The sequence below is a fragment of the Cibotium barometz genome, chromosome 36 (assembly GCF_041138505.1).
Source record: "Cibotium barometz isolate CiBa-2024 chromosome 36, ASM4113850v1, whole genome shotgun sequence".
Taxonomy (NCBI): domain Eukaryota; kingdom Viridiplantae; phylum Streptophyta; class Polypodiopsida; order Cyatheales; family Cibotiaceae; genus Cibotium; species Cibotium barometz.
Genome location: NC_141081.1, coordinates 28,235,601 through 28,307,689, shown reverse-complemented (window position 1 = coordinate 28,307,689; position 72,089 = coordinate 28,235,601). Strand labels below are relative to the sequence as shown.

At 41.1% G+C, this 72,089-nt stretch overlaps 1 protein-coding gene and 1 long non-coding RNA gene across 2 annotated transcripts; one reads left to right on the top strand and one right to left on the bottom strand.

Annotated features, from left to right (window-relative positions):
* Positions 1-62,931: 62,931 nt before the first annotated feature.
* Positions 62,932-63,542, top strand: LOC147617731 (uncharacterized). Its single transcript, XR_015262209.1, has 2 exons — positions 62,932-63,200; positions 63,338-63,542. It is a non-coding gene; the product is annotated as an uncharacterized LOC147617731 (long non-coding RNA).
* Positions 63,543-65,892: 2,350 nt separating this feature from the next.
* On the bottom strand, positions 65,893-71,740 carry LOC147617730 (uncharacterized). Its single transcript, XM_086775980.1, has 9 exons — positions 70,827-71,740; positions 70,512-70,573; positions 70,184-70,257; positions 68,299-70,023; positions 67,924-67,990; positions 67,641-67,829; positions 67,482-67,544; positions 67,313-67,371; positions 65,893-66,158 (listed from the first exon to the last, which is right to left on the bottom strand). Exons 1-9 carry the CDS (start codon positions 70,972-70,974, stop codon positions 66,074-66,076), a joined length of 2,472 nt encoding a protein of 823 aa, XP_086632106.1. The 5' UTR covers positions 70,975-71,740; the 3' UTR covers positions 65,893-66,073.
* Positions 71,741-72,089: the final 349 nt, after the last annotated feature.

Here is a 72,089-nt window from a genome sequence, read left to right as displayed (position 1 = left end):
TTTACATTGAATGTAAACATGCTGAAGTGAGTGCTGCGATGTTTGCAAATGGTTCAAGAATTGTTGCAGACACAGACATTTGGCATAAAAGAGTTGGACATGTGAATGTGCAGAGAATAAAGTCTATGCAGAGACTAAAGGAATTGTGACAGGGCTGCCAAAGTTTAAAGTTGAAGGTATATAAAAAATATGTGAAGCATGCCAATTTGGAAAGCAAACAAAGCATGTTGTATTTCCATGTGTTAGAAATGTGAGCAGAAATGCACTAGATGTGCATTCAGATGTATGGGGTCCTACGAAGACCATGTCTATGGGAGGCTGCAGGTATTATGTGACATTTATTGATGACCACACAAGGAAAGTGTGGCTATACTTCATAAAGGAGAAGGGTGAGGTGTTCACTCATTTTCAAAATTTCAGAGTTATGGTTGAAAAGCAAACAGGGAAATATGTAAAGTGCCTAAGGTCAAATGGAGGGGGAGAGTACTTATCCAATGAGTTCTCTGAATTTTTGAAGAAGAATGGTATTCGAAGACAATTTACATGCAAATACACTCCGCAGCAAAATGGAGTTGTTGAGCAAAAAAATAGGCACATTGCTGAGATTGCGCGAGCATTGATGGGCGAGAAGAATATGCCGCATAGCTATTGGGCTGAGGCTGTTTCTACATCAGTTTACATCATGAACATGACTCCAACTACAGCCATACATGATGTAACTCCAGAGGAGAGGTTTACTGGCAGAAAACCTCATTTGTGTCATCTGAAAGTCTTTGGATGCATTGCATATGTGCATGTGCCAGATGAGCTGAGAACTAAGTTGGATCCAAAAGCTAAAAAATGTGTGTTTATTGGGTATTCCCTTGAGAAAAAGGGATAAAGGTGTTATAACCCTGCTACACGTGAGTTGAGGGTAAGTAGGGATGTTGTTTTTGATGAGATGAGCAATTGGTATGCTACTGAAAAAGAAGCTGTTGGGGCTGATGTGAGTGGAAATGTGGTTGCACAGAATGCAAGTCAGCAATCACAGTCTTTGAGTGGACCAGGAGAGTCCTCATCTAGTGGTTCAGTTGATAGACCATGGAGTGGTAGGCTACGTCATAATACCAGTCTTGCAAATGTGATTAGTACATCACATAAAGGCAAAGAGAAAGTGGTTGAGCCCCTTAGTATGTCTGACATTTCTGCAGGGCATTCTCATGTTGGTGGCTCAGAGATGAGCCTTGCCGAGGATCTTAGGATACCAGCTATGAGAACACCTGGTGTAAAGAAGGCTATGGAAGCCATGAATGCAAAGCTGCGAAGATCTGGGAGAGTGAAGAATCCTGTGCAGAGGTTTACCTATGATGGTTATGTGGCACATCACTATGCATACATGGCAAAAGTTATGCAGGTTGTAGAGCCCACATGCATTGATGAGGCTATTGGAAATGTGTGTTGGGAGAAAGCTATGGATGAGGTTTACCTATGATGGTTATGTGGCACATCACTATGCATACATGGCAAAAGTTGTGCAGGTTGTAGAGCCCACATACATTGATGAGGCTGTTGGAAATGTGTGTTGGGAGAGAAAGCTATGGATGAGGAGATGGATGCACTATATGGAAATGAGACTTGGGATTTAGTGCAATTGCCTGAAGGCAAGAAAGCCATTAGATGCAAGTGGGTGTACAAAGTAAAACATAACAGTGATGGAAGCATAAGCAAAGGTACAAGGCTAGATTGGTAGCCAAAGGATATGCGCAGACATATGGCATTGATTATGAGGAAACTTTCAGCCCAGTTTCCATGATGGCAATAGTGAGAGTTGTGATAGTAGTGGCTGCGTCAAAGCAATGGTCTTTACATCAGATGGATGTAAAGAATGCATTCTTGCATGGGGATTTGTAGGAAGAGGTGTATATGTTGCAGCCACCTGGTTATGAGGATGTGAGTCACCCCGAGCATGTTTGCAGGGGTTGAAGAAAGCATTGTATGGCTTAAAACAAGCACCAAGAGCATGGTCTGACAAGATTTTTGAATATCTTGTCACTATTGGCTTTCATGTAGCCAATGCAGATTTTTCATTGTATGTGAGACACAGTGATAGAGGGGTTGTGCTTGTTGTCATCTATGTAGATGACCTGATCATTACGAGGGACCATGATGTAGAGATCTTTGATGTAAAGATCTTGCTTAGACAGAAGTTTGAGATGAAGGATCTGGGGGAGCTCTGATATTTCTTGGGCATTGAGGTGATCAGGTCACCACATGGTATTGGATTATTGCAGAGATAGTATGGCTTGGACATGGTGTCCAAGTATGGTATGACAGGCTATAAGCTATCTCAGTGCCATTGGATCAGAATGGCAAGTTGAGTGTAGATTCAGGAGAGATTTTGGAGGATCCTACTATGTATAGGGGCATATTAGGAAGCTTGATCTACATGACGATCACCAGGCCAGATTTGAGCTATGCTGTTGGGTTGATGAGTCAGTTTGTGCAGGTTCCTCTCAGAAGCTGCATTTGGATGCATTGAGATACATACTGAGGTATGTGAGGTCTACTTTACATTGTGGACTATTTTATGAAACTGGGACAGAGATATGTGTACATGGGTACACAGATGATAATTGGGATGGTAGTATCTCAGATAGAAGATCTACTAGTGGCTTCATGTTTTCTTTGGGGAGTGCTGCTGTGACTTGGAGCAGCAAGAAGCAGCCTACGGTTGCTCTATCCAGTACTACAGAGGCCGAGTACAGAGGTGCTGCTATGGCAGCATGTGAGGTAGCTTGGTTGAGAAAGCTACTTGTAGATTTGGATCTATCAGTGTGGATAGACAAGTTGTCATTTTCTGTGACAACATTAGCAGTATACAGTTGGCCAGGAACCCAGTTTTTCATGTTCACACGAAGCATATAGAGGTCCACTACCATTTTGTCAGAGAGAAGGTTTTGGTAGGAGACGTTGACCTTGTTTATGTCAGCACACAGGATCAGGTTGCTGACATCTTCACCAAAGCATTGGGTACAGAGAAGCTCCACAGATTCAGGGCTTTGCTTGGTGTACATGAGATGGAGTTGAGCCCGAGGGGGGGAGTGTTGAGATATCGAGCTCATCTAGTGAGGTGGTGGACATTGATATCCCGCCTAGGGGATAGGCCCCACACTTACACCACTAGCATGGCTAGTGAGATCATGGGTGATATGCGGCCAGTGGGATGATAGGTTGTGTGTTCTAGAGACTGGCATAGTTATAGCGCCAGCTCATTTAGTTGGGTTCACACTATAGAGAACCCTAGTATGTATTTGGTTGAGTGCCTTTTGTGTTGGCGACTACACCCTTGTCGGGAGCTCTACGGGAGGCACCGGCACGATCTCTGATTGAGGAGCTTTCTTTGCGAGAGTAAAGCTATAGGGAACCTATACTGTCCTATTGGACCAAATTTTTCTGGCCAAAAACGCGTCTTGGGCGCGTTAGGACCTGTGTTTTCAGAAAGTAGGTGATTTCGAGCACTACGGGTTAGTCATCGATTCTCTGGAAAACTCTGTTTTAAGAACTGCAGGAAGACAGATTGGTTGTGCAGACATTGTGTGTGCTGCAAGGAGATCAACAGTTGCCATTGGGTTTATGTATGCACATTAAGGTCACTGGTTTGTAACATTTGAGTGTAGTACAGTACCGTTGCAGAAAATACAGCAGTTTGTGCAGGACAAACCAGAGTGCTCTTTCTGGTAAATTTGTGTGTCTGGAAAGATGTCAAATGATGGCATAAATCAGATTGTTGCTGAGAAGCTTGATAAGAACAACTTCCATGCTTGGAGGTTCAGGTTGACAAATTTCTTGATGGGAAAGAGTTACTAGGACTACATAGAAGGTGAGCATGAAGAGGCATCGACGGAGATCAATCCGACTGCTGCAAACTTGAAAGAGTTCAAGGATTGGAACCAAGGAGCTAGAAAAGTTATGTATTTGCTCTCTATCAGTATACAGGACACCATGATTGGGCACATACAGGATGCCAAGTCCCCCAAGGAGGTGTGGGACACCTTGGTAAAACTCTATGAAATGAATACCAAGGAACGAAAGATACAGTTGAAGAATGAACTTCATACTGTGGAGAAAAAGAGTATGTCTCTGAATGACTATGCATTGAAGATCAAGGGTAGTGGAATCCCTTGCATCTATTGGCATTTTAGTAGATGACGATGATAAGGTGGAAGTCTATCTACGTGGTCTCGGGCCACAATACAAGGCGTTCAAGACGTCTATTCAGACTCGGGAAAACATTCCCAATTTCACAGATTTGGTGTCTATGTTGATTATAGAAGAGAAGAGCTTGGGTGAAGACCAACGGCCTTCACAAAATAAAAACAGTTCAGAGCAACAGGCCTACTACACAAGTTCAGGAAGAGGACGAGGTAGAGGAGGCCGTGGACGCGGCCAAGGAGGTGGCCAAATAGGTAATCAGAATTATGGCCAGCAGTAGCAACAACAACAGTCCACAATAACAACAACACGCAGGTGGAAGAGGCCAATTCACAGGTAGGGGGAGTCAAAGAGGTTGTGGAAATTGGCAAAGGCAGTATAATGATACACATGGATGCTTTTATTGTGGTAATCCTAGACATGTGCAGGCACATTGTTATAAGAAGCACGCTGACATGCAAAATAGGAAATGGCAGCAAAACAACTATGCATCCTCGAGCAGAAACAATGGGGATAATGAAAGGTTGTTTGTTATGCAGCATGTCGTTAATGCCATGTCTAAAAATGTTGAAGCAGCACATAAAGATGATGTATGGTACGTTCATTCAGGTGCTTTGAACCACATGACAAGTCATGGAGAGTGGTTCAAGGAGATGAAAAACCTTGAAAGACTAGGTTTTGTGGAAACACGGGATGACACTGCTCATCCAATTGCCCATGTTGGAGATGTGCCATTGTCTATGCAGGATAGCAAAGTTAAGTACCTTGCAGATGTACTTCATGTTCCGAACATAACAGAATTTGGTTTCAGTTGGCCACATGATTGAGCAGGGTTTGCAGGTTCGGTTTAACCCTGATGGTTGTTATGTTGAAGACTTTAAAGACAAGTGCAGGGTTGTTGCAAAAGGCAACAGAGTGGGCAGAATGTTTACATTGAATGTAAACATGCCTGAAGTGAGTGCTACGATGTTTGCAAATGGTTCAGGAAAGCAGACACAGACATTTGGCATAAAAGAATTGGACATGTGAATGTGCAGAGAATGAAGTCTATGCAGACTAAAGGAATTGTGACAGGGCTACCAAAGTTTAAAGTTGAAGGTATACAGAAAATATGTGAAGCATGCCAATTTGGAAAGAAAACAAAGCATGTATTTCCACGTTACAGAAATGTGAGTAGAAATGCACTAGATGTTGTGCATTCAGATGTATGGGGTCCTACAAAGACCATGTCTATGGGAGGCTACAGGTATTATGTGACATTTATTGATGACCACACAAGGAAAGTGTGGGTATACTTCATGAAGGAGAAGGGTGAGGTGTTCACTCATTTGCAGAATTTCAGAGTTATGGTTGAAAAGAAAACAGGGAAATATGTAAAGTGCTTGAGGTCAGATTTATAAGTTTTTATGGTATAAAAGTCAATGATTTTATTATTTGAGTCATTTCTACTTAGAGTCTTCAAATTCTGAGCCCAAACTTGGAATCTGTGCGTGCGATTTTACCTTAATATAGGATTTTATAGCATCCAAAACGGACACCGGATCAAGCTTATACGCAAATTTTAGTCATTTTAGTTAAAAAGCGACGACCTTTAAAGCTTAATAAATGTATGACCGGGCGTCCGATTTTGACGAACGGTCTGAACCCCAACGACCAAGAGAACCTCTCGGACAAAAAAAAATTTGCCCCCGGGGCGGTCCGGCACGCAAATCGAGGTGGGCGCCCCAAATTTGGAGACCCCGCCCCAAAAATTTAGACCGTACACACTTACCAGGGTGCCAGTACGATGGTCGCACAAGAACCAAAGGACGGCCGCCCACTGTGTGGTCCACACGTACCACTACGTGGACATCCATGCTGCCCCAGACCTGATAAAGTACATGCGTGCCACTCCTTTCCCTGATAACCGACACCGTACCTTTCCCCTAGACCCCAGCAGACCACTGATCAATAGCCTTTGACGGTACACCGTCCTTTCGTCCTTGCTTTGCACAGTGCCCGTACCCATATCCCACAGCTATATAAACCCCCCCCCGGGGTGCTCCACAGGCAACACGCATTTCTGCGCAGCGTATGCCCTGTTGTACCGCCGTCCGTACCGCCGTTCATCCCTGTGTAGTGTACTTGCTGCAGTACAACCACCCCTTGCAGGCACCCCTCTCACACCCCCTCATTTGCCTCTTTTCAGAGATAAGGCAATTTTCCTCCATCCTTGCAAGATAGGACTAGGTCTTACCTATGAATCGTATCCTTGAATCCCTACATGGTCAAGGTGTCGATAAATAGGAAATTTTCCCCAAGTTAAGACTTAGTGGACTATCTTAAGTGTTTCTCCTATTTTAAAAGGGGGGAACCTTACAATTGGTATCAGAGCCGATCTTAGCTCTTAGGAATTGCCATTTAAGGACTGTTTTGCAGGACTGTTTTGCAATGAATGTTTTACCTAACATAATGCTAATTAATAAAAACATCCTACTAAAACAAACTAGTTGAATTGATGTTTGAATGATTGTAGGAAGAGGAAGATGCCTACTCGAAGTTTCTAGTTTTCCAATGCATCTTCAAGACTGCTAGTCACTTCTCAAATTTCGAGTTCCGTGACACCATGGTGCAGATACTAGAGAAGATGTCCCTCCCTCATTTCTCTCGTATTGAAAGAGGATGGGGTAGAGATTTTTGGAGTCGTGGGCCGAGATATTTCTTCATCCGAACATATCGAATTGGGAACCTTACCACCGACCTAAAGCGGATTCGTTGGATTGAAAAGTTAAAGATGATCCGTTTATTTTGGTTCATCGGTACCCCCAAGGCCGACACCTCTGTGACTATAGATGGGATTCGCATACCTCAGGATCGCTGGGTGTATGACCAAGTGATGCAAATCTTACATGCTGATAGAGTAGCTGTGTTGGGATCTATCCCAATCCAGAGTCTACCACCCTTACCATTAGTTTTTAGAGTCTTAGAAACTACAGTGGAACCCCCATATTTCACCTATGTGGACCGCTCTACCCTTATGTCATAGTCAAGCTTAGGAATTTCCCTTGATGGCAAATAAGACTAATTATATTAGTCTCAGATCTTTGTAATAAAACTCGTCCTTGTAAATATTTGGAAATAAAATGATTTCAATGTTTTACTCTCCAAAAATAAGCGTTGTGCAAATATGAGTCTTGTAATCTTAAAATTGTTTTTACAATGATGGCCAGGATGATCACCCTCCACTTCCCAATGCGCTTTACACTGATACCCAGGAGAAGAAGCTCCAGCTCAAGCAAATGCAACCTCCCTCCTTTAAAGGAGAAGGTTCAAAGGTTGAGAAGGATGCTGAAGTTTGGATTGAGGCGATGGACGATTATTTCTCTGTCGCCGATACTGGAGTAGCAAATCAGTCTATGCTTGCACGGTTTCGCCTCATCGGAGATGCTAAACTCTGGTAGAAACTGTGGTGCCGTGACAAGGAAGTCATCGAGCATTCTCAAACGTGGGAAGACATCAAGCAGGCAGTGAAGGAAAGATATCTTCCCCCATCCCATGAATCCATAAAGATGAATGAGTTTTTTAGTCTTAGGCAGTGCAGCTTAACTCTTGAGGACTACTATTCCAAATTTATTACTCTTCAAAAGTATGCCCCAGCTATGACTACTTCCTAGCAAGTGGCTCGTTTCTGCCAAGGGTTAAATGAACCCTTAGACTCCTGCCTTGAAGCAACGAGGCCAAGCACATTACAGGATGCTCTCATACGAGCAAAGCCCCTTGTGAAAGAAATGAAGACTGACAAACCTAAGCATTAAAAGAGATCTTGCCCTGAGGCAAATCCTAAAGATCAACCCTACAAGAAACCCCAATAGAATTTTCCCTACTACAACAGAGGGCGACAAGGCAACTCTTTTGTCCCCCGCTCGTATGCTGCTTCTTCCAGAGAAGGCCCTTTGTGTTTTGAGTGCAATGAGCCGGGACACTTTAGAGCCAACTGTCCCAAGATGGCAACATCATTTCCCCAAGGTAGCAGAGGAAATCAAGGCCGTGGAACCCCTATCCACCAAGGTGCAAGAGGCGGTGGGCATGGCAGAGGCCACGGAGGAGCAGTTGCTAGGACCGCCTGTATTATAAGTGAAGAACCGACCTTGGAAATGGCTGAAGAAGAGCATGCCACCGTCCATGCAGCAGTAGAACACCAAGGTCCGAATAAACAATTTGGTGTAATCCAAACCCCAGCCACTCATCACGGTAAGCCATTTCAGCTTTTGATTGATTGTGGTAGTACCCATTCATTTCTTTCTCCTAGGTGTTTGCAAAAAAAAACTTGAGTCAAAAAATAGCTAGAAGAATGACTGTAGAGTTAGCCAGTGGGAAAGAAGTAGTATCTCGCCACTCTATAGGAAACCTTGATTTTGAGCTGGGTAATGAGCAAACTCATGGCCACTTTAGAGTCTTGCCATTAGGAATTTATGATGGAATCCTTGGGATGGATTGGTTAATTGCAAACAAAGCTAGCATTCATTATAACTAGGGGAGTATCACTTTTGAAAATGAGCATGGCCAAGTAATATCTGTTCAAGGGATAACAGGAAAACCTAAATCTAGGGTAGTCAAGGCAAAGCATCTTCTCAAGGGAGCACGTAAGGGTCAGCAAGTTTTCTTAGTCAAGCTCAACAAAGCCATTGAACCTAGTATGGAGAAAGAACCCTCTTGGCTCCAAGAATTCTCTCACATCTTCCCCGATGAGCTTACAGGCTACCGCCTCCTCGAGAAGTCGATCATGAAATCGAGGTGATCCCTGGAGCTCAACCCGTCTCAAAAACGCCCTATAAAATGTCCCTTCCTGAAGCCATTAAACTTAAAGAACAACTTTCCCAACTCATTGAGCAAGGATTCGTATGCCCCAGTAGCTCTCCTTGGGGGGGCACCTATTCTTTTCCAAAAAAAGAAGGACGAAACTCTCCACCTCTGCATAGATTATCGAGAAGGCTAAATCAAGTCACTGTCAAGAATAAGTATCCTATCCCTCGCATCGACGAACTTCATGACAGGCTTCATGGGGCCAAAGTCTTCTCAAAAATAGATTTGAGGTCTGGTTACTATTAGATCAAAGTCAAGGAAGCAGATATACCCAAGATAGCCTTCAATACCCGTTATGGCCACTATATGAGTTTACTATAATGTCATTCGGGTTAACCAATGCTCCTGCAACCTTCAACCACCTAATGCAAGATATATTCCATCCTTACTTGGATGAATTTGTGCTTGTTTTCTTTGATGACATCTTAATCTACTCCAAATCAATGGAAGAGCATGAGGAGCATGTGTGTAGAGTTCTGCAATTGTTGTGCAAACACAAATTCTATGCCAAGAAGAGCAAATGTACCTTCTTTACTCATCAAATTGAGTATCTTGGATTCATCGTCTCCAAAGATGGCATTTCAGTACACCCCGCCAAGGTCAAGGATATTCTGGAGTGGCCACCCCCTAAATCAGTTCGTGAAGTTCGTGGGTTTTTGGGAATCACGGGATGGTATAGGATTTTTATCAAAGATTATGCCTTGGTAGTTGCACCTTTGACGGATCTTCTTAAGAAGGATTGCAAAATAGTGTGGCTGCCAATCCATCAAAATAGTTTTGATCAACTCAAGGTCATTATTACTTTTGTGCCCAGTTCTGAAACTTCATGATTTTGCCAAGGAATTTGAAGTGATTACTGATGCGAGTAGTCTAGCACTTGGTGGTGTCTTAGGCCAAGAAGGAAGACCAATCACTTCTTATACTTCCCACAAGCTGAAGCAATATGAAGCAAATTATGCCACCCATGATTTGGAGCTCTTAGCAGTTGTTTCATTGCCTCAAATTATGGAGACATTATCTCTTGGGGGGCAAATTCCAGCTTGTAACTAACCACAAAAGTCTAAAGTGGATCTTCAGCCTAACCTCAACATGCGGCAAAGGAGATGGATTGAAATTCTACAAGAATATGACTTCGACATCAAATTCTGCCCTGGGAAAGATAATGTGGTAGCAGATGCACTTAGCCGCCGCAAATCTTTCTTGAGTGCAATTTCAATGCCAAATAATCCCATACTGGTCAAGGTGGAAGAAGTCTCATCTCATGATCCAGATTATCAGAGCATGATGAAGTTAGTAGAAGAAGGAGAAAATTCAGAGAAAGAGAAGAATCTAATCAAGGGATAGTCCACTCATGAAGGAAGCCTCTACTTCAATCACAGGCTATGTATCCCTAAGGATCCTACTTAAAGAAACTAATCCTCCATGAAGCTCATGATAGTCCTGTTGTTGCAGGACACCCAGGCTATGCAAAAACATTAAATGCCATAAGAAGGAGCTTTCATTGGGCAAGCTTGAAAAATGATGTCCTTCAGTACTTGAAGCAATGTCTCTCATGCCAAAGGATCAAAGCTGAAAGAGTCAAGATGCCTGGAAAACTTCAACCCTTGGATATTCCCCAAATGAAGTGGGAGTGCATTAGTATGGATTTTGTCACAAGTCTCCCCACTGTTCAAGGAGGATATGACTCCATTTTGGTAGTAGTGGACTTACTTACCAAAGTAGCTCACCTTATACCAGCGAAGAAGACCTTCAAAGCTTCTGATGTTGCTCGAATATTCATCAAGGAAGTCCTCAAACTTCATGGTCTCGAAAAAGGATAGTAAGTGATCGGGATTCTGACTTCACTTCAAAGTTCTGGCAGTCCTTATTTCAAGCCCTGGGAACTCAACTTTGCTTTAGCACAGCTTATCATCCAGAGACCAATGGCCAGACTGAGAGAATCAATCAAGTAATTGAAGACATTCTCAGAGCATATTGTGGATGGGAACCAAGAAGGTGGATTCAATACCTTCCTCTGGTAGAATTTGCCTATAATGCATCTTATCATCAGAGCATAGGAATGTCACCATTCAAAGCACTCTATGGGCAAGAATGCTTGTCTCCTCTAAGTTTCTCTGATCTGACCATAAGAGTTGAGGCATCCAGGAAAATGCTCGAAGAGATGGAGGAACAAACCAAGGCAATCCAAAAGGATATTAAAGCTGCCTAAGATCGACAAAAGCATTATGCTGACACCAAGAGGTCTGAAAGGATCTTCAAGGAAGGAGACAGAGTTCTTCTACGAGTGCGACCCAAACAAAGTTCTCTATCACTTGGGAAATATAAGAAACTCAGCCCTAGGTATTGTGGTCCCTATATAGTTATCAAGTGTCTAGGTAAAAGTGCCTATAAACTCCAAATCCCAGCCCATATCAAAGTCCACAATGTATTTCATGTAAGTTTGTTAAAACCATATGTACCCAGTCTCGATCATATTCTTGATGATGAACAAGTTGTAATCCCTACTCAAGGAGTCCTTGAATTACAGCCCAGTAGCATCATAGATTCTAGGGAAAGGCAACTCCGAAATAGAACTCTTGTAGAACATCTAGTACAGTGGAAAGATTACCCTGAAGAGGATGCAACTTGGGAAGATGAAGCTACACTCTTAAAGGATTATCCCCAATTCATGACGAGATGAGGATATCTCAATTTCTTTAAGGGGGGAAGGATGTAACATACCCATCTTCACTAATAAAGAAATGTTCATGTAATAGATAAATTTATGAGTTTTTATGGTATAAAAATCAATGATTTTATTATTTGAGTCATTTCTACTTAGAATCTTCAAATTTTGAGCCCAAATTTGGAATCTACGCATGATTTTACCCTAATATAGGATTTTATAGTATCCAAAACGGACACCAGATCAAGCTTATATGCAAATTTCAGTCATTTTAGTTAAAAAGCGACAACCTTTAAACCTTAATAAATGCACGACCGGGCGTCCGATTGATGAACGGTCTGAACCCCAACGACCAGGAGAACCTCTTGGACAAAAAAAAAATTTTGCCCCCTCGGGGCGGTCCGACATGCAAATCGAGGCAAGCGCCCCAAAAATTTGGACCGTACACACTTACCAGGGGCCCATACGATGGCCGCACAAGAACCAAAGGACGACCGCCCACTGTGTGGTCCACATGTACCGCTACGTGGACACCCATGCTACCCCAGACCAGATAAGGTACATGCGTGCCACTCCTTTCCCTGATAACCGACATCGTACCTTTCCCCTAGACCCGTGCAGACCACTGATCCATAGCCTTTGACGGTACACCATTCTTTCGTCCTTGCTTTGCGCAGTGCCCGTACCCATACCCCACAGCTATATAAACCCCCGGGGTGCTCCACATGCAACACGCATTTCTACGCAGCTTATGTCCTGTTGTACCGTCGTCCATCCCTGTGCAGTGTACTTGCTGCAATACAGCCACCCCTCTCACACCCCCTCATTTGCCTCTTCAGATAAGGCAATTTTCCTCCATCCCCCTCTTGCTAGGAGACAGTGTCCTTAACTCTTCTCCACCCCCCCGTGTGGATAGACTTACAGCAGCCCTCAGCCCTTCTCCCCTTTTGCAAAACGTTTTTGTCTTAAGGACATCTCACAATTCCCCCCTCCCCCCCATTTGCGTAGACTTTAATAAGAGGTTTTTGCCTTAAGAAAGGGTTCATGCGCTATAGTCTTTTGCTCATACGGTGAGCAAACGATCTCAGAATTGAGATCTGACTGAAGCGTTTCGACCGCGGCAGCGAGCCCTACAAGTCGACGTCCAAGATGGTCCCATCCCGAAAACGTTAAAATATTACCTCGAGAGGAGCGCGCAACAACGAGATTAGGGAAGATGCTCCCGATGCGGCTCCAACCCTCCCTTTTCAAGCTCCTCAAGAAAATGGCCTAGGTTAGCTTGGTTATATTTTAAAGAAGAGTTTTTTTTATATTAGTGCTAATAAATGTGTATCTTTTTCTTTTAAAAATAATGACATAAAATTGTATGGAGTTACGAATTGTGTGATGCTGTATTCAATAAATTGCATTGAAATTGTTATCTTTAAAGAGTGCAAGTTTTTCCTGGCTTCAACGCTAACTCCGTTCCGTGCTTGTGTAGTCGGGTGACGTCGTTAGCAAAGACCGAGAATGGCCCAAGGTATCCCTCATACCATTGGGAGAATAAGGTTCGCCGATTGAGGCGAGAGGTTATGATGCTGCCTAGTTCTGAGGGCCCAGGCCAGTGCGGTAAATAAGCCCATCCTAGTGTGCAGACATCCCTCTGGAGGGGCGGGAGGATCGAGCGATGGAGCCTGAGAGGACGACAGGCCGGCTTGAGTCCTCGCCAACAGCAGCCGACGATGAGGTGTATGGTCCCATAGGGTTTTGCCCAGCTGGAAGGCCGAATTCTAGATCATCGGTAGAATAAAGGAAAAGAATAAGAGAGCCGGTTTGGCTTGTATGGAATTGATTCATGTATAAACTTTTTATATATATATCTTGTCTTTGGCATGATTGTATTGTGTAAAAAGGTTGTTTTAACAAACCTTATGAAAAGGGCCTTAATTAAAAAACATGTTTATTTATGTCAAACAGTGTGGTAGGATTAATTAGAAAACAAATTGATGCGTGAATAAGACATTTTATGAAATATGAAAAGGGACAATCCCATTAGTCTCAATTGAGTTTTTTTTTTCTCTCTCTCTCACACTCTCTTGAGCTTGTGGATTCTTGCTTATGTTGTGGATGCTTAAATACTTGACTGTTGTTGTGTGTGCATGTTAGGGATGGTGATGTTCTAGCTTCTTCTCTCCTCTCTCCTCTCTTGTCTCTTTAACAAGGTCCCTTTTGCATGCATGTTGGCATGGAGTGAAGGTTGAGCTTTCCATAACTCCCTCCTTCTTTGCTCTTCACCTAGCTCTTGAATCTCCACTTGGGTGACACAAGTGGTAGTGGAGTGAGCCCCTAGTGGTCTCAAAAAGGGGAGTTAACCCTCATTAGGGTGCACAACTCTGACTCAACCCTTGCATGGTTGTTTCTCTTCTTCTTTCCCTCTCTTGTGTGCAAGGTTGTATGTTTAGCTCAATATCTTTGGTGCTGTTGCCAGGGAAAGCACTTAGCTTAGGTTCCTCCACATACTTCATGTGCTAGAGTCTTCATTTAGCCTGGTTGGAGTGTAAATCTACCGGTTGTTTGCATGTTGTTTGAGTTTGTTGTTTGTTTGATTGATTTTGTTCAATGGAGTTATGGAGGTCAACCAGAGCATTGGAGCATTGAGGTCTTCACCAAAGGCGGGAGACACAAGTAAGTTTTCAATTTGTGTTCTTGACATTCATACAATTTTTTATTTTTTGTTCATCTTTTGTTAAGTTTTCACAATAGTTTAATCATCAAATTAATCTTAAATTTTTAGCTTTCTTTACGCATTCTAGATATCAATAGGTAGCTAGAGACTAGCTCTAACTCCCCATCAAAATAGAAATCCAAAAAAAAAATGGGAATACACCTGAATCTGCAAAAATAAGAGGAAAGTAGGCAAAAATCCCATTCTGGATGAACTTCAAAGAAGTGAACGCCCGTTCCATTCATAGTAAACGGTTGTGGAAAACTTGCCACACCCATTCCATTCCTCTTAGGAAAATCTGGTGAGATCTCGAGCCATTAATTTGGTTGTGAGTATTAAAAAGGGAATAATTGCATTATGTAGGCATAAATTGCATTTAGACAAGGGGTGCAGATGCATTGTCAGAGAATATTTGTAGGTGGCAGTCAAACCTGTAGCATTAAAACCTCTAAAAACTGGATGGGAATGTTTATACCATTCACAATGTACATCCGTGTGCCAATTGTTCCATGCCTTTACCATTCAAAAGCGTACGCCCATTCCCTTTAACTTACCACACCCGTGTCATCTTTTCCATGCTCGTGTCATTTTCTTTTGCCCTGGCTGCTCCAGAAAGTGCACGTTCGTTCCATTTGTGCCACACCCGGACCATATCTCCATTCTAAAGCGTACGCCTGTGACAACCTTGCCACACCCGTACCATCTTCTTGCCACGCCCGTACCTTCTTTGTCCAAAATCACATGCTTGTTTCGTCTTGAAGCCATGTCCATGTCTTCCAGGAAGCGTACACCCCCATGTCATCTTCTTTTGGAGAAGAGTACGCCTGTCTCCTCCACAAAGCGTACACCCATACCATCTTGAAGCGTATGGCCGTACCATTTCCCAAAAAACACAACACAAAAAGAAAAAAAATAAAGAGTTTACAGGGGATCCTGCATGGTAATTCCACACATTCATGCACCTTTGTTTAGGAAAATTAGTGCGAAACAACCCTCTCTTTGATGATATAAACTCTCCCGAAGCTCCCTTGCTCATAAGGTGTAACCCATCGATCAATACAGCTTGGAGCCAAATGGTGCCAGTATTTGACGGCACCAATGAGAGAGAAGACCATCCCACCACAAGATGAGACACGCCTAATCTCAAAACATGAGAAATTGAAGCTCACTGTATGGAAAGACCTCTTGTCAAGGAGCAAGAACCTACCTCTCCCACACATTCACAAAGAAGCCTTGCTTCGAGGCTTTGCAAATTTATCCTCGAAAATACATAGTCGGAAGAGTCACATCCCAGAGCAAGAGGTATGGAACTCCAACAAGAAAGAGAACCCACACCGCCTCTAGATCCTAGAGAAAAGATAGGGAAAAGCAAGAGCCATCAGACCTTGACTCATCCACGAGTTTGGAGAGCCATGCCTGTCTCAGGGGTAGCCGATTCATTCTAAGCCCAGATACCCATACTAAACCCGGGGTGAGATCAAGCTCCCCAAGGCCCCGAAACATCATATCAAAGAGAAAGGGCCTACTCGACCCGACCATATCAGCCTAGTCCACTTGTATATCCAAAATATCTACACCCGCGAGGGACATACCCAGGGTACCACATGGGGCCACATGAGGACAATCCAATCCACCCATGAGAGACAAGGACCTCCTATGGTCTACTATCCGCCAAGCCTAGCTCCTCCACCCCTTAGGGGGTTTACCTCTAAGAAATTTTTTGTATTGCATGCGTTCAACGGGTATTTAAAAACCCCTTACACTTATATATTTTTATGAATAAAATGACCCCTTTTTCTTCATAAACTCATGGTTTTTTTTTTCAAAATTGGTTTTAAAAACCCCTCTTGTAAATGTGATTCTGTAGCTTTTTTGAGTTAATATACCTATCCTGAGGATAAGCTCACGTGCTACACTTAGAAATTTTTAGGTGAACCCCTTGAGCTCCACCCATTGTTCCCCAACCAGCACCTAACACTAGAAATATGGAGAATAGCCATGGAAATAGGGAGGGGGTGGTTGCAGGCATCACACCCCTAGCCCTAGCTAAACCAGCACCATGACCCAGACTAGAGTGAAACAAACCCACAAACATCTCTAAGCTAATCACTAAGTTTGATGAGACTGGAGACCCCATCCCACACTTAGAGATGTTTAACTAGATCTGTGAAGCCTTTGGCCATGTGGAAGATCAAGTTAAGGTAAGTGCTTTTGGCCTCACCCTAGATAGTAAAGCTATCCAATGGTTTATGTCCTTGAAAAATGAGGATAAGGCCGCCTTCGAAGCTTTGACAGAGGCCTTCAAGGTTGGATATTCTCATCAAGAAACTAGATGGAATCATGTTGAGCAGTTACATAATGTTAAAGAAAAGAATGGTGAAACCATCTGAGATTACATCAACATAGTAAGATATCTCCGCTCCCGTTGTAGTGCGAGAGACAAATTTTCTAATGAAAGGCTAATAGGGAGAGTTTTGGAAGGTTTGGATGACATATCCCTACACAATTCCTTGTATGCCTTGGCCCATACCTCCTTCGAGAAATGCTGTAGGAGTGCTATAGACTTTGAGGGTAAATTCAAGGGAACACATTCCTAAGAATTCCATGAGGGTACATGAGAAGCCTCATTCAAGACCACCAGCAACAAATTTGATGGAAAGAGAAAGGATTCCCACCTCCGGACAACATGTTGAGTAGTTGGTGTTCATTTGCTACATTAATGTAGTAAATGACCCAACATTGGAGAACTGGCCAAGGTCGAGATCAGGTTGGTGAACCCCATCTCTATCCAAAGAGGGAGCTAGTATGGTTCCCGATTTGTCGAGTTAACTATCCTAGCACGGAGTGTCCACATCTATGACCGCATCCTGCCCTCTATTGCACATATTGTCAAAGATGGGGGAAGTCATGAAATCACAAATTGCTATCAGCAAAGGGTTGCTTAAGCCGTGCTCTACCTCAGGCCTTACCTACAAACCCAAGGCAACCGCTAGCTTTGCCAACACCTATGCTTCACAATGTACCTCAATAAAGCCAAGAAGTGGCCGAAAGAAAAATTTTTAGGGTACCTAAAATGCCCTTGCCACCCCCAGCTATCCCACCTCAACTGCCATTGCCACGAGTAACACCTATTTGTCAACTAACCCTGATGGAAATGTTTGAAGAAGGGGATGAGGGGGAAGTTCCTACCTACGAACCTCTAGAACCAACTAGTCCACCCTCCCAAATTCTAAGCCATTATGTCATGGAGAGTGACCAAATGTTCCCAATATACTTAGCTGCCTCGATTCCACGAGGCCAGGACATAAATATAATGGCTAAATGCCCACCCATGCAATGCTACTATTACACAGGACCTCACCGAGTGGGTGAGTGTCCAATCAAGAAAGGGATGTCAAGTACCTTTGTAGGTTCTTCCACATTAACCCCTTTTATGCGTTGGGTGTGGGATAGACCATATATCTAAGGAACAACAAGCAAAGCTTATGAAGCTAATCCCAGCACCAGCATTAACTTCTTGAGTGTAAGAGACAGCTTCATCCATGCGGTCCCTCTCAACACTCTGTAACTAGATTACAAAATAGACAGAGGGCCGCAACTCATGTTGCAACAGAGGCATCGACCTCGCGAGACCAGGGACATGCAAAGGTCTTATCTTCAAAGAATGTCCTTGAACAAGCATGAGAAACTAGATGCTCGAGAAAGAAATCCATGAAAAATTGGCAAAGGGGATAACCGGGTAGTTATTTAGAGTCTCTTGGAATATGGCATAACCACACATGGATCAGGCTCTTTATTAGAAGAGAAACATCTACTACACTCAGTCATCCAAGCTAGGGAACTGATTGACACTAATCAGCTTTTCAAATACCCTAATCCCATCGAGGAGAAGGAAATACTCTTGGCAGCCCCCAAGAATTGGTCAGGGATTTCCAAGATCAGATAAAAGATGAGCCTTAAACCACTTACCTAGAGCCATGCCCTTCGATCTCTAAATAATAGAGAGCTCCCAGACCTGTCACCCCCTCATAAGCCAGCACAAGCAGCACCACCCACTGCGACAACTACCCCCAACAGGGAAACCAAGTAGCGAAATATCTCAAAAACCTGGGGGATGACCATCTTAAAAGAACAAACACAGAGATCCCGATAAAAGTGCCTAATCTAAATAATATCTTGAGAAAAATCCAAGGCGACCTTCCTCAAGGAACAACCTCCGATCCTAGAGACATTGCTGGTCTCTCTCTTCCTTCCACTCTTCTCAGATCCATATCCCCATTGGCACCTTGCTTCAAGGTAGCCCAAGTTTATGGAAGGATATGAAGGATTGGATGGAGGGATGCCTTAGGGTAGTCGTGCAAGAATCCATAGAGCTAGAAAGCTCTAATGAGTCAGAGAAAGACAAACTGATTGAACTCCTTGAGATCTTATCACCCCCACAGTTTGAGTTAATAAGCTCAGACAATACTTTTAAGGCAATGAACTCAATGCTTCATTTTTGCCTCAAGGTCACTGCAATCCTGGATGGGGGGGGCAAGAATGAGCATTGTTACCAAAGAATGCTAGGAAAAATGGGGCGCACCCTCCATGGATGACACAACATTACTCGTATAACTCGTAGAGACGGAGCCACTATGAGACCAATTGGTCTATAGAAGGATTTGAAAACAAAGATCCTTGGAACCACCTTCCGCCACACCTTTGTGGTGATGAGCTTTGGCTGTCAGAGCCAGTTTCATATGGTGATGAGCTTTGGCTGTCAGAGCCAGTTTCATATGACTGCATCCTTGGATGAACTTTCACGAGGGAAACTAAAACGATCCACAATTGGGATACCGACCATAGCTACATTTGAAGGAAAGATTAGATAGTAAAGATCAACCTATGCACGTTGAAGGTACTTCCCATGAGTGGAAGACCCTTCGCAGGAGAACTCAGTAATAACTACCAGATCCACTCAGTAACTACGTGCCATAAAATAATAGATGATGAAAAGGATAGTGAGGATTGTTCATCTCTTCTGAAGCTAGAAGACTGTGAGAATTGGATGCATATCCTTGCTACCCTGGACATACTTCCAAGATGCACGGGAGCCAGGTTTGGTGTAGCAAACGGGCAAGAGATCACATCTCTTTAAATGCTTAGCACTATATAGAGACTACATACCTGCTTGATGTTGCCACTCAAGAACCTGAACAACCAATCAAACGGAACCATCATAGGGAACATGCTCACATAGAACTCACAAGCCTGATGGATTACGTGGGCCAAAATACTATGTTTTCCCTACCAATTCAGACACTCACTAGCTAAAATATGTTGGGGTGGTTGAAGCACATGACCACTTAAACCAAATATGGAAAACAAAGTTTGCAAATAACTACCTTTTGGTCCACACAACCACCCCCAAGCCAATGGAACCCATTGATCCCAAACCCAAACCCGAAAAGCTTTGTTGCTCTGCACACAAAGCACGCAATAAGAAGTTAGCACTAGCGAAAAAAGAAGCCAAAAAAGTGATTGAAGAAGAAAGTGCTAAGGCCAAGGAGACCAAGCAGGTCCCAAAGAACTTCAAAACCTTCTAGATGGTCAATAGATTTGTGCAATATGACTCAGCCCAAAGGTCCCACAATGGACAACCAAGGACCTCATATGATCCTCTAGCCAAGGTAAAGAAAATTAGCCTGGCAGGCCTGGGCAAAGACCTGAGGCTAATATACATTGGATATGGCCTCTCAATAGAGGAAGAGACCAATCTCATCGCTCTACTCACAAAATTCCAAAAGTTCCTCGCCTGGAAGTACACGGATATGAAGGGTGTACCTCTTGAAGTAGTCAAGCACACCATTCCGATGGTCTATGGAGTGAGGCCCGTGAAACAAAAGGCTTATCCTATGAATCCAAAGTATTCCAAGATGTTCCAGGAGAAAATTGATAGACTTATTGATGCCGGATTTATATATGAAATAGAGCACGTAGAATGGGCATCACCCATAGTGATAGTGCCCAAGAAAAATGGGAAGGTAAGAGTGTGTGTGGACCTCAAAAAAGTTAATGATGCCACCAAATGGGATCACTATCCCTTACCCTTCATGGAGCACATGCTCGGACAGGTCATAGGAAAGGAGGCCTATAGCATCCTGATGGATTTCCGGTTACAACCAGGTGTTGATTAACCCCAAGGATCAGCACAAAACAACCTTTGCCATAGAATGGGAAACTTACGCCTACCATGTCATGCCTTTTGGGCTGACCAATGCCCCCTGTACCTTCCAACACCTAATGTGCACAGCCTACAAGGAATATCTTTAGAAATTCCTTGAGGTCTTTATGGATGACCTTTGTGTCAACTCCTTGTGGAAGGAACACCTTGCCTGTTTACGTAAGGTCCTAGAAAGATGGAGGCTATACCGCATTTCATTGAACCCACTCAAATGCTAGTTTTGGGTTAGGCATGGAGTTATCGTAGGACACATTGTCTCCCAACACGGAATCTTCACGGATGATATCAAGGTGCGGCTCATCCTTGAGCTGCCCCCACCCACCAACTTTAAGGGAGTCTAGTGCTTTATGAGACATGTTGGCTATTATTAGTGTTTCATTTTGATGTATGATGATATAGCTTGACCCCTTTATGGACTCTTGATCCTTTTTCAGTAGACGGAGGAATGTCGACAGGCTTATACCATGCTCAATAAAGCCTTGGCAAGTGATCCTATTCTAAGGTCCCTTAACTGGGACATTATCTTTCATGTCCACATCAACACCTCTGCATTTGTTGTTGGATGTATGTTGGTGCAACGTGGTGAACACACAAGATGGATTTCCCCATTAGCTTTGCTAGCCCTGCAACTGAAAGGGAAGGGTTGGCCATGGTTTACACCATTAACCAGTTTTGCCATTATCTTTGTGAGGTCCCCCGCTCCGGGGCTCCTGCCGCCGGCGGCGGCGGAAGCGGTGTCGGCCTCCCGCGCGGGGCGGGGTCCACACACTCGTCGGGGCCTCGCCCGCAAATGTTCGAGACGAGAGGCTAACCCGGGCGGCCCCTCCGAGACCGGGCCTGAAAGGCTCCCCTCGCCCGGAAGGCACGGGCGATTCCACCAATTGGAAAAATCTTCTAACGGGGAAATTACTCTAACGAGTCAAGTCTTAACTAGATAAACTGATCTGACCAAACCTGAAGTCACATGGTCAGACTTGCACTTGGTCCATGGAATCACTGCTTTTTTCCTCATTTACGAGGCACAACCGATGATCCCCTCCCACAGAACAAGGTCTTCTTAGGATTTAAAACTAAACAACGTAACTAATCGTATCTAGTTGTTTCTCAGGAATCCTCCGATCCAGCCATCCGGCCCATGGGTTAGCCAACCGACCACTGAATTGGTGGGATTCCTTTATAAAGATTTGGTTGGGTTTTTGCCCGGGTACCGAGGAAAAGAGTTCCCAAGCCCCCTAGCTGGCGATTCATGCAAAAATCAAGGTAGGCATACCACGTACACACCCAATATGAAATTGCCATTTATAACAGATTCAATTGGCTTTAAAAACAATCCTTCAATAGAGATCATAATATTTCTGATCATCATTTTCCAGAATTTTGAGTCCATTGTATTACAAAAAATGTATCCTCTGAACTCTCCGTTGAAGACCAGCTGGCCAACCAACGAGATCCAGTATCAAAATTTGGTTCCCAAAAATCTTTCCTTTTTGTCCATCCGAAATCTTCCTCGACATATGCATGGGTGTCCTAGCAACCGTGATCCCGTGCATCGCCTAGTCAGAACCCTCTAGGATCCTCCTTAGGTGTCCTAGCACTTCACTCAAGGACTGCTTCGTCGGTCCTCGCCCATCGTATCGAAAGCGCACCATTTTAAACGTACCGAGGCTGGTCAAGACCTCTGCAGGCTTTACCGTGAGAGCAATGTCCCTTGACGACTCCCCACCAGCTGCTCCAACAAACCTCCTCTTAGAAAAACATAAGCCAAATGCTTCCTCCAGCATTCTGGTGTAAAACAGTCCTTTGAATGAAAAAACAAAGGTTCCAATGCAAGTAAAATTCCAGTTTGAGATCGGTTCAAAAAACCCTTTTTCCATAATTCCCAGTTTCATAATGAGGATCCTTGATCTCTCATGAGGGTAATCTACCCATCATTTTGTCCATTTATCCAGCTAGATTCTTGGTGAGTTTGGTCAAGAAAAAACTAGATTAGTTTCGGTAGTCTATTCTTTGGATTTAGTAACTGAAATTGGTCACGAGGTTTTTGTCTGATTCAGATCAAGAGAAGGACAATTAGGTTTACTGTCCGTCCCTCACGTAGTCTAACCATATTCGTTTAGTTTAGTTCTACAAGGATTCCCTTCAACTAAACATCCAGATTTTGGGTAAATATCAATTTAGTGATTTCACTAATTAAAGTATCCAAAGATATTCCTTCTCCCACATAATTTCTCAACCTTAATTCATTAGGTAGAATTATCATGGAAATTCATCTTTTAACCAAAATATCAATACCTATTTTTTTGAATAAACTTGAAATCCTTCTTTTTCTCATTTCAACGAGTGTAATCCAATTGTCATGGGAATTCCTCTTTTACCACCATATAAATTAAATCTCTTGAAAATTCTTCTTAAAAAAATTACATAAAAATATCCATTAATTCCATTAAGCTAAAAATTACACTTTTCTCATTTAAACATTTGAATTCCAATATGGTGGAAATTCCTCTTTCATCATTTAAATTTATCTATACAAAAAGATAAATTTAACTAAATTTTCTCTTAAAATTTAAATAAAAATCTTCATTAATTCTTTTACACTAGGAATTACACTTTCCTCATTTAAATATTTGGATTCCAATATAGTGGAAATTTCTCTTTCATCATTTAAAATTTATCTATGCAAAAAGATAAATTTAACTAAATTTTCTCTTAAAAATTAAATAAAAATCTTCATTAATTCCTTTACACTAGGAATTACCCTTTCCTCATTTAATTATTTGGATTTCAATATAGTGGGAATTCCTCTTTCATCATTTAAAATTTATCTATGCAAAAAGATAAATTTAACTAAATTTTCTCTTAAAAAGTAAATAAAAATCTTCATTAATTCCTTTACACTAGGAATTACACTTTCCTCATTTAAATATTTGGATTCCAATATAGTGGGAATTCCTCTTTCATCATTTAAAATTTATCTATGCAAAAAGATAAATTTAACTAAATTTTCTCTTAAAAATTAAATAAAAATCTTTATTAATTCCTTTACACTAGGAATTACACTTTTCTCATTTAAATATTTGGATTCCAATATAGTGGAAATTCCTCTTTCCTCATTTAAAATTTATCTATGCAAAAAGATAAATTTAACTAAATTCTTTTCTTAATTTTTAAATAAAATATACATTATTTTAGCATTCCAATTTTTTCTCTTAATTCATTGGAATACACGGATTTCCATTGTCATGGGAATTACTCTTTTAACATAAAAATGAAAGAACTTCAATAGTATTCAAAAGCCATTCAAATTAATGCTTCTCAAGCTTGAGAGGGGTTGAGAAGAGAAACATTTGGAGATTTAAGAAAAAGAAGACAATAATCCACACTTTACCTCCTAAATTACTTGATTCTTTGATCACAGTAGAGCCCCCCAACCAATCAATTGGTTTGGTATGTTGTTGGAGTCTCCAAGGAAGATTGAAAAGAGAGAGAAGCTCTAATCTCTTTAATTTATAGAGGGTTTTTAGAGGATAATAGAAAATAAGCCTAACTTAGAGTAATACCGGCATAGCTTAGTTCACAAATGAGAATACAAAGGAATGAGGGTCTATTTATAGGTGAGGGAGGCCACTAATTTAGTCCAACTGAGTTCTAGAATTTTCCAGCTTCAATTTGGCTGAATTTGGACAAGATTTGGACCAGTTTGGCTCCCTTTTTTATTTGGTTTGATCCAGGAGAGAGGAGAGATAAAAATATCCTATTATTTTTGAGTTTGAAACTCATCCACACATGTGAAATAGGCACCTCCTTGAAGGGCCCCCTTTTCCTTACCCATGTGTCAAAAATGAGTGATTACTCTAAAAGATCTCATTTTTTTATTAATACTTCATAATTTTTAACTAATAAACCTAGTACTTAGTCAACTCTTCATCTTATGTGGGCATTTACTCATTTTTGGGTGGACCGCTGCTGGCAGAGAGAGGGAAGCGTGGTTGGCGGGCAACTTGGAGAGCATTCTCGAGACATCTTCGGAGTCTCAAACAGAGAGCCTCTCAAGAACCGAGAGTGATATTTCAATGGACGTAAACGAGTCATTTGGCATGAATAGACCATCCACACCCATTGGTATGGCAGATTCTGCTAATCCATTTGAAATCCCAGATGGGGAGTTGATTAACAACATGAGACTCCATTTCTTGTATACAAACGCGCATGGCGGTGAGATCTACAAAGATCCAATGAGCCGGTTTGTTGTTAAAATTATAGACATTCATTCTGCGTTTGAACCAGCACCATGGGTAAACTACCAAGATGATATGTACATGGGTAGAAATGGAGTACGCTAACGAGGTCACCAAAAATCCTGAACAAGTGGATGCTTTGGGTGTACTTCAACCTAGCACACAAGCAAAGCAGAAAAAGGAGCTTCCATCGGACCCAAATGTGCCAGGAACATCGCGCAAACCTTGTACGCCCAATTCTTCACTTGAAGAATTGTTTTCCGACAGGAATTGGGAGGATAGAAAAACGGGAAAAGAAAAAGAGACCAAGAAAAACCCATGGGACATAGTAAAAGAAATTCCAGTAGTTAAAATCTATCAAGACGACCCAATTAAAGAGGTGTATAGGGATGTGGTAGAAACCTACTATGCAACCACTAAGCACCCGAGCTTAGAGCTTCCAGTCACGCATACAATAACTGTAGAGCATCTAGATGGTTTCACTAAGCGTGTTCATGATAGATGGGGGAACGACTTTAGAACCCTTGAATGGCCAGAGGTTAGGGAAATGACATGGAAAGGAAGGCCCCTTTTCACTGAGGTGTCTACCTTAGACACGGCACGTCAAGATGAATCTACCTTTCGAGGAGAAACACTAGCACCACCATGGGCTAGAACCCCAAGTGTGGCTCAACTAGCACCTTCCATGTGGACAACTGCTAAAGGACCAGTCTTTCCAAACGATTGATCCTGCGAGGAGACCCGGGGCTATTAGAGAATCTAGGGGAGAAGAAAGACCACGAGCAAGTGGATATGTACCTCCAAGAGAACCCCATAGACCAAGTGAACTGACATTTGAAGAGCCTAGATTTAGAGGCCGAGACTCATATAGGAGACATGACGATGAATATTCTAGAAAAGTGAGACCATCTGCGCTGCAAAAGCTTGTCAAGAAGTATGACAGATCCGGTGGCCCATATGACCATATAGCAGCTTTTAAGCAAGCTATACATGCGGAGCAAGTCACGGATACGCATACACAAATCGAAGGATTTGGCTTGACGCTAGAGAGTAAGTCTTTATCATGGTTTCAGACTTTAGAGCCTGAGGCAAAGCGATCTTTCGATGGGCTGGAAAAGAGCTTTATAGCTACGTTTTCAAAAATGGGAATTAAGCACAATGCGGTAGCTCAAATTTACGCTTTTAAGCAAAAAGATCAAGAATCTGTGTGAGATTGTGTAAATAGGCTAAAGCAGTACATCAATCGATGCCCTGACGCGATGAGAAGCCAAGCCAAGGAAGATTAATTTCTATCTTCCTGGAAGGCTTACGAAACAAGACACTTCACGCTCACTTGTATGCAAAGAAGCATGTCATCTTCAATGAGTGTTGCATGGATGCCATGGATTACGATGACAACTTCGACATGACTGGCATGGGAAACCAAGATAGTCATCCGGATGATAAACGTAGCTCTGGGAAGGGCTCTGACTCTAGTGTGCCATTAGTTAATCCAGATCAGAATGCCGAGATAGTATTGAAAAAGATGGGGCAATACTACAGACCTTCCTACCGACCCCAACCATCATACATGCATACTGTACCTACAGGCCCTTACGTCTGTGGAGGATGTGGAGGTAGCCATAAAACCGAGCAGTGCCCAACATTCTCACCATTGGTTGGCAATCAACCAACAAAGAAGTGGTGCTAGCTTTGTAAATGGAACTACACACATGTGACTTCGGACTGCAATCACATTGCAAGGATACAAAGGGAACAAGCAAACAACCCTGCACCTAGACAGCAAGTTGTGAACCATGAGAGAACCTTAGTGGCTCAAGAGCAAGCACGGCCGGTGCTAGGAGCTCAACCTCCTCCACCTGGCACAGCTTCCTTTAGATATGTGGAATATGAGAATCCAGAATTAGGTATGGAGATGGTTAGCTCTCAACCATGCTACATCGAAGTGGAGCATCCTCTTGTCGAACCCTACTTTGAGAACCCAACCGGACCAAGCCTAGTTCATGACTTTAATGGAGACCCAAGCTCTTTGATGCTTATAGGATCTCAGCCAACCAAGACTCAAGGTTATCCAGGACCATATCCTACAACAAAGAGACTATACCCCACGCAACAAACAGGACCATGCTACGAATGTGGTGGACCACATTGGGCGAGAGAATGTCCAAACAAGAAATGACCCCTCTTAGCTAACATAGGCACAACATCTATGTTTCCACCTATAGAGAGGTTTTGCCAAGGGTGTAGCATTGACCATCTACCAAAGGATTGCTTGTTGAAGCCTGCGGATCCGGCAGCACAAAAAACTAAAGCGCCCCTCAAGTGATTCAATCACCCACCACGACATCTAAGGAGGAGAATGAACTAGTGTCGTTAAGAGTAGTGACTAGAGCCCAAGTGCAAAAGAATGTCAAAGAGGTTGTTGAGAAACCCTCTGAGATTAAGGTTCTATCCAAAGATGGAAAAGAGAGAAAGAAATTAACTCGACATAAACCATGCAGCAAGGGGAGTAAGAAGTCGAAGGAGCAGATGAAGAGACAATCAACTTGGCTATCCATAAGCAGTTGATTAGGGATACTCAGACTCTAATAGATGGCCCACCACCTATGTACGCAAGAGGACCTGCTTCTCTGAAGCCTAACTTAGAGACGATACCAGAAGCCACGCCAAGCATGGAAAAGGGAAGTGAAGTTGTATCTCTACATTTCCCAGAAATGCCTGAAGGAGATGATTTACCTCATACCAATGCAGACGAGTCAAAACCATTGACTACCGCGGATTTTGGAGATGAAATTCTTGAAATAGAGGAAGCAGTAGCAAGGGAGATGTGGGAAGCGGTGAAAAAACAAGTTGAGGATCTAGTATCTTCTGACAAGTCACCCCGTTTTCTATAGTAGAATTTTCGAATCAAAGGGTTCAAGAATTTGATGCTTTATCTCTACCAAATGATGCTCAGACTGTTGTCTCAGCTCGGAGCAACAAGCTCACATGCAAGACACTGCCCTCATATTTAGGACTGTACGAAGCACATAGCCAAATCATGTGAGTGCCATCAATGACACGACAACCTCATCAGGAACGAGACATAGGGAGTTTACAAGCTTTAATGTCGGCACCAGTTATGTGCACCATTCCACTCGCAGAGTTCTTAAAGCTTAGGCCAAGATTGTGGGGAGAAGTGGCTACACAATTAACTGAGCAAGGTTTGTGGAACCAGAACATCCAGGTTAAGGAGTTGTTGAAGGCAAAGGCTTAGCAAACAATTCCGGTTCTTGTGAACAAAGTTGGCAAGCATTGTGAAGACGACGAAGGAAATACTACGCTTCTTGTGGAGATCAACAAGATTGAATCTATAGCTATTCTAGATAGCGGAGCAGGGGTGAGTATAGCAACAAAAACCGTATGGGAAATGTGGGGAAAACCTGCAATTAGAAGTACAAGGATGAGTTTGCAATTGGCAGACGGAAATCTAGAGAGTCCCATAGGATTGCTTGAGAACGTTATAGTCAAGTCATGTGGCATTGAGTACGGACATACCTTTGCTATCGTAGACTTTGGCAAGAACACAAATTACAAAGTGATCCTAGGAAGGCCATTCATGCGCCAATTCAAAATGATTCAAGACTAGGGTTACAATTACTTGTACCTCAGACATGAGAATGTAACCATGAGGGTGAATATGAAAAACCATGCTTATCGAGATGTGATGCACTCTCCTATGGATGAGTTTGATTCTGCTTCGTCAGAAGCATCGGGAGCAACTATGTCTGAAGGAAGAGCTGATTACACCACCACGGAAAGAGAAGGCTTAGCTATGATCTATGCTGTGAAGAAGTTTCGGCATTACCTTTTGGCCAACAAATTTACATTCTTCGTAGATCATCAAGCTTTGCTTTACCTTATGAACAAGCCATGTGCAACCGGAAGGATCGTACGCTGGTTTGTTATTCTACTTGAATTTGAATTTGAAGTAGCGGTAAAGAAGGGAAAAATGCATCAGCGGGCTGATCATCTTTCCAGGATAACTTCAGGAGAAGCACCCATTGGTATAGATGATGATATTCCTGACGCTACTCTATTCTTGGTTGAGACAGCACCAAGATGGGCAAAACCCATCATTCAAGTTTTAACGACAGGATTTGTTAACTCCATTAGTCCCACCAATGAAAAGATAATGACCATAGAGCATTGTGCTCCTTATAAGCTTCTTTCTGGACGATTGTATAAATTGGGAAAAGATGGAATACTTCGTCTATGTCCTAACCCTGATCAATATGATGAGATTATCTCATATGTCCACGTGAGCTTAGGAGGTAGACATGTCTCTGGAAAGGATACGGTTAAAAGAGTTTTGTGGGAAGGATATTGGTGGCCAACACTTCATGCTGATACAGAAGAGTACGTACGGAATTGTAAAATTTTTCAACAAAGGAAACCCATTCCTCATGTGACTCTATTTTATATTTCAACAACACCCAATTGGAGTTCGTACATTGTGAAGTATTTGACGCAGGGTCATACGGACGATAAGATGCCTAGGCATAGAAAGAGAGCCATAGAGGTAGAAGCAGCGAGTTTTCAGATTATTGAAGGCCAGCTGTACAAAAGGGGCAAAGATGGAAACCTACGGACTTGTGTTTGTGAGAGTGACTACCTTAGCGTATTGACTCATGCACATTCAGGAGTTGGGGTGGACATTTCTGTGGAGAAACAACTGCCAAACTTATACTATGGTCAGGACTATGGTGGCCTATGCTTTTTCATGATGCAACAGAGTATGTCAAACGATGTGATCAATGTCAACGAGCCAAACCTCCTACCAAGTATGAGGTGTTAAGATTCTAGAAATGGGATTGGTCATGGTGAAGGACATAGATTAAGCATAAGATTAAGGTGGATTAAACCACACTAAAAACTCCATGAGAGAGAGAGAGATTGCACACTCAACACTATTCCCTTGTATTGCATATCACAATGAACCATACAATGATATAGGCTCTCTAGCCTTATCCCACTTTACACATCATCATCTATGTGGCAACTCCTTTTCCACTTCTTTTGGTCAACACTCACACACCATACAATATTACATATGGCATTCCATCTCACCACAATATCTTGCACTTCTAAGGTGCTTTCCCACATACACACATACACACAATATCTTGCACCTCTAGGGTGCTTTCCCACATACACACAACACCGCGATTATATCTCTCAACACCCCCTCTTAATCGAGGTGTTCCACAACTCACCCATCATCCATCACCCATATCAATGTAGCATTGCACAACCGCAATCGCTACCTCTCAACACTCCCCCTCAATGATACATTGGAGTGTCCATCAACCAAACATGTGTGCCCGTGTCTACCATCTTAGACACCTAGTCCATTTTGAGCCGACTCATCGCTCACAGCGGAACCACTGAGTCCGATTTGAACATGGAAGTTCGGGTGGGATCCAACCCATGCGCATACACCTCACACGTGCATCGCTCATGCACACATCTCACGCGATAACCATTTTGAGCTTCTAGGTGAGCTCGGGCAGGGCGACCCTCATACCATGGGTGAATACACATCTCGTTTTGAGCTTTAAACTCGGGTACGATTACCCTCATAATCATGGGTGAAACAAATACAATCTTTTTTATGCGTGTGCAAGGGCAGGGCTCTTGTCTCAAAAAATAATGATCAACATCCACGGCTTTTATCACCAAAGCCGATATTTGCCTATTATTTCAAGGCATAGGAGAGATACAACCACATTTTGGGAAATAAATTTTGAGCCCTCCCATGGTGCTTTTACATGTGACCACCGTCAAATATGGATACCATACATGTGATTTTCCATGCCCATAAAACAAGGGCTAAAGTGGCTATGCACCATAGAAATAATGTGGCTAAGGGTCCATTTTTGAGCCACACATTTTTTATTTTAAAAAAATTCTGAAATTCAATGCACGTTGAATGCTCCGCGTTGAATTTCCTGACACCTTCCTCTCGACTGCTTCTGCACTCGGCTTACCTCTGCAATAGCTATGGCGGGTAGTTCCTGCTGTAGTTGCAGTTCACAAAGAGCTCTGATGTGCTTTGCACACAAGCTCGGTAGAGATGGACGAAGTTGGAGCGCTTCCAGTCCAACTCCTTGATGGCCTGCCCCATTAGTTCCTCCGCCTTGCCAAATGCGTACATGACGCCATACTCTCTGCACTTGCTCATCAGTGCTTTCGCAGCACTTTTCTTGCTTTAAATTTGTTGAACGCAGCACTGGCTTTTTACTTTACAGCATACCCAGTGGAAACCATTCTTCCTGAGTAGCAACACCAGCTTCTGGTTGCGATGATGCTCTGTGCTATAAAGTCTGCCTGACGTTTGTGTGCTTCTGCTGCAGTTTCTCACCACCATGGCTATCTGCTCCAATAGCCATTTCTAAGCTATCCCAATCAGCCCATGTTCCTGCAGTAAACCCGACTCATACTTGGTACTATTTCTTGATCGTCGATGCTATTGCAATTGCCGCCTTCCTCTCATCTAGACTGTGTTTTGTGCTTCTTCTCCTCATGGACTGTGACCTGCACTCTCCCTTTCTACACCTTCAAGAATGTTGTCGATGAAGATTTGGCCGGGTTGGCAATTTGCCAGCTCTACCCCCAAATCTCCCATGAGCCATCATCCATGGCTTTCATCATAATATTCAAAATGACCGTGTTGAGCTCACACGAGCTCCAAATCCACTTGTCTTCACCTTTGACAAGCATGCGGCTTCTCTCGCAATGTAGTTTCTCCAAGGGTGCCTTCAACATGGATTTCCCATAGGAAACCCGAGGTGCCGACCATGTGAAGCTCCCACTGAACTTCACCAACATTGCCCACATTCCATGAGCAAACCAATGAGCAATATCCCTTCCGATATTCTCAAAACAAGGACTACCATAGCAGCCCATTAGTGCTTGCCACCTTCAACAAGCACGCACCTCCTCCACAAGCAAAGAACCTTGGGATTCTTCCATCCCATCAAGCAACCCTTATCAAAGAATGAGCATTCTTCCATGCTCAAACACAAAAACTTGAGGCAAAATCACACTTTTACCTTCACAAAACTTTGTTGGCAGCTTCTCCTTGATAATGATGAAGACTCCATAGCCTTCATAATGCTGAAATCTCCATTTTCAGCTTCCTTGATGATGAGCAAGCTCTCCATGTTGCAAAACTCCATTTGCAACTCTCTTGGGCAGCTTCTATGCAACTTCCTTGTTGCAAATCTCCTCTCTAACTTGAGAATGGTAGCTCCAAATCTCTCTCAAATCCTCACAAATGCAAATCTCCTCTCAAATCCTCATCACAAATGCAAATCCAAATGATAATATGAGTGTGCATATTTTTTTTTATAATAAACTGAAAATAATGCTTAATCAAAGAAACACACAACCAAACTAATATACATAATAATCACCCATGACCAAGAGCCCATTTGGCTCTGATACCATGTTAAGATTCTAGAAATGGGATTGGTCATGGTGAAGGACATAGATTAAGCATAAGATTAAGGTGGATTAAACCACACTAAAAACTCCATGAGAGAGAGAGAGATTGCACACTCAACACTATTCCCTTGTATTGCATATCACAATGAACCATACAATGATATAGACTCTCTAGCCTTATCCCACTTTACACATCATCATCTATGTGGCAACTCCTTTTCCACTTCTTCTGGTCAACACTCACACACCATACAATATTACATGTGGCATTCCATCTCACCACAATATCTTGCACTTCTAAGGTGCTTTCCCACATACACACATACACACAATATCTTGCACCTCTAGGGTGCTTTCCCACATACACACAACACCGCGATTATATCTCTCAACATGAGGACATGCCATTGAGACCAATTATGGGGGTTAGAGCTTTTGCCAAATGGGGAATTGATTTTGTGGGGCCGATTAAACCACCAGCACGCCATACACATGCTGAGTATATCATTGTAGCCACAGATTATCTTACGAAGTGGGTAGAAGCAAAAGCCACAGTAAAAAACGATGCTAAGACCACTGCAAAGTTTTTATACGAACATGTGTTTACACGCTACGGTTTACCTATTGAGATTGTGAGTGACCAAAGTGTGCATTTTATCAATGAAGTCATTACCTTTCTTTTGGAAGACTTTATGGTCATCCATAAGAGGTCAACGCCTTATCACCCGCAAGCAAATGGTCAAGCTGAGAGCACTAACAAGACTCTTTGCACTGCGCTTACAAAGATTGTTGAGGGACATAGAACAGATTGGGAACAGAAACTTCACTCAATTCTATGGGCTTACCGAATTGCTTACAAAACGTCCATAGGCACGACACCTTTCAATCTAGTTTTTGGATTGGATGCTATCCTTCCGATAGAATTTATTGTACCTACACTTCGAGTTGCAAAACAACTTGAGTGGACGGATCATGAATTCTCTACACGGATCGATGAATTGGAAAGGCTAGATGAAGACAGGCTATTGGCAGTCACATTGGCATGTATGCTGAAAAACGACTCCAAAAGTGTTGGCATGATACGCATGTGAAGAAAGGTCGCTTCAGGAGAGGTGATCTAGTGTTGCTTTACACATTGAAGAAACAAAAACGCAAGCTGAAAATGCGAGGACTTGGTCCATTTGTGATCAATGAGCTTAGTGCGAGTGGTGCAGTAAGGTTGGAAACCTTAGATGGAGAGCCAATGATTAACTTCATCAATGGTAGCCGCTTAAAGCACTATGAAGAACCTCTAACAGATGATATGCTGATACGCATACATGCTAGTGAGACACGTAAAAAAGCTCAAGCTTTGTTACAAAGTCAAGCAAAAGAAGAAGCTAAGGCTAGAGTAACACTTGCACGAGAGCACCGCAAGGCAGCTATCATGGCCATCCACTTGAATGATGATGAAGACTTTGTAGATCCCTTTCATATTGAAGTAAGGATCCCTACTCAGAGAGCAATCTTTGCAGCGTCTGCACTTATAGATTCAGAAGCTGACTGCAATGTTTTGTCTTATGAAGCGTGGACATCATTAGGCCAACCTTTTCTCACCAAAGCATCATTGAACTTCCAGAGTTTCTCTGGTGATGAAACCCTAGCCCTAGGCAAGTGCTGTATTAATATGTCCATTCAGGATCAATCTATGCACGTGACTTTTTATGTTGCCAACAAGAGCCAAGCAGTGGTGGATGTTGTTCTAGGCAGATCATGGATTAGAACCACTAGATGCGGTATAGACTAGAACTCATGACAGTACACCTTGTTGATAAATTCTACTCACCTTACAGGATCAAGTGCTTTGGCACTCCCATCTTTTCAAAAGGTGGAAACCATCACCATTGTGATAGAGACATCCTCAAAAGATCCAATGATTTGGGTGAATAATGACAATGACAATACTCAAGGATGGCATGTGCCAACATCTCTCTTATATGCACAAGGCTACGAAAGGGGGGAAGCGCTTAGAATTCAAATCTGGTTACCTAAAGCAGCTCGCAAGCCAAGACCCAATGCTGCCAAGGAACATCCAAGGAATACAAAGCTAAAGAGGAGGTTCACCAAAACCAACAGTTTCACCTCCAACAAGACCACTCAACAAAGGTGGATCCCAAAGAAGGTTCTGCAAGCACAAGGCTACTACGAGGGTGCTACTACCTTGTGGCTACCAAAAAAGAATGCAGGGACTACTACAGCAAAACATAATTATGTTCCTGAATCTACTCAAGAACAAAAGCAGTCAATACCACCTCACTTACAGAAACCAAATCAATACTGGAAACCACGCCTTACCAAGCCTGAAAGAGTCCAGGTGGAAACACAAGCTGACGCGTCAATCGGACATCATCAGCAGAGGGTCTCGATCAGGAAGGGATACTCCAAACTGACATGGGAAGAAAAAGGCAAGTGGGTACCTTTACTCACTTCTATCTCAGAGGCAACACATCAGAAGGAGGATATTGCAACCGAATCAAGTTCAGAGTCTATTCTTCAAAACACAAGCAATGTCAAAGTTTGTCTTACAAAGCCGACAACTTTCAATCAGGCTCCTACACAAGTAGACTCCCTGACTATTAAGGAAAGAGCGTTCTTCCTACAACTCCAACTACTTGGAATGTCGTCGGTATTGTAAGATCCCTGTTCCCACCGAGCAACAGATTCGGGATACTAGCAGCGGAAGTAGCACTTCTCGCGCGGGACAGGGGTCCCACACTCGGGGCTTCACCCACGAATATCCGGATAAGAGACTAATCCGTCAGTTGTTCCAAAATTGAACCCGGAAAAACTTCTTTTACCGGAAAGCACGGGCGATTCCACCAGGATAACTTTTTACTCTAACGTAGTCAAGATCATTTCTGATCGAGCTGATCCAATTGCATCTATAAGATACTTGGTCAGATCAAGGAAGAAACTTGCACTTGGATCATTGGGATCAACGCTTTTTTCCCCATTCAAGAGGCACAGCTGTTGATTCCTATCCATAAAACAGTTACTGTCCGGGATTTATTTTATCTATCGTAAAAACAAAAGTTTGAGTCTCGATTTACGGATCCATCAGTCCAGCCTAACCCCATCCAGTCCCTTGGGTTAGCCAACCGCCCAACCACTGTAGTGATGGGATCCAATTAAGAATTTGGTTAGGTTTTGTCCCGGGTACCAAGGAAAAGAGTTCCAAGGCCCCCTAGCCGGATGTTCATGCAAAATAAAACTAGTCACACCACTCACACACCCAATATGAAATTGCCTTTTTACAGATTCAACCAGTTTAAAACAATCCTTTAATAAAACCATAGTATCACTGATCACCATCTTCCAATTTATCCAGTTGATTCTTAATTTTCCCATCATTCCTTCATCAGAGTATCTATGGCATCATTGGTAACTAGGACGCTCACCACCTGTCCACTCAGGGGCCGTTTCCTAATCCCTAGCCCATAATACTCGGCAATATAATCACTAATCAAGATGGACTCTCGTTGAAGATCAGCAAGATCAACCAACAGATCCATATAAAGAGCCATGGACTCATCCATTGAAGACCAGCAAGGTCAATCAACCAGATCCATGCCCGATTTCAGAAAACAACTCCTACTCTTGTTCCAATATCTTCCTCGACGCACGCATGGGTATCCTAGGCGACCCAGAGCCCGAGCACCGTATGGTCAGCACCCTCTAGGATCCTTCGCAGGTGACCTAGCGCTTCACTCATAGGCCGCTTCCTTGGCCCCTCATCCACCGTACCGGAAGCTCACCATTTTAATCGCACCGAGGCTGGTCAAGACCTCGGCCGACCTTGCTACGCGAGACGTCCTTCATTGACTCTCCGTCAGCAGTTGCAACTTTATCAGTTAGGTCTCCACGACCTTAATCACAAGACGGTCAAAATGCTCCCCCAGCATTCTTGACATAAAACAGTCATTTACAAACAGCATTTACAAATAGTTTACAATACAGTTTCTATTTTAACTTTCATTTTTCCACATTATCCCTCATCAATCCACATTACTTATTCCATATTCCATTTATAGGTATTCTCATCCCATCACCTCATTTTCCATCTCATCACTTCAGATTCCTTCACATCACATATCGTATATTCACATCCATACATATATCCACATCCACATCCACATTCACATCCATACATCCACATCTACATCCATACATCTATTTTCACATCCACATCTACATGCACATTCATGCATCCACATACATGCAAGTAGTGCTTGAACTTCTTGATGGAGTAAGTGATTCCCACTAACTCCTTCTCTATGGTGGAGTAAGTGATTCCCACTAACTCCTTCTCTGTGGTGGAGTAGTTCTTTTCAATCTTGACAGCCTCTTGCTTGCATAGTAGACTGGCATGTACCATCCCTCTTGTGCTTCCTACATTAGAGCATTGCTAATGGCTACATCAAAGGCGTCGACATACACATGGATCACCAGATCACGGCTGGAGGATGGGAGCTACTACTCACAGTATCTTCTTGAGATTTAGGAACACCTCTTGATAGGATCCAGACCAGACATATTCGACATCCTTCAATGTCACTGGTACAAGGGCACTCCCACGTTAGCTAGGAACCTCATCAATCTACTGTGTGCCACTTGATTAGCCCAAGAGTCTTGCAAGCTCTTTTGCATTTTGGGTGGCTGTAGCTTCACAATGACAGTGACTTTGGCTGAATCCACAACCACAACCCTTCCACAGACACTATATGTCCCAAGAGAGATCCACTAGTTACCGCGAATGCACACTTGGCTGGATTTAGGCTTAGTGTAGCCTTCCTACTCTTTTCTAGGCACATTTTGAGGTCTGTTATGTGTTTTTCTTTCTTTCCAAACACACTAAAGTCATCCACAAACACCCTCATTAAGGTGGTCAAATATTCATAGAATATTTCCTGAACCATCCTTTGGAATGTAGCAGGAGCGTTTTTCAGCCCGAATGTCATCACATTGGAGGCGAATTCTCCTGATTCATTTACAAAATCTATCTTTTCCTTATATTCCTGGGCCATTATCACAAATTGCACCCACTAAATCCATTCAGGAAAGAATATGTTTCATGCCCCTGCATCCACAGTAAGGAATCAATGAAGGGCCATGGGAACGGGTCGGATATCATGGAAGCACTAAGTTTGTGGTAGTCAATACATACCCTCAACTTTCCATTTTTTTTCGAAACAATGACTATTGGTGACATCCATTCCGCCCTATCCATAGGATAGATGAACCCTACCTTCAATAATGAACCCTGCCTTCAATAATTTGTCAATCTCTTCCTTCACCTATTTGGTATAGTTTGGGTTAATCCTGTATTTACCCGTCCATCCAAAATGACTCTTATCACTGTCTCACCTCTGATCTTGATGGTTACTTCTGCAATAGATGTATCACAGTCCTAGACTGTCTCCACATTTTTGTAGGGTGTTCCAGATCCTGCAATAGCACTTGTACCAGATTCTCATTAGGCACTATAGCTTGAAGCATCTTTTTCCTATAATTGGGATCTAGATTCAGCATCTGATCTAACATGATGTTTAATTTCATCTTGCTGAGATCCTCCCACAAGTCATATTTCTTACTACTTTTCTCCTCATCAGCTGTGGCATGCCTTGACTTCTCTAGACATCCTTCTTTATTTCTCATTTTATTCTCTTTCCTGTCTATGACTTCCTCTTGTTAGTATTTCTATCTGGACTCCCTCCCTTTGTGGCCTTGCCTCCTGCTGTAGTTCTTGGTGCTGGCGCTTTCCTCTTGTTAGTATTTCTATCTGGACTCCCTCCCTTTGTGGCCTTGCCTCCAGCTGCAGTTCCTGGTGATGGCGCTAAAATATGGGGTAATCATTCTATTAGTTGAAGAGGAGCTATTTTTTGAATATGATTTTCTCTAACAGTTTGTACATTCTACATTGATAATTGAAAGAATAAATTATTGATGTATATTTTCATATTTGTCTCTTTTATATGGTGTGTTTTATTATGGTTTCAAATGTAAATTGTTTATTTCAAAGATATTGCTTTGAAAAAAAGTAGAGGTGTGAAAAATCTGTGTTGATCATTTTTGCATGCACATGTAGAGAATGGTTCTAGGACCATTCTAGAATTCACTAGATGTTGATACACGAGGTTGGAAAACATCCCTAGGGCCATTCTACCATCCACAATGTGATTTGGAATGGCCCTAGGGCCATTCTAAAGCACATCATGGATTGTTAAATATCCCTAGGGTCATTCTTTCAAAGCACATTGTATAGGTAGAATGGCCCTGAGGCCATTCTACCATTCACAATGTTAATGCTTTATGCATGCACATTTAGAGTTTGGCCCTAAGACCATTATAAAGTCACCAATAGTTTACATAAGAGAGTAGAGAATGTCCCTAGGGCCATTCTCAGGGCCATTCTACCATTCACAATGTTAATGCTTTATGCATGCACATTTAGAGTTTGGCCCTAAGACCATTATAAAGTCACCAACAGTTTACATAAGAGAGTAGAGAATGTCCCTAGGGCCATTCTTGGAAGCACAATGTGCTTTAGAATGGCCCTAAGGCCAATTTTCCATGCACAATGTGTTGAGATATGGAGCTCAACTAGTTCTACCGCAGACATTGATGACCTGCCTGGGTGATAGCTATCGCACTTATTTCACTATTGGCATGGTTGGTGAGATTATGGTTGATATGCCACCAATGGATGACAGGCTATGTGATAGCCACTTTGGAGTACTAGAGTTATGGCATAGTTATAGCACGATCTCATAATATAGTCGGGTTCACACTATATATTGACCATTTTTGTATGTTTTTGTAGGAGTTTACTTTCCCTTTATGTATGTACTCTTATCTGTTAGTTATATGGTTGTAGAGAAGAGAAGAAGATAGACCATCCATCTCTCTTGTGTCTTGCACTCTGTGTGTGTGTGTGTGTGTGTGTGTGTTTTCTTGCAAAGGAACTCAAGCTCTATATGTCCCCCACATTCTCTTTATGGTATCCAAAGCTTCGATTTGTGTGAGAGCTAAGGAGGCAAGAACAAACAAGAAAGGAAGCAGTACACGATGTGAGAGGAATCCTGAGCCTAGCCTAAACATGACGTTAAGGCAAATGACATGTACATATGATAGTTTATTGTAGATCATAGGTGGAAAAAATGACGTGCAACCAAGTGGAAAAGCGCCATCATGAAGAAAAAAGAAAGGCTAGTAGAAGTGTGTCCATCCCAGCCACAGGAACTCAATAAACCAAACTGATATATGTACAGAACTAAGGGAAGAATGGGTCATTGCATGGCCAATAGAAGTGTCCACCCGAGCCATAGGAATTGAATAAACCAGATGGATATGTATGGAACCTTAGGGAATAAGGAGTCATTTCGTGGCCACCTGCTAATTGAAATGTTGTTGTGAGTCCACTCAAGTCAAGATGGATCTGCTGCATGGGTATTATGGTTGCAAGCTAGTTGACGGGGATGCACAATAGTTGGATGAGTAGGAGCAATGAGAGAGAGCAATCTTGGGATACCATAGAGGAGAAGAGTTGTGATAAAGCCAAGCAGACTATGTGAGGAAACTCTATGTAGCTTGCTGTTGAATTAACTATTTGTTGTGGGGAGAAGGCGACATGAAAGGCTACTTGGGAAATCTTAGGTCTAGCTAGAATAGATGATGCAAGGGAGATAGAGGGTCTTGTAGGAGGTTGGTGCCCTAGGACCTCTGAAGCTACATTTTTGTTAGAACTTGGTCCAGTTCAAAGCTTTGTCCATTTAATTCTCTATTGTGGAATCCTGTAGAGTGTGATTGCAGTGTTTAATGATACTTGTTCTTGTGAAATTTGAAGAAAAGGTCTGAAGAGTTTTGTTGGAATTAACTTGTGGTGGTTTCCCTTATTTCCTTGAGCTTTTCTCTTTATTTCTTATACCCCATGTCTAAGGGTTGTTGAGATAAGTTCAATTGTAAGATCCCAAACCACACTGCGCAACGAATTTGGGGGTGCTAGCAGTGGAAGTAGCACTTCTTGCGTGGGGCAAGATCCCACACTCGGGGCCTTGCCCACGGATATCTAGACAAGAGACCAAGAGACTAATCCATTCAAAACTGAACTCGGAAAAACTTCCTTTGCCTAGAAAGCACGAGCGATTCCTCCACGATAACTTTTCACTAACATAGTCAAAAGCCTTAACAAACTGAACTCATCTGACCAAACCCATAAGTCCCATAGTCAGATCAGGGAAAAGATTGTACTTGGATCATAGAGACCAACACTTTTTTCCTCATTGAGAGGCACAGCCGTTGATTCTTTTCCATAGAATAATTTTTATCCAGGATTTACCTCATTTATCGTACTATACGGAAATTGAGTCTCGATTTACGGATCCATCAGTCCAGCCTAACCCCATCCAGTCCCATGGGGTTAGCCAACTGCCCAACCACTATAGTGATGGGATCCAAGTAGGAATTTGGTTAGGTTTTGTCCCGGGTACCAGGGAAAAGAGTTCTTAGGCTCCCTAGCCGGATATTCATGCAAACATAAAACTAATCACACCACTTACACACCCAATATGAACTTGCCTTTTTCACAAATTCAACAATCTTTAAAACAATCATTTAATGAAACCATAGTGTTACTCATCATAATCCTCTAATTATCCAGTTGAATCCTAATTTCCAATTCCTTCCTTCATCGGTGTACCTATGGCATCATTGGCAACCAGAACGCTCACCACCTGTTCACTCATCAGGGGCCTTTTCAATAGTTCTTAGCTCATAGTACCCGATAATATAATCACATAAAAATATCCAGATGGAATCTCTGTTGAAGATCAGCAAGATCAACCAACACATCCATATAAAAGAGCCATGGACTCATTCGTTGAGGACTAGCAAGGTCAATCAACCAGATCCATGCCCGAATTCAGAAACAACTCTTACTCCTTGTTCCAATATCTTCCCCGACGTACTCGTGGTTGGGTATCTTCGGCAACCCAGAGACCGAGCACCATATGGTCAGCACCATCTAGGATCCTTCGCAGGTCACCTAGCGCTTCACTCATAGGCCGCTTCCTTGGTCCATCATCCCCACTGTACCGGAAGCTCACCATTTAATCAAACTGAGGCTGGTCAAGACCTCGGACGACCTTGCTACGCGAGACGTCCTCCGATGGCTCTCCGCTATAGCAGTTGCATCTTTAACAGATAGGTCTCCATGACCTCATTCACAAGACGGTCAAAATGCTTCCCCAGCATTCTTGACATAAAACAGTCATTTAAAAACAGATTTCACAAACAAACAATATTTCTATCTTTTCTCATTACTCCGCATCCTTTCACATTAGACCCCATCTTTTTTTCATCTTACCACAATTTTATTTTCATCATCGATCCCTATCACATCACATCATTTCTACATCAAATCACATCCAATCGCATCATCCACACATCAATCCACATCATCCATACATCCATCCACATCAATCCACACGTCAATCCACATCATTCAAACATCCATGCACATCAATCCACATTATCCACACATCAATCCACCTCATCCATACATCCATCCACATCAATCCACATCATTTACTCATCATACACACACCATCCCACATCATCCACATCAATCCACATTATCCACACATCCATCCATATCTTCCATACATCCATCCACATCAATCCACACGTCAATCCACATCATTCAAACATCCATGCACATCAATTCACATTATCCACACATCAATCCACCTCATCCATACATCCATCCACATCATCCACATCAATCCACATCATTCACTCATCATACACACACCAATCCACATCATCCATATCAATCCTCATTATCCACACATCCATCCATATCTTCCATACATCCATCCACATCAATCCACACGTCAATCCACATCCATATCTTCCATACATCCATCCACATCAATCCACACGTCAATCCACATCATTCAAACATCCATGCACATCAATCCACATTATCCACACATCCATCCATATCTTCCATACATCCATCCACATCAATCCACACGTCAATCCACATCATTCAAACATCCATGCACATCAATCCACATTATTTCATAAGCATTCCCATTCTCATCTAATCACATCTTTTTCTATCTAATCACTTATTTTCATTCTCATCTAATCACACATCCATCCATATCTTCCATACATCCATCCACATCAATCCACACGTCAATCCACATCATTCAAACATCCATGCACATCAATCCACATTATTTCATAAGCATTCCCATTCTCATCTAATCACATCTTTTTCTATCTCATCACTTATTTCCTCATTTTTCCTCATCAGATCTCACCCACTTGCATCTACCCATATATCTCATCACTTCACATACATTAACATCTATCCAGTTTACATCGCATCTTATCACATTCATTTCACATCACATCTCATTCATTCACATCCTGATTCACATGCTAACACATTCATTCATGTCCCTTATCATTCATTCACATCTCGATTCACATCACATCACATCCATTCACATCCCTTATCATTCATTCACATCTCGATTCACATCACATTACATCCATTCACATCCCTTATCATTTATTCACATCCTATATCATTCATTCACATCCTGATTCACATCACATCACATCCATTCACATCCCTTATCATTCATTCACATCCTGATTCACATCACATCACATCCATTCACATCCCTTATCATTCATTCACATCCCGATTCATATGCTATCACATTCATTCACATCTTATATCATTCATTCACATCCCTTATCATTCATTCACATCCCGATTCATATGCTATCACATTCATTCACATCCTATATCATTCATATCTATCCAATTTATATCACATCTCATCGCTTCAATTCTCGTTCATATCCATCACATTTACATCCACATATATTCTCCCACATACATCCACATCCATACTTATCACATACATCCACATCTATTCTTTCACATACATCCACATCCATACTTATCACATACACATCCACATCTATCCTTTCACATCCACACATCCACATCCATTCTTTCACATACATCCACATCCATTCTTTAACATACATCCATTTCTATTCTTCACATACACCCATATCCATCCATCCATTCATTCCCATCTATCATATTCACATTACTTCTCATCACATCTATTCACCTCACATTCTCGTCACTCCTATTCTCATCAGATCTATCCATCCATTCATTCTCATCTATTTGATTCATATCACATATCATCACATCTATCTACCTCTCATTTTCATTACTTCAATTTTCATCACATCTATTCTCTATTCATTCTCATCTATCTGATTCACATCCCCTCTCATCGCATCCATTCTTAGAATGCAAGAGAATCCTTATTTTTTATATAAAGATTCTTTACACATCTATTTATGCATAATTTCAATTTTAAGGAGAATAATACTTTCAAAATAAAAATAAATCTTTTACGCATCTTTCTATGCATAAATTCAATTTTAATGAGAATAACTCTTTTGAAAAAAAAATAAATTTCTTTATGCATCATTCTATGCATAAAATCAAAATTGATGAGAATAACTCTTTTGAAATAAAAATAAATTTATTTATGCACCTATTTATGCATAAAATCAAAATTGATGAGAATAACTCTTTTGAAATAAAAAAAAATTCTTTATGCACCTTTCTATGCATAAAATCAAAATTGATGAGAATAACTCTTTTGAAATAAAAATAAATTTCTTTATGCACCTTTCTATGCATAAAATCAAATTTGATGAGAATAACTCTTTTGAAATAAAAATAAATTTCTTTATGCACCTTTCTATGCATAAAATCAAAATTGATGAGAATAACTCTTTTGAAATAAAAATAAATTCTTTATGCACCTTTCTATGCATAAAATCAAAATTGATGAGAATAACTCTTTTGAAAAAAAAATAAATTTCTTTATGCACCTGTCCATGCATAAAATCAAATTTGATGAGAATAACTCTTTTGAAATAAAAATAAATTTCTTTATGCATCTATTTATGCATAAAATCAAAATAACACTTTTAGGATACACAATTGGTGGGGATTACTCTTTTTGAATAATAAAAGATAAAACTTACTTCACTAATTTTTAAAAAATTTTGCCATAACCTCCTTTGTATGTATGGCCATTTTTTATTTTTTTCTATCTTAAAATTACTTAAAATTATCCCCAAATGGTTTTAAGCACTCTAAACTAATCAAATTTTACTTTTAAAAGAGAAACAATATGAAAAGTTTAATTCCAATAATTAGATTACTTATCTAGGATAAAGAAGGACTGAATTTAAGAATGAGAGAGGAGGAAAGCCTTTCCAGCAAGGCATAGCATCAGATTATCATTTAAAGATAACAAAAATTAGAAAACCATTAAAAGAATAAAGAAAAAGTAAGATTTCTAACTTACATAAATTTTTGAGAGCTTTCCTTTGGCTTGATGGTTTGAGGGATCTACTCTTGTTTGCAACAAGAGTGGCCACCAATTCTTTAGAAGAGGGAAAGGTCAAAAACTAATGAATTGTTAAGAAATTCATAGTTCTTAGCTCTGGGGTGGAGCATAGTAACAGTGTATAAAACACTATTAAGCTTCAACAAAGGGAGAGGCTTCTATTTAAAGGAAAAAGTGAGCTTCTAACCAAGCAAACTCATTCTAGAATTTTCCAGATCAGTTTGGTCAAATTTTTACCATTTTTAGATCAGTTTAGCTTACTTTTTGGAACTAGACTTGAATTAGGAGAGAGGAGAGATGAAATATCTCAATTTTTGATAATTTTAAACTCCACCACACATGTGAAGTAGGCGCCTCCTTCATGAGGAGGGAATTCCCATTGTGAGGTGTTAAAATTACATTTTGTTATTAGTAATTCCTTTGGTCCTTAGTCTACTCTTCATCTTATGTGAGTATTTACTCATTTTTTGAGAAGGATGAGGATGTCACTCAGTTTCTTATGAGGATTTAATTAGTGTCTTTGAGCAATAACAATGATGATGATGCCTACAAGTTAAGGATGGTGGATTTATTATTAGAAGGAGCAGCCAGAGAATGGTTTGAAGATGTAGCTTCATCAAATGAAAGAGGAAGCTGGAACTCTGAAGGGAGCTTTGAAGAGAAGATATGGAAAAGCTGACAGCCCGAAGGACTTGTGGAGAGAGCTTTATAGGTTGAATCAAAGAGAAGATAAAGAATTGTTAGATTTTTTTGGCAGGTTTGAAGCTATTTGGAGAAAGATTTTGAAAGCTTTGGGAGAGAATCAGGTGCCACCTAATTTTATAAAAAAAGACAGATTCATTTTGGTATGTTGCATGAGAGCAACAAGATGAAAGTGGAACTAAAAGATCTTGACACATTTGATAAGCTAGTTAGGATGGACACTGAGTAACGAAAAAAGAGGATAAGGAAGCAGGAGTTTGCACAAGGAAAGACAAGGAAGCAAGTAGACCTGTGGAGATTACCTTGCCTATGGATATGCATGTATAGAGAGAAGTTCATGTGGAAGTCCCAAGAGTTGTCAATACAGGGCAAAATGAGTTGCATCAAGAGGTTCAGAGGTTGACTGAGAAGATTGAAAGTTTGGATCTTGCTATGTTAGGCATTCAAGGTCAAGTGAGGAGACCACCAGGAGAGAGGTAGTCAACGAATAGGATGGATGAGGTTCAATGGTTTAACTGTGGGGTAAGGGGTCATGTGGCACGTCAATGTTTGTAGCCATGGAGAGAATCAGGTGGAGTTTACCCTATCATTAAAGACAAGAAGTCAATAGGGATGTTCATTATTGGGATGAAAAGTTAGAGAGAATCAAGTGCCAAGATAGCAGATACCCCAAGGTCAGATTGGTATGCTGGAAGTAGCCACTCAAGAGAAAAGTGAAGCTACTCATCTAAGAAGTGAGAAGATAAGCTTTGATGCTTGTGATAGAGTCTGTAGATGGATCATAGTCTATTTGAGTCATAGTAGGAGATGCATGCATTTATGCTCATGGAGACTTTGTGGTGTGACTATTGATATCCTTATAGAGGAAGCAAACGCAAGTTTGAAGGATGTTGGCCATATGTTTTCAGGAAGGGATCTAGAGGAAGGTGATGTTGTGAAGTAGAAATCTGAGTGTGTACTAGAAGTGACAAGGGATTCCATGGATGTTGTGAATGTTTTGTTGGAAGATGCTTTGGAGGGTGTCTTTACTTTGTTTGAAAGATCTCCAGATCTAGGTGAGCAGGTTCATGTCCAGGTCGATACTAGAGTGTGTGTTAGTGATGATGGGGTTTCAGATGTTGTGAGCAGATTATGGAATGAGTAAGCCGAGGATCTTAATAACCAAGAGGTGCAGTAGGTTGCTGATTTGGGTTGTTTGGATGATAGTGCTCAAGTTGTGGATGCTGAATGCGATCAAGTTGAGCTGCAAGATGCTTCTCCATATTTTGTTGATACTTTTCTGGATAATATTAATGTGGATGTTGAATGCGATCAAGCTGAGCTACAAGATGCTTCTCTCTATTTTATTGATACTTTTCTAGATGATATTGATATTACCTATTTTGAAGTGGATGGTGAGAGTGTTGTGCAAATGATGTCAAGTCCTTGGCTGTGATCCATGTGGGTATCCAACTAGATGGTTGTGATATGTTTGGTTATGGCTCTTGCAAGATGAAAAGTGTTTGGAGAAAATGGAGAGTTTGGATGATGAAAAGAGTAAGTATGATGATGATGACAATGATGCTTATGGTGATCTTGTTGATCACATTTTTACCTTAGAGGATCACATATATGTAGAGGGATTTGTACATCAGGATTCGGTGCATGTTAAGGCGGCTCACCCTAACCCTCCTTGAAACACATCCAAAAAGAGATTACTTGGTGAACCGCAACTGTCGTGAGGATCTTTCCAATGGTCGAGCTCGTAACCCTCAAGGTCTCCAAGCTCTACAATCTAACGCTGAACAATGTATCCACACATGGGAAATAAGTGGAATTACCCATGAAATCACTTAACCACACATAAATTTAGGTGTAGCTAAGGTCGGGTTCTTGTCTGGCTAGCCACTAAAAGAAGGGGAGGTGTGGCCACTTATGTCTAGTTGTGTGTGTTTGGGGAAGAGAAGAATGTTTTTCTTGTAGATATAGATGCTTTTGAGAAGTGGGATGAATGCCAGATGGAGGCACACAGACTGGGAAAATGTTCTAAGTCATATGAAGAGAACAAACCTGATAGGAATGGAGGAAACAGAAAGAAGGCTGAGCGGAGTTATGTTTGCATGATACAACCATTTGATAGGGGCAAGACTTGGAGGTTGTTTTAAGACTGTTTGCAGGTTTTTGATTGAGGTGGTTGGATTAGTTCAATTGGATGGCTTTGGAGGATGTTCTTACACCCTTTTGATCCAAGAGAGTGTTAAGATGTTGGATGAAGCCTTTTGTTGCTATCGATGGAGTTGTATAGAGTGGTTTGTGGGAAGAAAAGAGTTTGAAGCAGCACAAAGAATGGTGTTTCACCCAGGGGGTTGGATAATCTGTGAGAGGAATCTTGAGCCCATCCTAAACATGAAGGGTCTTTTAGGAGGTTGGTGCCCTAGGATTACATCTTTGTTAGAACTTGGTCTAGTCCCAAAGCTTTGCCCTAGGTTGGTACCCTAGGATTACATCTTTGTTAGAACTTGGTCTAGTCCAAAGCTTTGCTCATTCAATTCTATGTTGTGGAAGCCTGCAAAGTGTGACTGCAATGCTTAATGATACTTGTTCTTGTGAAATTTGAAGAAAAGGTTTGAAGAGTTCTGTTGGAATTAACTTATGGTGGTTTTCCTTATTCCCTTGATCTTTTCTCTTTACTGCTTATACCCCATGTCTTAAGGTTGTTGAGATAGGTTCATTGATCACCTATAGATAAAAAAATCCCTATGGTTTTGATTGGATGAGTTTATTTTTCTTTAGTCATGTTTTCTAGTTTGATATTGTTGAGAGAATACAAGTGTGGGTGAAGTTCTAAGAAGGACTGATGAAGTAGGTCTATGTCACAAAAGCTTCAATTTTTGGTCAGTAGGGTATGGCTCAGCCAGCTGTGGTTAGCTGATTTTATAGAAAGATAGATTTTATCTTTTTTCTCACTTGTTAACTCTGTGTTGACAACAATCAGAGGTCTCTCGAAAGTCTAACTTATAGATTGGGGACTGGATGGTTTGTGTCAACATGCTTGTTTCGTTTAGTCAGCTGATGTTATAAAAAGATATATTTTTTCTTCTTTCTCACTTGTGAACTTTGGGCTGACAATAAGAGGTTTGATAGATTCGGGACTGGATGGTCTGTGGTGTCAGTTGAGGGCTATCTGAGGTCAGAAGGATGTCAACTAGTGTTAGTTAAGGGATGTCTGAGGTCAGAAGGATGTCAGGTGAGGATCAATAGAAGTTAGTTGAGAGTAAAAAAGGGTAGATATGGTCTTTTAGGGTTGAAGGGTAAAGTTTTGTGTGTTGGTTTGATAGTCAAAATTTCATACAGTCAGAATTGTAGAGCTAAGGGGGAAAGGGTTCTAGAGTCAGCAGTAGTTGCAGTCACCTGAGTGCCCGAAGCATTGGATCCTTGTTGGGTTTGAGTGTTCTAAGGGTCTATAAGTGTCAATGGATGCAAAGGGGAGGGTTTTGGCCAGCATACTATCAGCTATGGTCAGTTGAGACAAACAGGAGGAAGATCAGAGGTGTTGGAGGTCAGAGCTGACCTAGGAGGATAGATGGAGGATTTAGCTGAGTCAGTTTGGAGAGTGTATAGATACTCAAATGTGTCGATGAAGGGGATGTTTTATGCTGGGGCTAAAGAAAAATGGCTTACATAATTTGATCCTTGTATCAAATCCTGAGACCTTTGACCAATGTTGCAAAGAGGCTATCCGATTGGATAACATGTTGGACCTAGATGAGGGACATCTCTCAACCAAACAAGGGGTTGTAAACAAATTGATTTCATATCTCACTACTCAATAGCTTTACATTGCTTTGATGGAAAGTGAAATCCGGGATAAAAAAAGTAGCTAAACATTAACAAAATATGAAACATCTTACTCTTGGGGGCATAAAGCCAATGCTTTTATATTGCATCATTTGTAAACAAGGCCATGAAACCACACTTTGTGCCAAGATTTGTGTAATCAAACCAAACCAATCACAAACACAAGTCATGCACCAACCTTGTTTGATTGTTACATCATCTTTGCCTCAGCAAAATATTATAGAAAAGAATCAGCATGAGATACCAAACCCTCAAACTCTGTAAATCCAACAACTCACATTAGAAATTTTGGTTCCCTTGGCCCAAACAAGGGTTAGAAATTATTAAGGATATGACAAGATCGTCACTCCAACGCTTTTACTATTGTGGACCACACAAGATAGTAGATTGCCGAGTCTGGAATGCCCCATCTCCAAACCCCTATGTGAGCAATGTACGTTACACTACTTGTTCAAAGACTATCCAAAACTAAACTCTGCAATGCCAATAAACACAACATAATCAACACTACTCAATGTTATTAGTGTGCATAATGGATGGTTAATCCTTGTACCATTAAATGCATTAGCACGGCTATTGTAATGCCAAAGACTGTCCAAAACTAAATGCTGCAATGCTAATAAATGTGTTAACGACTATTATAATGCCAAAGACTGTCCAAAACTAAACATTGCAATGCCAATAAACACAATAGAACCAACACCACTCAACGTTGTTAGTGTAAAAAATGGAACCATCGTACCATTAAATGTGTTATCATGGTTATTGCAAGCTAAGGTGCGAACCAAAACAAAATCTTCCAATGCTAAAACTTCAAAATGGTTCAAGGAAAAATTTATAACACATCAGACCAACGAGGATCCAAATCTAAAGGATGAATCTCAAAAATCAAAATGGAGACCCAATGGAGACAAAAAAGCCTTGAACCAACCAATAGCTCAACCACAAAAAAGGGATCTAGAACCTCAGAAACCAGACAAAGCCAAGGACAAGAAAAAGGTGGAGGTTAACACCAGCGCAAATGAGGGAAGGGAAATAAAAAAAAGTCTCACTAAAGGGACTCAAGTTAAATCTCAATGTATGAACATCTGTTACACAAGAAGCATAAAAACTTGCATTGTGGAACTATGGATGTTGATGACAAAAAGCAAGTTCATTTATTACTAGTACACAAAGGCACTAGGAGAGTGTTAACCCATTCTTAGGGTTAACAAGAGCTACTACCATTATCTTATATCAAGGAGTCAAGGTAGAGACACTAAAAGGTCATACATTCAAGATATGAAGCAATGGTTTCCAAATCTACAACTTGGACGGGCGCCCGTAATGGTCCTATGAAATACTTATGATGATTTCCACTTCAAGAGCATGTGGTAGTAAGTCAGGATAAAGTCCCAAGTGATGTAATTCATGGATATATTATGAGAGTAGTCATTGTAATAGCATTAGATCTCTTATGAGCCACAATTGGTTGGCAACATGTGGTACTCCATTGTGAAAGCAAGAAAACCCTCTTCTTGCAGACCCTGATACATCCTTCACATTGCTCTTATGAGCAGAGGCTGAAAGAGATTGTAGAGAGTCTGGGACCTCTTGCCAGAGTCAAAACAGCAGATGGAAGCTCAACAACTTGAATCTTCAAATCCTAAGACTCGAGAACTTCAAACATTCCATTGGAAGAAATTTGCATTGAAATGAGCTTGGGAGTCCAAAACATCCAATCTCAAATATATCCTTATAGGCAACATCCAATCTCAAATATATCCTTATAGGCAACACAATAGTATGATGTATAAGCTATGGCATTGTATAGCGAGCTAGCTCATAAATTCCATAGACTGATAATCAAAGCATGCCACTATGTCTAGGATCTTTCGAATGCACAATTTATGTGTAATCTAATCCCTTGACATGTAAGATTTGTGTGTTATACTATGTGCCGGAAATGGATTTTATCCTGGGAAGGGATTGGCTACCTTGGTGCAAGCTATACCAAACTTCATTAGCCAAAAAGATTTCTAACAAAGAAGTGGTGGTGCCATTCTTTGACAAGGATGAAATAACCTCGAAATAACACTCAACGCTCTTTTATGACCTTGTTCTTTGGAAAGCGAAAATTAGCCTCTACACCAGAAACCACTTTTGGTGAGACCCACCTTCTCCATCGAAGATCCTTTGTCATGAACTCTCTAAATCAGCCATATCCCTAAAGAAGATACCAGTCCCAAAATCTACATATTCAAAGTCCTCAAACTACAAACCTTCATGAAGATAACCATTCCATTTATCCAAGACTCGGAGTGAAGGCCACATCTTTTAAAGGAAGAGATGCCCAAGATACAACTATTGTGTCTCAAGAAAATCTTCTACAAGTGTCACCAAGGAAGTAACAAGATATCAACAATAAAACCTTGTTTATAATAGCCACTCCTAGAATAGTGGTCCCACAAATGGTTAAACCTACTCAGAAAGGACCCAAGAATGAAAATTCTACTACAAGGAGAAATCCTTGATCGACATCACCGAGATAAAAGAAAAGACTCACATGAAGGGATCATCACATCAATAGCCCCTTAATTCACAACTCCACAATTCTTGACCATAACAAACAAAGTTATCACTCAGCTGACAAGGGAAAAGCTATCATCGTGACCTTGTCAATGATAACCCCTCTTGCTAAAGCTCGTAAGTCTACAATCACAATAGAGATCAAATCCATAATTGGATTTGTTAAAATTCAAGACATGGCCTCAACATCGATAGCCCCTCCGCTGTTCAAGACCCTAACCTTATCATTAATGCTTCCAAAATCCATAATTAAAGCCTCGCTAACGCATATCAAAATAGGTACAAAAGATTCAATTCTAGGAAGAGAAGCTTGCTCTCTGCCACCAAGAAAACCATCAAGATATTTCCAAACCATAAATAGGTGGTTGGAAAAGCGACTAAGCACAAGGATTTAATGAGGGTAGCAATCATGTTTGGCTACCTAGCCAGATCCAACAACATTTACATGGAGAAATTAAAAGGCCTAGCATGACTTAGAAGAAAATAAGGAAGCCTCAACCATGCCATCCAAAGCAATTACACAAGAGAATGCCAGTAAAGGAAATATGGATTCCAAGAGTATTATTACAAGCCCAAGGCTACCATGCAAGTGCAACCCAAATTTGGATACCAAAAAGGCAACCCATGCTCCTGAAAAGGAAGAGGTATGATACTACCAGGAAGAAGTTTGCACCAAAACAAAGAACCTAGCAACCAAGGTACCATGCTGAATACCTAAACATTCATCTTGGATGGGTACCCACAAAACTACTTCATGCTCAAGGAAACTATGAAGGTAATACCATCATATGGGTGCCTAAAGCTGTGAAGATTAATCAGGGTTCATCATTAGCTTCGAGTCAAGGATCCCTAAATAATTCTATGGTGTGGCAACCAAAGCAAAAACAGCAAAACAACATGGTGGACTCCACTTACCTGCTCTAGGATGACTTGCCTATCACTTGATCCAATGAAGGATTACACTTGGCGATGTCTCCACAAATGGTCTACACTAAACCACTCTATAAACAAGAAAACTAAGGTTGTAGAAGCTCAGTGGTAGCAGTCATCACAAGCAACCACACTCCCAAAAAAAGGAGGTAGACACAAGAACCCACTACTCATAGGAGTGCGAAATCATAATTGAGAAGCCACAATAACCATTGCTTGAAAAGGCAAAATGCCACAAGATCCTCCCACAAACAGGAGTGCTCAACACCCTACGAAGCATCTGGGATGGCTACAATGAATGAGATAAACAAGTGCTACTAGACAGTGTGGTCAGCTTCAAGAATGAGGTACAATTTTACTCTTAAATGTAAGAAAGTACATTTCTGATGGCTAAAAGTGCAACAATCAAGTAGTTTTCATGTTGTTCCTATTATAAAATCACGCTACCAGAATGTATAGAAAATGATCATTTAAGGTCTCTCGAATGCAAGCAAGTGCATTTCTAATGGCTAAAAGTGCAACAATCAAGCAGTCAAGTAGTTTTCATGTCGTTCCTCTTGTAAAATCACGCCACTAGAAATGCATAGAAAATGGTAATTTAAGGTACACATACATGCTCTGCATGATTAGAAAAAGGCTTAAAACATGGTAACATCAAGAAATCATATGTTGTGATTCTCCATGCCACGTCACAGTAAAAGGCATGCCATCTAAAGCTCAACAAACAGTCCAATGATGGTGTCATAACAATGAAGCATAAGGAGTGCAGAGAATCATCAACATCAAATTTGATCACTGTGATTTTGTAGTCATGCCACGTAGGAATCACACTGTGATTTGAAATCATGACCGTTAATAATCATACCAACAAAGAATCACCCTATCAATCATTTGCATATACAAGGATGTTGCAACATGCTATGTATATCATCATCACAAGGAAAACCTTAAGGCCTTGCCATGCTGTGATTTTTGCCACATCATCACAAATCATGTCCTGTGCCATGTCATAAAAATGACCATTTCCAAGATATGTCCAAATGAATTCAAATTATTCCAATTTTCTTCAAATTACACTGCACATGCATATTTTACAATCATTTGTTGTGTTGCATAAATTATCGTGGCCATGATTTTTCCAAGAATCATGCCCGTGACTCCTCAAAATCACGCCAACAAATCTTCTTCCAAATACACAAAATTATGGTAGTTTGGCATTCTCTCACCATGTCTGAACTACTAAAGTCATCTCCCCTCAGTATACATGAAATATTATTACCATGATTCTTCCAAGAATGATACCAATTATCTTTGCATAATCACGCTGACTTGGCTATCTCAATTTCCATTAGAACCATCTCTAACATGTGTCTCCCCTTGTTCAAATTCATATCAAACATCATCTGGTGTAAACATAGGTGTTTTATCATCGTGATTCTTCAACAATCTCATGGCCATGATTTCTCCCACCTGCAAAATCACGTAGCCTATTGTCCACTCAAATGTACAATCACATGGCCATAGTGTTTTCTCATCATATTTATAATCCAAGAAATCATTCTTCTGCGATTTCATAAAAGTTCACCACCATCGTGATTCTCAGAATCATGCCTATGGTTCATTCCTAAAGAAATATAGCCTTTAACAAGCCATTCATGCTTGTCTCTTATAATCAAAAGAAGCAGCTACTCTGTAAGTATGCTTTTACTCACCCACCACTTGTGGAAACCTTGTCACATCGACACCTTCCAGGTATATCTCTAGATGCCTGACCCATGGTACAACCCATCACCTGGTATTCCTTAAACTTTAACCCAACTCGCCAATAGAAACTAATGATCTAGTCCAAATAGCCTTTGACCCTTTCTATTAAATGGCTCTACAACCTTGCAAGTCGACTAAATCCTTTCCATCCTCGCTAAATGTTTCATGTGAGAGATAAGGAGGCAAGCAAGAGGCAAGAACAAAGCAAGCAAGGAAGTGGTACATGGGTAAGAATATCGTCATTTCTTTGCCTTCTTATTTAGGTACGACACCCCCTGGGTAGCTCCTGGAGCTACACATCCCCAATTTAGGAGCTATCCTCATAGGCTTAGAGGTGCCTGTGTGGTGTGCAGTACTTTGTACTATAATTTTACGGCTAAAATCGTGCTTCGATCTTCGTTCTCGATCACTGCAAGGTGTTTTCAATAGTTTTGAGAATTCTGGTTGAGAACTATCTTTGGTCAAAATCTGTTATTGTAGTGCATAAGTGCATTTAGGAAGTGCATACAATGTTTGCACATGTACTGTTGATATTGGGTGTATGTACATGTACTCTGGTTAGATCTGGTGACATATAGCTTGTGCTAAAGTACTGCTACAATAGACACAGAAGATACTGATGTGTTACAGATTGCATACAGAAATTGTCTATTTGCAGGTTTCTGATTGTTACAAGCAAAAAGGTGTGACGGACTCAATCAGATTGTCAACGAGAAGATGGACAAAATAAATTTCCATGCTTGAAAGTTTAGAATGACGAATTTTGTGATGCATAAAGGATTTTGGGACTATGTCAAAGGAGACAATGAGGAGCCTCCATAGTTGTCTCTAAAGAGAATGCCAGATATAAAGGCATTCAAGGACTGGAACCAAGGTGCAAGGAAAGTCATGTATTGGCTTTCATTCAATGTCACAGACACAATGATGGGACACATACAGGATGCCAATACTCCAGCAGTTGCATGTGGTAGAATCTAGTGTGCAGATGTTCCAGACTAACACAAAGGCAAGGAAACTATAACTCAAACAAGAGCTACATATTGTGGAGAAGAAAAGAATGTGTATCATGAGTATGCTTTAAAGATAAAGGGTAGTGTTGAATCCCTTGGGTCTATGAATGTATGGGTGGAAGATATTGATTTAGTGAGCATATGTCTAAATGGACTTGTCAAAGAGTACAAGCCATTCAAGGCCTCCATTGTAGTCACGGAGAATGTTCCCAACTTTCAAGACTTAGTGTCTATACTAATCAAAGAAGAAAAGTCTCTTGGTGATCATAAAAGAAAAGTCTCTTGGTGAGGACTCTTCTTCACAAAGCAAGAACACATCAAAACAAGCCTTCTACTTAAGGTAGAGGCACAGGTGGATGTCGTGGTCGAGGCCAAGATGGTTGTGGACATGGAAACCAAAATTATAGAGAACAAAATCCCGATGATTTGCACAGCAACATCAATCATATACAGGTGAAACATGCCAATCTAGAGGCAGGGGGAGACAGAGGGGACGAGGTGGTTGGCAAAGAAATCAGAGTGCAAATAACATAGAGTAATATTATTATGGCAAACCAAGGCACATGGCAAAGGATTGATATAAAAAGCAGAATGACATAAAAAGTGAAAAGTTGTAGCAAGGCAACTATGCATCATCTAGTAAACATGGTGGTGATGATAGAAATGAGCAGTTGTTTGTGATGCAGCACATGCTCAATTCTATAATAGGAGATGTGTCAGGACCTAAAGATATATGGTATGTGGATTCTAGCACCTCTAACCGCGTAACCAGTCATGGTGAATGGTTTAGAGACATGTAGAAAATGAAAAAACCAGGTTATGTAGCAATAGGTAATGATACTGCATATCCTAGGTTATGTAGAAATAGGTGATGATATTGTACATGTTGGTAAAGTGTCATTGTCTATGTAGGATGGCAAAATGAAGTACTTGGTAGATGTACTTTAGAACCTGGTTTCTGTTGGGCAGATGATTGAGAAGGGTCTGTAAGTGAGGTTTAATCCTCAAGGATGTTTTATGGAAGACTTTAAAAATCAGTGTCGTTTGGTTACAAAGGGTAACAGAAATGGCAGGATGTTTACTTTGGATGTGAGTATGCCTGAGGTAAAGGCAACCATGTTTGTGCATGGAACAATTGTCATGCAGATATTGACATATGGCACAAGTGCATTGGTCATGTGTGTAAGATTCCTCCCCCAACCTCTTTTTGATGTCTAGTATCTTCCCCTGTAATCAATCCCTCTTCAGAAATATAAAGACCTTGTTTCTAACTGTTTTAACCTAGAGAGAGAAAATATTCTAGAGAGAGAATATTCAGATTTTGAATATTTTTGGATAGAAAAATATCTCACCTTATTAAAATGAATTCCCCTGAAACAGAAATTCAGAAAGAATTTTTCAATGTGCAATTGGAATTAATTGGAAATAGGTATAAAGAACCTTAGTCTAAGGGTCTAGATTTTCAGAAATTTTTGGATTATGGTCCAATTAAGGTTCCTATGGGCCAATAGCATCAATCCATGTGTAGGGAGGAGATAAATCCTATTTGTAAAAGAAGATATCCAAAAATGAGTAAATGCTCACATAAGATGAAGAGTTGAAAATGTAGAAGGTTATTAGTTAAAAACTATGAGTAATATCAAAAAAATGAGATAAATTGAGTATCCAAAAATGAGTAAATGCTCACATAAGATGAAGAGTTGAAAATGTACAAGGTTTATTAGTAAAAAACTATGAGTCATATCAACAAAATGAGATAAATTGAGTATCCAAAAATGAGTAAATGCTCACATAAGATGAAGAGTTGAAAATGTACAAGGTTTATTAGTAAAAAACTATGAGCAATATTAAAAATATGAGATATTTTGGGTATAATCATTCCATTTTGACACATATGTAAGGAAGGGGAGTTCTTTAAAGGAGGTGATTATCATCCTAGATTAATTGAAAGAATTTCATAGTAATCATGAGAAAATTAAAATTTTATATTATGCATAAAAGATAAATATTTTATTATAAAAGTGTTACTTTTAACATAATTGAATTTCATGAATAGAGGTATACATAAAAGATGAATATTTTATTATAAAAGTATTACTTTTAGCATAATTGAATTTCATGCATAGAGGTATGCATAAAAGATAAATATTTTATTATAAAAGTGTTACTTTTAGCATAATTGAAATTCATGCATAGAGATAATGCATAAAAGATGAATATTTTATTATTTTATTATAAAAATATTACAAAAAAATAATTATTTTATTATAAAAATGTTATTTTTATCATATTAAATTTCGTGCATAGAAATGAAAAAAATAAATAAATTATTATTTTATTATAAAAATATTACAGAAAAAAATGGTTTTTTTTTAAAAGTGTTACTTTTATCACAATTGAAATTCTTGCATAGAGGTATGCATAAAAGATGAGTAAGATGTGTATGGGATGAGGTAAGAAGTGTATGTGACGGGATAAAGTACTTATGGGATGAGTTAGTATGTGATAAGATGAGTTAGGATGTAATAAAGGGTGTATGAGATGTGATAAGATGCATATGAGATAAGTTAGGATGTGATAAGAAGAGTTAAGATATGATAAGATGTATATGAGATGAGTTAGGATGTGATAAGATGAGTTAGGATGTGATAAGATGTATATGAGATGAGTTAGGATGTGATAAGATGAGTTAGGATGTGATAAGATGTATATGAGATGAGTTAGGATGTGATAAGATGAGTTAGGATGTGATAAGGGGTGTATGAGATGTGATAAGATGCATATGAGATAAGTTAGGATGTGATAAGAAGAGTTAAGATGTGATAAGATGTGTATGGGATGAGATAAGAAGTGTATGTGATGAGATAAGATGAATATGGGTTGTGATAGGGTGAGAATGGATGCGATGAAAAAGAATAGATGAGAAGGCGTATGGGGTTATATGAATGGGAATGAGGAAATGGATGTATGTATGTATGGATGTATGCATGTAGATGTGAATGTATGCATGTGGGTGTATGTATGGATGTATGTATGTGGATGTGGATGTATAAATAAGGATGTGAAAATGGATGTATGCATGGATGTGTATGAAGAATAATGAAGGTGAATGTGTATGGGAAATAATGTGTCGTTGATATGAATGAATGGATGAGAATGAGTACATATGAAGGGAATGTGGATTAAGTAATGTGGATTGAGGAGGGATAATGTGGAAAGACGGAATTCGATATAAAAATTGTATTTTGTGACTGTTTGTAAATGACTGTTTTATGTCAAGAATGCTGGGAAAGCATTTTGACCATCTTGTGATTAAGGTCGTGGAGACCTAACTGATAAAGTTGCAACTGCTGACGGAGAGTCAATGGAGGACGTCTCACGTAGCAAGGTCGGCCGAGGTCTTGACCAGCCTCGGTGCGATTAAAATGGTGAGCTTCCGGTACGATGGATGAGGGGCCAAGGAAGCGGCCTATGAGTGAAGCGCTAGGTCACCTACGAAGGATCCTAGAGGGTGCTGACCATATGGTGCTCGGGCTCTGGGTCGCCCAGGATACCCACGCGTGCGTCGAGGAAGATATTGGAACAAGGAGTAAGAGTTGTTTTCTGAAACCAGGCATGGATCTGGTTGACTGACCTTGCTGGTCCTCAACACGGATGAGTCCATGGCTCTTTATATGGATCTGTTGGTTGATCTTGCTGATCTTCAACGAGAGTCCATCTTGATAAGTGATTATATTGCCGAGTATTATGGGCTAGGAACTATTGAAACGGCCCCTGAGTGGACAGGTAGTGAGCATTCTAGTTGCCAATGATGCCATAGATACTCTGATGAAGGAATGATGGGAAATTGAATCAACCGGATAATTTGAAAGATGGTGATCAGTGATACTATGGTTTTATTAAAGGATTGTTTTAAAACTAGTTGAATATGTGAAAAGGCAATTTCATATTGGGTGTGTAAGTGGTGTGACTAGTTTTATTTTGCATGAACTTCCGGCTAGGGGGCCTTGGAACTCTTTTCCTTGGTACCCGGGACAAAACCTAACCAAATTCTTAATTGGATCCCATCACTACAGTGGTTGGGCAGTTGGCTAATCCATGGGACTGGATGGGGTTGGGCTGGACTGATGGATCCGTAAATCGAGACTCAAATTCTGTTACTACGATAGATAAAGAAAATCCCGGATAGTAATTGTTCTATGGATAGGAATCAACGGTTGTGCCTCTTGATGGGGAAAAAAGCATTGATCTCAATGATCCAAGTGCAAGTTTCTTCCTTGATCTGACCAAGTATCTTTATAGATGCAGTCGGATCTGTTTGATCAGTAAGGGTTTGACTACGTTAGAGTAAAAGTTTTCCTGGTGGAATCACCCGTGCTTTCCAGTAAAGGAAGTTTTTTCGGGTTCGGTTTTGGAACAACCGACGGATTAGTCTCTTATCCGGATATCCGTGGGTGAGGCCCCGAATATGGGACCCCTGTCCCGCACGAGAAGTGCTACTTCCGCTGCCAGTATCCTGAATCCGTTGCTCGGTGGGAACAGGGATCTTACAATGTGAATATACGGTGATTGAAGTCTATGCAGGACCAAAATATTGTTTGCAAATTTGTCAAAGTTTAAGGTTGATGGTATACATAAATTATGTGAAGCATGCCAACTTAGTAAGTAGGCCAAACATGAAAAGCATGTTAGTGCAAGGCCATTAGATGTTATATATTCAGATGTATGGGGATCAACCAAGACTGCAACAATTGCAATTGTAGGTATTATATTACATTTATTGATAATCATACTAGAAAAGTGTGGGTGTATTTCATGGAGAAGAAAAGTGAGATGTTTGCTAACTTTCACAAATTTAAAGCCTTGGTTGAGAAGGAAAAAGGCATATAAATAAAGTACCTAAGATCAAATGGTGGGAGAGAGTATGAGTTTAGTAATTTCTTGAGAAAGCACGGAATCAAGAGACAGTTTACACGCAAGTACACTCCGCAACAAAATGGTGTTGCAAAAAGAAAAAATAGACACATCACAGAAGTGGCACGTGCCTTGATGTCTGAAAAGAATATGCCACATTATTTTTGGACAAAAGTAGTAGCAATTGCTCTGTACATTATGAACAGGACTCCACTACAGTTGTTCATTGTATGACGCATGAACATAAATTTGTAGGCATAAAATCGGATGTGTCTCACTCGAAAGTTTTTGGGTGTATTACATATGTGCATGCTCCCGATGAACTGAGAACAAAGTTGGATCCAAAGACTGTGAAATGCATCTTCATTGGTGATTGGGCTAGTAGTGCCACAGACACGAGGTCTAACAATGGCTTTTTGTTTTTGTTTGGAAGTGTTGCTGTGAGTTGGAGTAGTAAGAAGAAACCAACAGTTCCTTTATCGGGTACAGAGGTAGAGTACAGGGGTGTTGTTATGGCAGCCTGTGAGGTAGCTTGGTTTTAAAAGCTACTTGGTGATATGGGTAAGCCCATGGATAAGACAGTAATCATTTATTGTAACAACATGAGTAGCATACAGTTGGCCAATAATCCAGTATACCATGCTAGAACGAAGCACATTAAAGTGCATTATCACTTTGTGAGGGAGAAGGTTCTAAAAGGTGATGTAGATATAGTATATGTCTGCACAGAGGATCATGTGGCTGACATCTTCACGAAGGCATTGGGCAAAGAGAAGCTCCATAGGTTTATGAGCTTTCTTGGAGTGCAGTGTGTGGAGTTGAGCTCGAGGGGGAGTGTTGAGATATCGGAGCTCAACTAGTGTTGCGGACATTGATGACCCACCTCGGTGATAGCTTCCGCACTTATGCCATTGACATGGTTGGTGAGATTATGGTTGATATGACATAGTTATAACGTGAGCTCATATAGTTGAGTTCACACTTTGGACCGACCATTATATGATTTGTAGTAAGAGAGTACTTTCCCTTATAGTATGTACTAGATTATCTTTTTAGATATATGGAAGTAGAGAAGAGAAGAAGATAGAAGAAAATTCAGCCATCCATCTCTCTCTTGTGTCTTGCTCTCTCTTGTATGTGTGTGTTTGCTTGCAAGGAAATGAAGCTCTCCCTCTTCCGCACATTCTCTTTAGGAGCAAGCCCCTCATGAAACCGCGTAAAGTTTGAAATTTTTAATTTCAAGATAATATCGCGGTAGTTAAAGATGTATTGGGTGAGTGATGTGCCTTGCATCAAGCATTTATCCCACTCACGCCAAGACCTCTACAACTCATTAAATGGTAGGAATTCCTTTCAAAATAACGTTTTGAACTCTACCCAAGTATGAGGGCACGTGGCACTGTTGCCCAAGCTCATCCGCCACTTGTATGCCTTGCCTGTCTCGACGACAAGCTGGCCTCTATGGGCCTCACCTCGTTTGGCAACTGCTTGAGGTTATGCACATCCAACCACTTCTGCAAGAAAATATTCACTACATCCTTGTTGCATCCTTTTTCCTCCCCCCCGAAAGGTCAACGCCTTGAGATCTTTGAGGAATTAGCAAATGCTACGAACTGCTTGGCAAGCACTACAATAGATGTTATGGACTACTTGGCAAAAGCGCTATAGCTTTCTTACTTACACAAGGCCCTACGTCCTCTTGAGAGGGAAATTATACCCTCCTCTATGTGGATCTCTGCACAACATTACTCCTTGTGGGGGTGGCGAGGGCAATATCCAAGCAAGCATGAATGCTCCTAAGCATGAATGAACTCATCAAAGATTTCCATCTCGGAGTCATCTACATCCATATCCGTATAAAGATCATCGTCTCCATACGTCTCCTTGCCAAGGAGATCATCTTGGGAGTGGTCTATGTCAGCCTTGCCAACCTCTATGGATTGGCCGTAATCTAACACTATGTCGCTGCGGACGGACCCACATGGTCGTCAAATGGACAAAAGGGGATCCACGAGTTCATGCGAGATCGACGAAGGACAATCCGTGTCGGTTTGGTGGGCTACCATGACTTGGCATATAGGCCCAAGCTCGGCCTCTGCGAGAGAGACCGGAAATAGGAGACAGGATGCCAGAAAAACTCCCCGAAGTTCCTACCTACTAACGGACTACCCCTGCTAGAGACCATTTTCAGGATTAAAAAAAAAAAAGAAATTTGAATATATAAATTAAATATTCAAAGAAAATAGAATAATTGAAGAATGCAAGGTAAGAAAATAGGAACTAGCTAGGTAAGCGGCCAACTTACTGCTGCTGTACGAGTAAAGCTCTTTGGCATGAGCTACGCGCTGCCATCAGAATAGATGGAGGTTGTTTATTATTGCGGTCATCATCGTGCTAGACTTGCTAGCATGTTGAGATCTGCAGCATGCGCTGTTGTGTTGCATAATGTGTTCCTGAGTCGCACACGCAGAAGCAGTTACACACGCTGGAACTAATCAAGGTAAACCATGTGCCCTATTGAATCATGAAGGGACAGAACAGCTGGGGCGCAGTGCCATCTTCTTCGTCATCATTATCATGTCCATCGACATCGCTGCTTGCAGCATCTTTCATGTCAGGTACGTTGGAATCTTCATGAAGAGAGAGTGCTTATGGTGATGCAGAGAAGGAGAGAGGTCTTCTTCTTCACCTTGTTCTTGTCGCCCTTCAGTTTTGGGCTGTAGGTGAACTTTTGGTACTCCTCTCCTTTTGGCAGGAGGATGCCATCTTCTTGGTCAGGTTGCCCTCCGGTTATGGGCAGCAGCAGGTTGTCTTCTACATCTCCTTGACTTGGCAGGAGTGGGGGGCCTTCGCCATCTTTAGAGGCAGGAGGTCGCCATCTTCATCATCATCACTGCCAGCGCCTAGCAACAACAAACGTAGTCCCATGCGAGCCTTGCCAGGGTGAGCCCCTCCTAGACCGCAGGAAAGAAGGCCTGATGCCATTCATGTCTTTCTAGGACCTCTCTTAGAGAAGCAGTTACACACGCTGGAACTAATTGTTAATTTCATTATCAAGGTAAGGTTTACATTATTATACGTGCCGTTTCATATATGAGCGGACACGAGAATTAATATTCAATAGGATAGCTCTCTCATGTTGCATGCTCTATTAAGAGTGATGGAGCTATTGCTCTGGCCACTACGGACTCCTGCGTAGACACACTCCAGCTATGCGGAATGAGAGAGGAATGGCTCATGTTCACCTCCCAGCCGCCGTAGAGCAAGAATGAGCATCCATCCCGTTGGGCTATATGTAGTGGCATGCCTGCCCACACTAACCTAGCCACTTGCGGTACTCCGACTTGGATGACTCACCCGTGAACCCCGGACTTACTCACCGCCCACACTCCAACGTGCGTACTCAAAGCTCGGTCGAGCCTCATGTGCATTACACAATGCTACATGACAGAATAAGTAAGCCACATCAAATGTCAAGGACGGAAACAATAAACTCGTGTACTCTTTAAGCCATTAAGCAATGGTGTCCAAATCTCAAACGTAAAGGTCCAATGGATAATAATTAATGGCATTTCTTGCTCCAAGAGCATGTGGTAGTGAGAGCTAGGATGTTCTCCCTAGTGTTGTAATGCATCAATGTATTATGAGATGAAGCAATGTATAAGTAATAGGCCAAATAGAAGCTTTAGGCACTTACTTTATAGTCATGTATATAAGGCAATTTCTCTCATAATGTAAGAACGTTCAACGCTCTCCCATTGTGCAATTGAGCTTTTCCTCTTGCTAAACATCTCCATAATCTTCTCTCTAAATGGTGAGAGGAGGGAGTAGTGCCCATAGTGCAGTAGGACAGTGTGACAACACTTACAAGAGAAGGTGTAGTAAGCTACCCATGGCAGTGTTGAGCTTGGAGACTTCAAGTGTTATGAGCTCGGCTATCGGAAAGATCTCCACGACACGTTGAGGTTTCCTCGAAGCTCTCTTAACCTTAATTAACACTTTCATTGAGCGAGAAGTTGATTAGTAAAATGGTTACCTAAGAGTTAATAGTGGATACCCATTTTACACAGATTCTTAGATAACTCTCTATAAATCTCCCATAGAAAGAAGATAAACATTTGATTTCCATTAGTGTGGGTGTAGTAGGCCACTTCTCCACACTTCGGGTCTAATTTAATGCCTTCTTTGCTCACAATATGACTATTTTACACAGATTCCTACATAATTCTCTATAAATCTCCCATAGAAAGAAGATAAACATTTGATTCCCATTAGTGTAGGTGTAGGCCGCTTCTCCACACATTAGGGTCTAATTTAATGCCTTCTTTGCTCACAATATGACCAATACATATAAGTGATGCATCAAATGCTCATTCTCCTCTTTGTTATGAATGAGGAGAATGTTGTTAAATGATTTTGATGGTAATACTCGTGGGTACAATGATTTAGCTTACATGCATAAACATTCAAGAAAAAAAAAGTATTATGCACAAACCAATTGTTTGGACTTTAGTGGCTTCTCACAAATCACAAATAAAGTGACTTATAGCTAGTCTTCAACATGAAGACACTCCTTATGGCCCGGTATATATTAGAGGTTTGAATAGACTTTGTCCACTAAAAGCTTTTTGCTTTTCATTTGATCATCTAGAATTTTCTAGGTATATGCCTTTTCCTATACATCGTAAGTAAAACTTGCAACTTCAAAATTCCATAGATCTTTTTTCCAAACGTTTCCAAAATTATTTAGAAATTCTCAAAATTTAAGAGATAACATTATAGGTTAAATTGCAAACATTGCAAGTCCACAAAGTCCATTGTACATATAACATGTTTCCATTGCAAGTTCCACTAAAATAATATGTTTCGAATTATCAATCCTTGGGATTAAGATCCCAACTTGCCCCCACCTATGGATTGGTAGGATTTTTATTCTATCACCCTAAACACTGCTCGAAAAAAATGGCATTCTAGTGTATTTGTACTGGCCAAAATTAAGAAAAACAAGCTGTAATTTTAAGTTGCCCATATTTTTAAGGAATGATTTTTCATATATTTTAGTTAAAAAACCGGCATATAAAGCCGGATAGATTTAAGAGTTGTCCTTATTTTGATTGATTGAAAAATGTGTTTGTCCAAAAGGTGAAAAGAAGATTTTCTCCCATATATCCCAAAAGAAGATTTTTTCCCATATAGACGCCCATTCCATTGTGTCCCACACACACACACACACAGTTTCTTGCAGCTCTACACACAAAACCATAGCTGCTTTACATCCATGCATGTTTGTGTGATACACATCCAAGATAATAATTACTTCAAAGTAACTCTTTATTGGTTTGAACATCAATCAACACACGTCCTTGCAGAGTATGTTGAGGAAACTTCCACACACTCGATAATGCCACCCAAAAGTGCATGGTGTTGGAAACAGTGCAACAGAAGGGCATCAAGATATAAAAGAATGGTTAGTAGGGGTTGTAAGAAAATCCTATGAGGCAAATGTTGTGCATGTTTTTTTGGTCCTGGATGGGTGGAAATTGGGCTCTCTCGGGATAGTCAGCTTTTTTGTAGATCTGCAAGGGAGAAGTCAAATGGTCAAATCCTATTCTTTCTGTCTGCAACTGCCACCATTAACACTGGTGAAGTGAATGATTAAACCCATCATATCATCCGAATAGATAGAAAATACCAGAAAGTTCAAATTGACACCCAATAGCATATACAGACATATATAGGAAAAATGCATGTAAATTTGTATGCATACGAATACCTACATGTATGCATATGACGTACCTACATGTATCTACACATAATACACATATGTATGTAAGTACTTGCATAATGTGTATGTGCACAGACTTTTTTATGCAGATACATACAAGATACATCCAATATATGCATGTTTTTGGTGCTTTTCTACATGTACTTTTGTGAACCCGCCTCCCCCACTCTCTCTTCTCTCTCTCTCTTATGCAGCTACATGCAATATAAACATGTATATGTCATACTCGTGTATGTACGTACGTGCCATACACTCTTTTTGGCAGCTACATGCAAGATAAACATGTATGTCTCATACTCCCTCTTTTGCAACTACATGCAGCATAAACATGTATATGTCATCCTCGTGTGTATGTGCAACATTAGTACATGTATATAGTACAACATTGTACGGCATGTATATATGCCTACAACATTAGTACATATATGTACATAATACATGCATGTTCTTGGCATGGATGCATACATGTATACAATGTTTTAGCTTGGTTGCAACAACTTTGTTCTAGAGAAATGGGTTTGGCTCAGAAAATGGCTTCCTTGCAGAAGGAATTAGCCATGGCTGCTGCCGCCTGGTCTCAGGGTTCGGTATAAGTTGCAGCAACTGGCTGCTATTGTGCTGGCTGAAACATCACGTTTCTTTATTGTAGAAGGTCGCTTCCGAGGTGGCTTCGGATATTCATTGGAGGATGCTCGTGCTACGTTGGAGGCCAGTTTTGCAAATGAGGCAAGCCACCTCGGAAGCGACCTTCTACAATAAAGAAACGTAGTTTCAGCCAATGTACATGCTCTTACGTACATGTACATATGTACAACATTAGTACATGTATGTGCTTGGCATGGATACATACATTGTATACAATATGCATACATACCCATGAATGTACCAGATTTATACATTTACATACATACTTGCATGATTAAATCACATTAAATCATTGTGTACCTTTGTGGTCTGAATGGGTGTCCAAAGGAAGGCATTCTCAAGGCGTGATGCACCAATTCCTGGATTGTAAGATACAGTAGTGATTAGAAACATATGAAGAGCTTTCACAAAAACTTCATAAAATCATGGACTGCAATACTCGACTTTTTGTTAACTTGAAGTGTCTAACCTGTGGATCTGGTATCCCTAGTTCCTTCCTGCCAAGCCCAAGCTCCTTCAAGGCACCCCTTTCCTGAATTTGCAGCCCAAATGCCATGTTGTAAGTTGAAATGCCTCTCTATTTTTTCATTTGAGCCCGATTTTGAATGCATGGAAAAGATGTGCTTACCTCAGTCCTTAATCGAAAAGGCTTGAAGGGTTGCACCACAGTAGTCTTAATCTTCTTATGCTGCTCTTTGCAAGAATCTAGAAAGCCATGTGGTGACGGCGCAGGTCTCATCATAGGCAACCTTGTGGTAGAGAACTGCTTGGACTGTTGGCCTAACAAACAGCTAACAAGAGCTCCAGTTGCAGGTACCTGAATGAGGATTTTTGAGAACAGATAAATGAGATACTGGAAGGTTGCCGAGTCCTGACATGTTCTTGAATGAATTATACACCTTTGGGCTCACCTTATGTGTCTCACGCCTATGGTCTTTGCTGGAGCAGTTCACCTTGAAGTTGAGTTCAGAGCTTTTCCTGTGAAAAATTTAGTATATTAGGAGATATAAGTACATTAGGAAAAGCACGGCAAAATGTTTTGTGTGTGTGGTGTGTGTGTGGGTGAGAGAGACGGAGTCGCTTTACGTCGACTTAGAGGGTTATACACCCAATCAACGTTATACACCCAATCAACGGAGAGCCTTGAACCCAGGTGGGTTCAAGTCATCCCAAGGGCAATTCCACTAGCCATTTCTACCACACTTGAGTGATAGAAAGGTAGTGAGAATTGTCCTCTTTGTGAGAGAGAAAGAGAGAGAGAGAGAGGCTACAATCTGGAACAGTACCTCTTTCTGCCCCGGCTGCTCTGCCAATCCTTCATCATTTGTGAATCCTGCTTCTGCTTGACTTTCCCTTCACAGTCCTTGCTGTCCAATGAAGCTACAGTAGTATGCATACAAGCTGCAATGCTGCTCATCTGTGAAGCTACAGACATTGCATAGCTTCCATCTTGAGAGCTGAGAGGCTTACTCATCTGAGAGCTTGCACTTTGAGAAGAACACCTCATAGACTGCACCATCTCTTGATCCAAAGCACTGTCCACATGATGAGACAGCACCACCATCTCATGCTTCAGTGCACTGTCCACATGATGAGACAGTACCATCTCTTGATCCAAAGCACTGTCCACATGAAGAGACAGAGACATCTCATGCTTCAGTGCACTGTCCACACGATGAGACTGCACCATCTCTTGCTTGTATGTACAATCCACATGAACAGACTCCACCATCTCTTGCTCATATGTGGAATCCCCATGATTATGTGAAACCAATTCGTCCTCGGGTGTCGCGAGGCACAAGTTCTTAAGGAAATTCTCTAGGGTACTTTGAATCAAATCCTCTTTCTCCCTTGTTTGTTGGGTATGGGTAGCCTTGCCATCTTCCTCAACTCCTTCCAAGGGTTGTGGTGGCTGCTCCTCTCCCCTACGTGCTGACTGGATTAGAAGCTGATCCTCTTTGGTCAGGCATTGCTCTTGCAACATTGGCTGCACCGAGATGGCTTTATCATGACTTTTTGAGAAATTTTTGAGCAATTTTTGTGTCTGTGGCTCCTGCATGGATGCTGTATTAGATAAGCCATCATCATCCTTTGTTGTTGATGCTGGCCAACATAGCTCCTGCTCAGTCAGCATCACCACCGCATGGCATCCCTGCATTATCTTTCCCTCCAAGTTCTGAAGATCCCCCTGTGGCAATTTGCCCTCTGCTTTCTCCTCCTTGCAACCCCTCTTTTTCTGATATGGGGGTATATTGGCTGTTGCAGGCACAGTCCCAACTTTAAGGTCTTTTCTTGCTATGACTGGTCTGCATGGTGCTGACTTCTCATTGCCAAGATAAACACCATGCAAAGACCTTGCAGCAACAGGTCTCTTTATGGGCATGACCAAAGAGGATGTAAGATGGGGATTCTTCATAGCCGGTCGAGAGGGATATGCAGAGAAGGGTGCTTGTGCCACCTCGGCTTTCTTTAACTTAGCCTCGAATGTGGTACATACATCTGAAACCTGGTCCTTTGCAGCAGTCCTGCTTAGTGTGTTCTTTCTGTACATTGCATCTCTTTTTCCCGATATGATAGTTGATTTGCTAACGTCCAAAACAGCTCCAGTTTGGGGATGACTGAGCTGCTCAGAGACAGTTGAGCAGGCTGTTTTGAAGACTCGGCCTGGAACCTCTCTACTTGGCACATGTGCCCTTGGTTCCCTACCAGAAATATCCTTGGTACTCTCTGACGTCTTCATCTTTTTTGCTATGCTTTCTGGAGCTTTAAAGATGGGTATTTTGGAAACTCCATGTTGAGCTTTGCAAGGTTGATTAGGATTCTCATTCTCACTGGCTTGCTGCTGACTGGAGTTTTTGGCAGTGTCCCCTTTACGCTCTGCAATGGAAGGCATCTGGGGGTGGTGTAAGACCTTGTGTTTGGCAAAAGCTTCCTTGATGTCTAAGAGAGAAGAAAGAGAGCTTGAGACTACTCCCCTCGCTCTCTTGCCGCCACTAGCAGCAGAAGCACCACTGCCCACATCAACAAGAGAGAGAAACATGTGAGTTAACATCACACAAACTCACACGTGCAACTCTACTCCAATGGAGGAACACATGGTGGCCATGGGTTGGCTGTACGGGCAACTTCACATGTGTGTAAGTAGGATGACAATGCACGTATATGAATTACCTGACAGAATTCTCAGCTAAAGGAGCCACCACATGTACCACTGCATTAGAAGCTTGAAGGGAGGCCCTGCTCTCCTGCATCAAACAGTTCCTCATGTAGGAGTGAAAACCTAAGCGCTATACATGTTACCACTAAAAGCTAGATTATAACTACTTTGGGCAGCTAGATTAGCAGATTTGATGATGAATGAAGGGAACGAAGGGCAAAAAAATACAGATTTAGATCTACTAAGAACTCAGAAAAACAGCTTCAGATGCCTAAATAGAACCAAAATCAAATTGGCATCAGGGAAATCAATGGTTTTTGAAATCTGTAGTCTTGATAATACCTGAGGCTTGATAAGAATTGGATCTGCTGCTTGCAAAAAGGCCGCCTTTTCATGCGTACAACCTAAAATATTTAAAAGATTAAATCCAAAATTAAAGATGTATAAAAGAGAAACTGTCCCTTAAGACGTACAATTAACACTGCCCAAATGCCCAAAACAACTTGAAAGGCGAATTAACAAACTCAATTTGGTGCATTCCAAGTAATTACACTGCCTAAATAATTCAAGCATTAGCAACCAACTTAGCTTGTAAAGGTGTAATTAGAAGGCCTTACCAACTTTTAAACGTGTAATTATAAGGCAAAACTAGCTTACCAACTTTTCCACAGAACCATTCATGATCATCTACAGGCTGCGGTGGGGCAGTGAAATCAATCCACTTGGGCGCTCGTATGCTCTCATAGAATTCATCTCTCACAAATGTGTCATCAATGTTTTTCCAGTCAATTTGTAGGCACTCCATCGGCGCAGAAAATTTGAGCTTGCAGCTGCTTTTTAGAGCAGCAGCTGCTGCTGCTAAGGGTAGATTAAGCAGCCCAGGTTGCCCTAAAGAGCAAATTTTGATCGCCCAAACGGGTATAATTTCTCTCACATGCAGAAAAGGAAAAAACAAGGACCCAAGTGGGGAAATTTCTAATCTGCTGCAAGAAGCAAAAAACCTGCTAAACGAATCAATGCAAGAGAAACCCAACAATGATCTAGGCCCAAATAGAGCGGATTTCGCTGCTAAAATAGAAAAAAATACATACAATGATTGGTATTCACGAAAAAGCCAGAAACGGGTCTTCTGCAGGACGCTAGAAGATGGTAAGAAAATGCCTAAAATGAAGAGACAGCCAGCTAGATATAATTTCCTAGTAGAAAATAGCGAAACAAAGACAGGGGTTGTCAAATTCCTCAATCTGAGAGACAATTAGCTACACAGAAGGTCTCGAACGGAAGAATCTTGCTGATGAAAATGGGCGATTTGAGGTGAAACTCAGTGATATTTTGCAAAGAGCTTTGCAGAAGCTTGAGATGTTGCAGCTGCAGAAAACAAACGGTCAGTGTAATCAAGCCAACACAGAGACAAAAGCTGCTGTTGTTGAAGTGTGGGGGAGTTTTGGCAGGATGGAGAATGCTGCAAAAGTTGCCGACTGTAAAAAGGGGAGGATTGGGAGGGGCCTAACGGTCTAGTAGTGCACACTGCAGAGAATGATCTTGTCTTGGGCTCGTTGCAAATATGTATGGGGCCATCCTGCCGTTGGTGTTCTTGGGCGTTGGCCATCAGAAAGCAAAAGCGTCCCTTTGGAGAAATGTGAAAGTAAACGTCCAATTGTGGAACGCATGTTTAATGAGATGTCTTTTCTGCATTGGTTGAAATTTTGTTATATGACTCATTGAGATATAAATGTTCTTCTGTCACTATTTTTGGGTTACAAATTACAGTATTTTAATATTGGTTTTTACAAATTAGTGCTAAAATTAGCATTCATATTGAAGGCTTGCATTGAAATTTTCTTACATGTCACTAATAGGGCCGCTCTGCCCTACGTGTAGAGCCCTGACGTTCCCAAGTTGAGAATCCTCATTTGAACC

Coding starts and splice junctions, on each gene's coding strand:
- LOC147617730 (XM_086775980.1), bottom strand. CDS start 70,974: ATGGAGTGCCTACAAATTGACTGGAAAAACATTGATGACACATTTGTG. Junction 67,545..67,640: donor CTTTTCGATTAAGGACTGAG/GTAAGCACATCT, acceptor CTGCAAATTCAG/GAAAGGGGTGCCTTGAAGGA. Junction 66,159..67,312: donor CACCCATTCAGACCACAAAG/GTACACAATGAT, acceptor TCTCCCTTGCAG/ATCTACAAAAAAGCTGACTA.